At 36.9% G+C, this 62,776-nt stretch overlaps 1 protein-coding gene and 2 long non-coding RNA genes across 5 annotated transcripts; 1 reads left to right on the top strand and 2 right to left on the bottom strand.

Moving 5' to 3' along the window:
- Positions 1-18,522: 18,522 nt before the first annotated feature.
- On the bottom strand, positions 18,523-19,310 carry LOC311078819. Its single transcript, XR_014605288.1, has 3 exons — positions 19,169-19,310; positions 18,847-19,075; positions 18,523-18,649 (listed from the first exon to the last, which is right to left on the bottom strand). It is a non-coding gene; the product is annotated as an uncharacterized lncRNA (long non-coding RNA).
- Positions 19,311-22,904: 3,594 nt separating this feature from the next.
- Positions 22,905-60,305, bottom strand: LOC311080373 (RAS guanyl-releasing protein 2). 2 transcript variants are annotated; one of them, XM_084110318.1, is made up of 17 exons: positions 59,906-60,305; positions 41,448-41,603; positions 41,125-41,227; positions 39,716-39,769; positions 39,492-39,623; positions 37,474-37,624; positions 36,788-36,961; positions 35,325-35,441; positions 34,958-35,239; positions 31,963-32,043; positions 31,680-31,802; positions 30,137-30,252; positions 28,197-28,338; positions 27,336-27,372; positions 23,728-23,886; positions 23,321-23,383; positions 22,905-23,187 (listed from the first exon to the last, which is right to left on the bottom strand). In XM_084110318.1, the coding sequence occupies exons 2-16, from the start codon at positions 41,515-41,517 to the stop codon at positions 23,325-23,327; spliced, it is 1,800 nt and encodes a 599-aa protein (XP_083966444.1). In that variant the 5' UTR covers positions 41,518-41,603; positions 59,906-60,305; the 3' UTR covers positions 22,905-23,187; positions 23,321-23,324. The 2 variants fall into 2 exon arrangements, with proteins under 2 accessions (XP_083966444.1, XP_083966445.1); XM_084110319.1 differs by lacking the exon at positions 34,958-35,239.
- LOC311080374 lies at positions 52,416-55,234 on the top strand. Of its 2 annotated transcripts, XR_014605569.1 has the most exons (6): positions 52,416-52,633; positions 53,138-53,210; positions 53,310-53,383; positions 53,479-53,558; positions 53,912-54,021; positions 54,862-55,234. It is a non-coding gene; the product is annotated as an uncharacterized lncRNA (long non-coding RNA). The 2 variants fall into 2 exon arrangements; XR_014605570.1 differs by lacking the exon at positions 52,416-52,633 and having other exon boundaries at positions 53,084-53,210.
- Positions 60,306-62,776: the final 2,471 nt, after the last annotated feature.

The following is a 62,776-nucleotide window of genomic DNA, read 5'->3' as shown; positions in this document are numbered from 1 at the left end:
TGCTTATTTCCATTGGGAAGTACACGTAATACCACCTTAGAAGATGAGATCTCAAAGAGGTAGGGGAAAGCGGCCTCTACTTTTGGATGTCTGACAAAATGTTCGTGGAGAAATAAGCATCTATCTACTCTAAAGTATGACCCCATAGTGCCCCGGAACCTCCACATGTTGCAAAAAAAAATCCCCCCAACATTAATTTCAGCAGGGGGCAGATCAAATGGCCAGCAGCTAGCATGACTTCTCTGTGGAAGCAGTTTGATGAAGATGTCAACCAGATTTGAGGCAACGGTTAAGGGAGAGGCTGATGGAAAGCTGCAAGCCATGGCAACATTCATTGTCAGCATGGGAGCAGAATGGTTTGGAGGAGAGGAGGGAAAAGTATGAAAATACCTTACTACAAAAACCATAGAGCGGTGAGAATTAAAAAAATCAGACAGGAGATGATAGCTCTGAAGTCCCAGTACAAGGAGGCAGGAGAGAGTGAGTGCATTGGCTTAGCTCAGCTGATGTCTATCCTGTGAAAGAAGATCAGGGTCCTCCGCCGAGGAGAGTGGCATCGGAGGCGCTGTCGTGAAAGGGCCGAAGACGTGTTGCTTTTATAGCCGACCCCTTTAAGTTGGAGTTGTTGGGGCAGAAGTGCAGTGAAAAGCTTGTCTGTAATAGTTGCTATGCTGCCAAATGATCTGAAGGAGGGACATTCTTTCGATATTTGAAATGAGCCTGTGTGTGGCTCTGAATCATGTTGGCAGGAACACAACCTCAAGCAGCTCCTCAAATGCAGAAGATTGAGAAAACTACTCTGCTGACACACCCGTATGCATGCCCACATTTAACTCCTCAGGATCTGATGCAGACAGCATTAGATCCTCGTTTGGATCAGAAGAGTCAGTGGAGAGGATGAGATATAGGGGAATACCCATCTCACGCTCCACCTCAGCGAACTCGACTTGCGATCCCCATGATTGAAGCTGTTGCGCCACCATGGCAACCACGGGACCTGAACAACGGGTCGCAGGCGCTTGACTCTCATCCACTGAGAAGAGAACCAAGTGGGATCCGAGTTTTCACACTGTCAATTTCTCGTAGTGCCTCGAGGACTGACCGGGCGAGTTTTTCTCCCAAACAAAACACACACATTTTGTGCGAGTTTTCCCACATAACATGGTGGGGACACAGCGTCACACATCTCCTATTCCAGGGTTCGGGAACCTTTTTTGACCAAAAAGCCATTTTTTTTAATTATTTTTGTTTTGGTGAATGCATTTTTCCAAAAGAGCCAAACACTTTTTAATAACATTTCAACAATGGTACCTTTATTGGGACAACTAAAAACAAACAACAAATAACAAGTTGCAATATGGAATTAATTGTGCAGGGCTTTCACTGTGAGGTTGAGTTACCTGAGGAGCAAATAAATCATCTTCAGAATTCTCTCTCTCTCTTTGTGTGTGTGTGTGTGTGTGTGTGTGTGCGTGTGTGTGTGTGTGTGTGTGTTGTGGCATCATGGGAGGGCCCCAATAAGGCACCAAAATGTTATTTTTCAAGCCACTTGAAGACTCAGCCTTGGCATAGGCTCAGCCGTCTGATTGCATTGTCATGAAATGTGTCCTACTTTCCCACACTTGTAATACATTCTCAGTTTATACAATGTGCTTTCGACTGGGGATTCTTGCTGGCTGGACCTTCTCCCCTGTGATGTAGCCCACCTGGGATTAATGGGCTCTAGGGAACAACTTTTGTTGGGGCTGCGCACTGGTTGGGAACCGTGTGTTCTGCATGTCTGCACTGGCTTGGTATCTTTCAACTGCTTCTATCATTTCCTGGAATGAACTTGGGTTGTTCTGACAGACAAATTGTTTAGCTTCAGGGGGTAGGGCTCTTACAAACCTGTCAATCACCAAGGAATCATCAACTTCTGTTTTGCTGAGAGCCTACCGGGCTCTAACCATTTCTTAGCCAGACGCATTAACTTGTGCATCTGTGTACGTGGTGGCTGTTCTTTCTTGAAGCACTGTCCATGGAACATTTGGGCCCTCCTGAATTATGTAAGACCACTACGACTTAATATTTTTTTCTTTAAGGAGTCATAGACCCAGTGTTGGGTCTAGGTCTAGGAAAGCATTCTGACTCTCCAGATAAAAATGGTGCAAATATTTTGGCCCATTGACCTTTTGGCCATTTTTCTCTGAGAGCAGTGGTCTCATGCAAGTAAGCTTCAACATCATAAATCTCTCACATTTTAGGAATACAGTCACTAGCCCTTATCCTGCTAACATCTTGGGCTTGTTTCAGTTCCAATTCTCTAACTTTAAGGATATTAGCCGTCTTTGTTCTTCCAGTAAGGCAGCTTGGATTTGCTGCTGGATTTTATTACTCTCTATCATTGTTTTCAGTAACTCCTCCATTTTACAATCAATTGATTGTCAACTTAGAAACTGGCTTGTGAGGTCCTCCATGTCACTCTGGAACATCAGCACTCATACACATGCCCACGTTCTCCACCATATGTGACAGCATGAGAGGTTCAGGATCTTTAGCTTGTGCAATTTCCCAATAAACACTGCTTCAACAGTCTCTTCAGTATGCAGGTGTGTTTAATAATCAAACAATTTCAATTTAAATCTCTTCAGCTCAAACCTAGACAACTTAATCTTCTTTGTTTCACACAGGTACATGTCTTTTCCCAGCCACACACACCATCAACATTTTCACACTTTGTGTGTGTGTGTGTGTGTGTGTGTGTGTGTGTTGTGGCATCATGTGGCATCTTTCCCTATTTTAATATTACTTTTTAATATCAAGTACATCCAGCTATTTACTTTATCATCCATCCATGTTTCTTTATTAATAATTTCAAACAATCCTGCCCACTCACCATTAAACAATCCCACCCATGAGGTTAATTATCTGCTTCTCCCGACTCATTTCATGAGTCCGCCATTACATATAAGAAGATATAGTAAAAAAGTATGCATATTTGTTAGGGGTGCGGGAAAAAATCAATTCATATATGAATCGCGATTCTATTTTCTACCGATTTGAATAGATTCACAAATTTCAAAAATCGATTTTCTAAAGTGTTAGCCTACTTTAACTTCGCAGTTCTACTTAAAGTTACTTAAAGTTCTTGACGTTAATCACAATAAGCCGCAAACAAGCGGTGCTCGCGCTGACGGACACAGCCGAAGTGCGCGCACAGATGCTGCCTCTCACATGCATGCAATCTCGTATTCAGTTCTCTTTCTCAACTACACACACACAATTATGTCAAAATGCACATCATGTGGACTGTGGAGTATTCAATAAATATTCAATAAGGAGTCTGTTATGTCCTACTACACAAACGAAAATAAATGGGAGAAAATCGGATGTGTAACTACATCCGTGCATTCATTCTTAAAGGGACAGCCGCCTCATAAATTGTTGCCATCCGTTTCATTAATTTTCATAAAAAACACTCACTGCTTTTGACTAAATTACTTTTTTATCCTTATTATGAATCAATTTATATTTAATTCATACAGTGAAAACTATACAGTGTTTTATTTTTACATTTGATTATTCAATTTCGGTTGTTTAGTAAACCTATGCTACTGTACCTGAACAAGTTAGTTTATTTAATTTGTATATTTTTCTATTATATTTGTCCTATTATTTGTAATTTGCTCCTTTGTTCCTATTTTTTAATATCAAAAATAAAATAAAATTGCCTGTCTTGTTTTATTACAGAAGACTGTGTGTAATGATTGTAGTCAGCTTAAAGGGCATTTGTTTTATAATACTGGGTTGAATAAAATGGGCAGAAAAACTAAATAAATTTCAAGGTTCACATTTAATTCTGTAGGATTTTTTTCCTTCTAGACCTATTAAACTGTCTACCAGAGTCAAATTAGAAAAGTAACACAAAACAGTAAACTACAATCAAAATGCACATATCGAATCAAAAATTGTTACAAAATAGAGAATCGATTTTAAATCGAATTGTGACCTCAAGAATCGATTCGAAAGGTACCAAAAGATTCCCACCCCTAATATTAGGTATGCTGTCCGAGGGGAGGGCTCCGAGCTTGGCTCAAACCCAAAGTACTCCCCCAAAGAAGCGAAGCCCGCAGTTTCTATTAGAGTTTGATATGCTGAGTAGGTTGGAGTTTGACGGGGGCGGATACAGTGGATTTGAAGTTTCGTAAAACATGGACTGGTAAGCTGATGAGTGCTTGATGGGCTTTTTTGATATGGAACCAATTGGACCTGAAATATCTGATTGAACAAGAATTGATTTTAAGTGATTTTGGAACCAAAAATGTGTAGTAGGGTGGTTGTAGTCGTCTACAAAGAGATGATCATATGGGGATTTAGCCTGCGAGTTTCTGAATTGAAGGTAAGATAGAATGGAATGGTACGGCTGGATAGGTGACGGGAGGTTGAAAATGTAAATGAAATGGCCATTTTCAGCTTGAAGTGGCCATTTTCAGTGCCGGAGATCAAACAAGTCTTTTTTCTACTAAACACATAACTAAACACGTCATTCCACTGATATAAGAAGGTAATTCATAAACTAAGCTAATTTCGGCATGCCTCGGCAAGTTAGGGGGATTATGTTCTCTAGCGCGTGGACTGAAGATGCGAGTTAAAGAAGATACAAGAGAATTTAGTTCATCTCCCAATGTTGAACTTGTTGCAGACCTGTCTGCTGAAGGAGAAAGAGACAGTTCTACCAGAAAGACTCAGGAGGCAAAATAGCATACATTTATTAACAGCCCAGCAAGCAAGTATTTATGAAGTTCTTTGGCGTAGGCCCCATCCGTAGCTTGCAATCCGAGCGTAACGGAATCTGCATTTCCTGCCTGGAGACGAAGGGAGGGGCATATGGGATGAAGGTTTAATTTGAGGACACGACATGGTGGAATAAGTCACTGATCTGCACATTGTGCAAGAGACATTTCGGCAGCATGTAAAAACTGTACTGTGGAGATCAGGGTCAAGCACGACCCAGTAAGGGCACTGATTCCACTGGGTGACATGATCAGCACTTTTTGCAGAGATGGCCTTCAGGGGAGTCAATGATTTTGCACGGTGCACACACATACATACACACATATATATATATATATATATATATATATAAATATATACACACACATATATATATATATACACATATATATATACATATATATATATATATATACATACACATATATATATATATATACACATATATATACACACACATATATATATACATACATACATACTGCATCTGACATGGCATTTATGTTTATTTAAGAATCAAAAATACAAAGAAGTTGTGCACATCCCAAACACCCTGATTGGGCTCAGATGCAGGACAATGAAATAACAAAAACAAGTGAGCCTGCAGCGCTGGTTGACGCAACCTTACACTTGTGTCTGCTACCGGGGAAGCCGTCTGAGCCTGCGACACCATGAGGTTACCATAGAAACATGTGGTTTGCCGTTGATTGCTCTCGTGATTCTAGTAATAACCACAATGCAGCAATGAGTTCCCTTATTAAAGGGACCTGAGGGAAGTTACACGTGCAAGATACGGCTTTTACACTCAAGCCATATCTCATGAGGTCTTCAGTTGGAAAACAACTTGTCAAGGCAGAAGCAAAAATTCAACTACTGTACCCCAAGAGCTAGCATAATGACAGAAGAATTTTTTTTATATATATATACACCTGTCTAGAAGATAGATGATTGCAATGGAAATGTTTTTCAGGAACAGATGGAGAGGGAATTTGAGTTGGTAGGTTCACAAGTTCATTTTTTGTCAACACAGTAATGTCATCCTCTTTAACGACATCCTCCTTAGGTGTACAAGCTGGAGAAAGACGAGACACAAGTCAAGCATTGTCTCTCCTTGGTTTGGTGAAGTATAAAACAATCTCTGACCTTCTGTTCCCAGGCAATGTATAAATAAAGCTTGCTTTCTTTAACTGGCCAGCCATCTCCTGATGCATTAATGACTTTAGCCAGACCTCGAAAGGTATAGATGGCTCACTAGGACATGAATGGCGTAGGAAAAGAAGCAACAGCAGACATCTTTCACGTAGAACAGCAAACTCCTCATCGCCAATTTGTAATGTTTAAATCCTGGTAAGCACAAGGCCAAGAAAGTTCTCAATCCTTATACATTTATTAAAAAATCAAAAGCAGGACAAGCAACCCAACAGGCATTACATAATTGGCAGCAGGTGCAACACACGTCAATGCTTACTCTACACCTTTTATAGGTAACATGATGTGGACTACAGCGCCATCTCCAGACAAGTACACAAACACAACAATTACCTTTTTAAATGATCCATTGTGTTAAAGGGGTCCTATTATGCTTTTTTCACTTTTTCAACTTTAGTTAGTCTGTAATGTTGTTGTTTGAGCATAAAAACATCTGCAAGGTTACAAAGCTTAATGTCCACTCAAATGGGAGATATTTAATTTAACCGAATCCAAGAACTACAACAAGTTTTTTTCTCGGCTTTTGTGAAGTCATAATGTTACTCATTTAAATAACCCCCACCCATGGAATACGTAAAAAAAAGTGGATAAGGCCTGGTTGAGCTGCATTAGGATTCAAGGATTCAAGAATTTTATTGTCATTCCAAAAACATTGTACATGATCTGGAACAAAATTAGAACTGAGGTCTGGTTAAAACCATCTCAAGTAAATAACAGATCAGCAACTCATAAATAAATAAATAAATACAAATACACAATCGTACCAACATTTATGCACGCTAAAACTTGAAAAATTAGCAGCGTAGCAATAAAAGTGCAACATACTTTAAGACAAAAAGTTCAGTTTGTCAGTTCTGGTGTGTGGCAAAGTTTAATAGTCTAACAGCTTCTGGTCGTTAGCCTGGTCGTCCTAGTTCTTATGCTGCGCAGCCTCCTACCTGAGGGGAGAAGGACAAATAGTCTGTTGGTAGGGTGGAAGGAGTCCTTCATAAGGCTGGAAGCCCTACTCCTGCATCTACTTATGTATGTGTCACTGACCACCGGGAGACTGCATCCAATAATCTTCTCTGCCACCTTAACCACATGCTGCAGGGCCTTTCTGTCTGAAACAGAGCAGTTCCCATACCACAATGTAACACACAAGGTGAGGATGCTCTCCACCACACCCTTATGAAAAGATGTAAGGACTATAGTTCCCAGGCTAGCCTGTTTAAGCCTCCTCAGAAAGTACAGCCGTTGGTCCTTTTTTACCAGGCTGCCAAGTGAGGTTGTCGTTTATATGTACCCCCAGGTATTTAAAGCTGGAGTCGACTTCCAACTCCGCTCCCCCAATGCAGAGGGGAGGGGGGTGGTTCCTGGTGGCCTTTCTCAAGTCCACAATCATTTCCTTAGTTTTTTTTCACATTGATGCAGAGGTTGTTGTCCCAGATCCAGGCCATCAGTTGTTGTCAGTCAGTAAAATGTCAGTCAGTACCTCCGAGAGCTGATGTGCACAGTCTTTCAGGACCCTGCCTGGGATGTTATCTGGGCCTGCAGCCCAGTGGCTTTACTCTCAGCAGGACCCTCCCAACGTCCTCTGTGGTTACACTGGGTGGCTGCTCACCAGGTGGTATATTGAGTCTAGTGGTAGGGGTGGTGTTGGAGTCTTCAAAGCGAGCATAAAAAGCATTGACAGCATCAGGAAGAGACGGGTCGCTAGGGCATACAGTGTCTCTTCTCTTGTAATCAGTGATGCTCTTAATGCTGGCCCACATGCTTCGGGGGTCATTTGTAGAAAAGTAACCCTGTATCCTAACCCTGAGAATAATCAGCCTTAGCTCTTTTAATGCCGGTTCTAAAGTTTCTCCTTGCCACTCTAAGCACTTCAGTGTCACCATTTCTGAATGCTGAGTGTAACTCGGGTAACACTGGCTACCAATAAAGAGTTAAAAGTTAAACAAAGGAAAGAAAAAGAGTGTTCTAGATGGAAAAGAGATTTACCCAATCACACATTGTGCTGCAGTGACTGATATCTCTGTGAGCCAACAGTAGCGGCACATTCATAAAGCCCGCCCACAGGTCACACTGGTGCTACTTTCAGCAATGAGCAGACAAGAGAGAGTCAGATCAGAGCCGATTAGACGAAACAGCAGTAAGGAGTGTTTCTCCAGAAACTCCTTGCGCTAAACGTTAATCTTTTAAGAAATTGTGATCGAGTACACCTGGAAGCATCAGCCTGAAGTGTTGTCGTCGGAGAGAGAGAAGAGCGAAGTGGAAATCGGAGGAGAATAGATGGAGCGGATCTCAGAGTGAAGCACAAAGCGCCCAATTTCGCCTAAAAGCTTTCTCTGGAAGGAGCCCCCGCCCATGTAACGAGCCTGACTTACAGAGACGAATTATTAGCTAAGTTTATAAGCACCCTGCAGAACCCTGGTGAAAAGTCATCCACATACCTCCACAGATTGCACGTAATCCTAAGTGCTACCATCAGACGGTGTGGTGTTGCAGAGAGTGAACAAAACCGTTGTTTGTTGAGGCAGTTCTGCCGTGGTTGCTGGGACAACGCCTTGATAGCCGACCTGCAGCTCGAAAAGAGAAAAACTGACCCACCTCCTTTTGCTGAATTAGCAATACTCATCTGCACAGCTGAGGATAAGCAAGCATCAAAGGAGGAGAGAATGAGAAAGCATTTGGGTATAAACAAGCATCCATCAGTTCCCCTTAAACTGTGAACACACCAACAGTCTGTTTATTCATGTAGTGCATTGGAGGACACTACTGATTCTTCAGCCCTCACCACTCTCAAGCAGAAAGCCTCTAAGCAGAAAAGTAAAGAGCAATGCCCTGGAGGAGTATGCATCCATTCTTTACCCAATCACACATTGTGCTGCAGTGACTGACACCTCTGTGAGCCAACAGTAGCGGCACATTCATAAAGCCCGCCCACAGGTCGCACCAGCGCTGCTTTCAGCAATGAGCAGACGAGAGAGAGTCAGATCAGAGCCAATTAGACAAAACAGCAGTACAGAGTGTTTCTCCAGAAACTCCTTGAGCTAAACGTTAATCTTTTAAGAAATTGTGATCGAGTGCACCTGGAAAGTTGGACTTTGGATGCGTCAGCCTGAAGTGTTGTCGTCGGAGGGAGAGTGAAGTGGAAATCTGAGGAGAGTAATAGTAATAGTGATTCTATCTCGCTTTGGTGTGTGAAAATTCAGATATTAATCTGATTCATATAAAAGATATGCCAACATTTCTGAAATGATTCAGTAAGAGCTGAGTTTGAGTAGGCCGCGTGCAATGCGTGAGCTGAACTGAATAGCACGTGGGCTAAAGCTACCACATGTAAAAATGCTAATTGTGTCATAAAATGTGAGCGATTGATTTATAAGCGTCGATGTGTTTAATAACTGTCAAGAAGTTAGATTGATGTGTTATTTTAGACATGTATATGATTTGTTACGAGAATGTTTGAATCAGAGATGAATTATTGTGTTTGCCTTGTTTGTTTTGCAAGGCTGTTTTTTTTTTTTCTGTGTTTCTTTCTATGTGAATGTGATATCCTGCGAGAGTTTCCTGCTTTGTGCCAAATATAATCTCCTGGAGAGGAATCGTCTGATTAAACAACACGATTATATGTGCAGAAATGGCGAGCCAGCTGCCCACGGACCTGTTTCCACTTTGAAATGTGCTTTGAAACCATCAAATGGTAGGATAAATCTGATTTTTTTTGTTTTTTTGGACACAAAAGACTATTTCGTCGAATTTGTCTGATTTTTGCCTTCGAAAAGGAGAGACACTATTTTTTGGAACTTGAACTGAGCTGGGTTACACAACTCTTTGAACTGGGACATTTGATTTGCGAACTCTGATCAATTGAGTCGTTTGATTCATGAACTTTGTTCAACTGAATCAAATTCGTCGGGTTCTGTATTTCCAATTCATATTGTTGAACATACTGTTTGTTTTGAAAAGAAAGTGGGTTATTGGAAGAAATTCTGAATCATAATCTGTGTTTCGTCAAATTGAATATATAATTACATTTAATTTTTGTACATTTGGATTTTTTTATGTAATATTTAGTTTTATTTTTGTAATTTACTTTCTCAAGGTGAAAGAGAAAGACACAGTAATGGGTTTATGAGAGTTTACTTTATTTACACATTGAATGAAAAGTGTGAAACTTCATCAAATTGAATTGAAGCTGTTGAATCTTTCATCCTAGAAGAAACAACAGAAGAGTTAATGACAATGTTTTTGATTTACTGACTGTCATTGATTAATTGTTGCATATGTGATTAATCTAATTGAAACAAACTACAAAGAGAACAATTTCTTCCTTTCAATATGATCTTTTATCTGAATCAGAACAAAATTGTCGACTATTTACTTACCTGTTTCACCATTTCCTCCCTCCAGTAGACGTTCCTTACTTCTGATCATAGTGGCCCATACTGAACATCATTACTGGGTGTAGCACGTCAGTTACGTTGCGCACTACACGCTACTAGCTGAGTCTCGTGCTCTCAGAGAAGATCTGACCCCTGCAGTCATCCAGGGCTTCTGGTTAGAGTGGATAGTTATTATTCTGGTAGTAGTAACATAATCCAAACACTTACTGATGTAACCGGTGACAATGGATGCATACTCCTCCAGATCTACCGCTCCAGCATTTGTCGCTACTTCCCTGAAGATCTGCCAGTCCATAAACTCAAAACAGTGTTGAAGCACAGAGGCAGAATTACTAGGCCACACTGTGATTGACTTTTGTATTGGTTTCATTTTCTTCACCACAGGGCTTTAGGAGGTAACAAGCATAATGGAGATGTGATCAGAGAGTATCAGAGCAGTGAGTGCTAATGATGGAACAGTTAGTGCACCAACTTTTGTTGATATACACACAGAGTCCCTGAGTCTTCTCCGATAACTGATTCCGGTCGGCTCGGTGGAGTAGCATGCCGTTAATCTGGAGCACCGAGTCCGGTACATTGCCATTAAGCAATGTTTCCGTCAATAAAAGCATACAGCAGTTCCTCATCTCTTTGTTCACAGCCTTAGTATTCTTATTATTTTTTTGCAGCCTTAGTAAATCCATTTTATTACCCAACACCCACACATTGGCTAAAAAAAAGAAACGGAATTACCAGTCTGTTGTTGCTAGCTTTTAGCTTAGCCAGCAGGCTGGCTCACTTGCCCCTCTTCTGTTTCCGAGCGCACCGCTTCCTCTTGCCTCTGAGCCGGCGTATGGTACAACGCCATGCCCCTGTCCTCAGAAGCTTCATCTTGCCCAGGTTCAAGGTTCAGGTTCAAGAGTTCAAGTGGGTTATATCGCAAAAATCTCCTTTCACACCAACACTCGCTATCCTTCACTATTGTTACGAACTCCTATGAGGTAACATTGAGGTTGTGATAAAATTTGGTGTGATTAGGGTGGCAAGAGACAACACAACAAATTAGTGCGAAAGAAAAATCATTTATTATACAGAAGTGAAATTATTATACAACAAGATGTATAATAGTAATAATAATAATGGTGAATATAAGCAAGGAAAAAAAACACCCAAATTATTTACAGATCAAAACAAATATATCAGATAAATAACCCAAGAGAAAAAAAAGGGACGCAATTAGTGAAGCCGAAGAAAAGAAAAGAACAAAACAAAACTCATTCTAACTTGTAATTAAATCTCTAATCTAACTAATAAAAGAAAGAAAAGAAAAGACATCAACTCTTCAGCGTCAACGCCCTAACTAAATTACTCTGACTATCAAACACAAAACATACAGAGGGTGGCGTTCACTTTCTTACCTGGGGTATACATCGAGTTACCTAGGTGCTGTATTATGTAAGTCACGTGACTTATAACCTGTCCACTTTTTACTCTGGGTCGAACAACGCCATCAAAGGGCAGAAAGAGAACGTACAAGGAAAATCTCACAACACTATTCAAAAACGAGATGGCAGCAAAAATAAATCAGGGTTACAACAGTAACAAAAAGAATAAGAGTACAAAGCAACAAAAAAACAGAGCGGCAGAAAAACTGCTGGCGGGAAACTTGATTGGCCGCGGGGGAAGTGATGTCACGCCATTGATAAAAACTGACAGCTCTCCAAGCCAACAGCATACCAGAGGTGGAGCGAACCTAAGAATATATCAGAGAGAGAGATAGAGAGAGATAGTGAGATACAGCCACGCACAAGCACAGGGACGTAACAACTATAACCGGAGAAACCGGCAAAACACTAAGGGCTGAACTGGGAGCTCGAGAAGCCACTGCACTGCTGCGCGCCGCCATCTTGTATAGAAGACAGTGTTGTCGCTGTCAAAGTGACGCTGTTTTGTCTACCCCGTTTCCAAAACTCATTTGTTTGACCTTCCTAAGGCTGACGTGAGTGGTTAAAATGTATTTTAAACACTGTTCCTTCCTGAACATTATAACCCCAACGATTATCTTTGTGCTGCACATTTTACAGAGAACAGCTTCCAGAACCTAAGATGAGTACAATGCAGGCTACGCACAAAAGCTTCTCCTAAAATGAAGCAGTTCCCACTTTGTTGGGTGTTTTTTAATTTAAAGGACTGTACTGGCTGTGTTGTTTTGATTTGTGATCACGGGGGGGCGTCAGTAAGAACGCACAAAGCCAGAGTTCGGTGCTTTACACAGCGTTTATTATGCACGCTCTCACACACATATGATACAAATAAACATTTCTAAACAAATAAACAAATATACATAATAAATTACAAATGAAATAAATACACTATACATAAGATCAGCAGCAGTAGATATTTAAATAAGATAATTAGACAGAGCGCCATATTTAATGACGCATCACTGCATTTAAGTAAAACGACAGTAATAAACATATCAAAGAATACTGACTGAAAAGGTTATTGTGCAGCAATGCTGGTTAAACAAAATAATACAATCTAAACATAATACAATACACAAACTTGCAGTATTAAATGCGCATGCTATGGATGGCTGGATTAGCTCTGGATTTGTGCACTTAGATGATGCAGTTATTATAGAATGGACCGGTAACAACTTAAAACTCAAATTCTCACACTAAAGACAGTTGACAGAGCTGTATAGAACTACGACTAGAACTGTAGTCGTCCTTCTTCTGGGTGGGCCAAACTAAACTGTCAATCACATCCACATCAAATCAGAAAATACTGTGCCTTTTCAACAGTGGCCCCAATTTATGTAGTAAATGCACTACAGAAAAGGCCTAAGAGTCTTTATTATCGATTGGTAATACTGGCAAGCAGATTAGCTTATTTACTGGTCTAACATATTTATGATCACCTACTTGAACTTAAGTTGTTCTGATTTGACATCAGCTCCGGGTATTGTGGCTATGACCTGACCCACTGGCCAGAGAGCCCTGGGAAGTTGCTGGTCAACTATCATCACCACTGTTCCATTCTCCAGGTTCTTGGCCCCTTCAGTCATCCACCTTGAACAGGTTTGTAGTTCAGATAGATACCGTTTTATGAAGTTTGCCCAGAAATTATTGACGAGGATCTGACTTTGTCTCCAGCGTTTCCTACTCAGTAGCTCTGACTTAGGGTATACAACCTGTGGTAATTCGGGGTCCGGCCACCCCACGAAAAGGCTGTTTGGAGTGACAAGATTAACATCTATTACATTAGAAGACACATAACCAAGGGGATTCAGGATTCCTTCGATTCCTACCATGACTGTTGTCAGCACTTCCTCAGACACATGTTTTGCTCCAAGAGTCTGGTTGAGTGCAGCTTTCAGCATCCTGATTTCTCTTTCCCATATACCACAAAGTGGGGAGCTCCTGGGGGATTAAAGTGGAACTGGATTTGTTGCTTTTCAAGTTAGCTTTGTAGGGTGGGCTGCAAGGCTGTGAATGTATCTGACAGCTCTCGTTCACCTCCTTTGAAATTAGTCCCCTGGTCCAAAAAGAGTTCATGGGGTCATGAGGAATGAATCTGAGCCAATGTTCATGAGCATTTCTCATTGTGCTGTCCTATTTTAATTGTAAAAGGCCCAAAACAGTCAACACCAGTTTAATAGAATGCAGGTTGGTAGAGGCGAAGGCGGGCAGGTGGCAAATCAGCCATACGTGGGATATCAGGTTTCCCACACCATTTTCTGCACTCACTGCACTTGTGTTGATTTTGACTCACAGCCTCTCGGTCTCTCAGGATCCAGTATCGTTGGCATATCTCTGCAAATACTCTTTCTGGCTCTGGGTGACGTAATTTCTCATCAAAATGCTGGATTAGAAATTGACTAAGGGGCTGTTTGGGTTCAAGTATAATGGGGTGAAGTAAAGTAAATCACTGCGCCGCAGATGGCCACCTACACTTATGAACCCAGTAGACTGGTCAATCTCTGGGACAAGTGTGAGTAACCAGTTGGAAGGCAAGGGTTTGCCAGCCCTCAATGCCTCAATTTCAGTGGGGAAGCATGTAGCTTGTGCTTCCTTTAGAAGAGAGTTCTCTGCTGCTGCATAGATTTGGGCAGATAGCTCTCCTGACTTTTTAGTATGTCCAGACTGTTCTAGTGCTTTTTTCTCAACTAGTTCTATGAGACTGTGAAACTGAGAGAAGTCCTGCAAAGCTTTAGAAAGAACTACTGTAGTAAGGCCACAGAAGCTCACCTTTTTCTCTTCATCTGTGTTGTCTGTGGCTGGCTCCACAGGGTCATTGGGCCAGGATTTTGGATCCTGCCATAGAAAGTTTAGTCCTCAGTTCCATCAAGTAGGCTGAGAGCTGCCAGAGTGGTTTACCATGAGTGATGCCATCTGCAGGGTTGTCTTCAGACTTTACATACCGCCTTGCTTGAGGAGACATCAGCTCTTGAATTTTGGCAACTCTCATGCCCACACTTTTAAAATCACTCCATGAGGTCCACTGCCGAATGCCCAGGGTAAGTTCTCTTTCTAGAAGCCTTGCCAACTGGGCCCATGTGAGTGCTGTACATAGTTCTAATCTTGGTATAGACAACTGCCGTTTAGGTGACTCTCTATATCTTGCTGCATTGAATGCAACCTCCACTTGGCCTTCAGTATTTTGTGTTCTGAGATATGCAACTGACCCATATGCATGATCTGAAGCATCACAAAATATGTTAATGTCTCTTATGCAGGCTTCAGAATCCAGCTGGGGGCTGCTATAACATTGTGGGATGGCAATTCGCTCAATGTCCTAAAAGGTATATTACAATGCGTAAAAAGGGAATATTCGAAAAATCATAAAGGGCACTTTAACCGATCAAACTTGTAACGTTTTCACACACTCTTTGGTTTGGTTTTTTTTTCTTTAATGCTGGGGTGCCAGACAGGATTTCTGTCATTAATTTAGTTCAGTTTACGAAAACGTACAAAGGTCTTGTGCAGTCTGGTTTGTCTTTCACAAAACCCCTCACTTATTTGAGAAAAGAATTGCAATGCAATAATACCCATAAAAAACACTCTTAAATAGACCACTACTACATTCAATATGACAGACAACTAGAATTCATTCAAATATGTATTTTAACAAATATCAACACAGTTTCAAGTGTCTCAAAAAATGACTTTTTGGTTTGAGTAAGAAGAAGAAAAACAAAAATTAGTACACAAATTGTCCCGCCACAAAAAAGAAACAAAATTAGCCCAAGTCACAAGATCAGCAATAATTCCCACAGTTGAATTCGTATAGTTCAATAGTTCACATAGTCAGTAAGGTAAAGAATATATAAATAAATTTCCCCCGATCAAAAAACAGTCAACAGTCAAAAGTCAAGTGTCAAGTCACGTCAAAACAGTATTGTATCCAGAACTGGTCTAGTGTACTCACGACTCCTTTTTCCTTTAATAGTCTGTTCCACGTTTTCCTGGAACTTCCCAGACGTGAGTATACAGGCTGGAGGCTCCCAATCCGTCAATTCCGCTCAGGTTTTCGAACTGCTCACTCGTACTGTTAGCTCTGCAGCGTCTCAATGACCATCCACTAGTCACACAATGACGAGGATACAATGCTTCGCTTTTAAAGGGGTCATATAATGTCATTTTTGTACAAGCTAATATGATTCTTTAGGGTCTAAATTAAAAGTTTGTAATATACTTTAATTAAAAATTCTCATTAGTATTGTAAGAAAACACTCATTTTACCTGGTCAAAAACAGCTCTGTTTTCAGCACGCCGTTAAAGTGCATGCGTCTTTAAATGATAATGAGCTTTGCTCACCCCGCCCCTCTGTTCTGTGCGTACACCGTTTAAAATAATAATACAAAAACCATAACGCGTTGTTCATTATAAACGTGGGATTATGAATTATATTGAGAATGTCGTACATAGAAAACATGCCATAATGTACCCCGAGTGTAAAAATAGCCACATTCATGGTGAAGCGTGCAAGCTATTTGCAAAGATTAATATAAAGATTAATATAAAGGTCAATAAAACGTTACACTCACTTGTTCTTCTGGAGGTTCAGCAGGAACACGAATAGTTGGTACTGATCCTTTTTTCTGGAGCAGCTTCTTAGCAAAAACAGCTTTATACTGACCCTCGTTTGTAACGTTAAAGCAGTCTCGAGTCTGGTGAAATGATTCGCGCAAACATGACAGCATTGACGTTGATCGTGGGGAATATTCCCTTCGAAAACAAACTCAGCCACTGCGTCTTCAGCTGTACGGATTTAGAAACATCATCAATATGACTGCTGTGTTCGTTATTACACCCAAGAACAGAACACCACAATCGTTAGACGCCATTCTGCTCAGCACTCCAGCTATCAACAATGAACGCGCCGGTCGGCGCGTGCTATGATTGACAGCTCGCTCACGAGGGCGGGTCTGTGTTTGAAACGCTGCTGTCAATCAGCCATCGTGGGAGGGGCGTCGATATTGTGACGTCACAATATCGAACAGCTTGATTTGAGACAGGAGGAAACATATAAGAAGATTAAAAAAAAAACACTCTGGATTTTTATCATTTTATGATGGTTGTGTACAGGCACTGCCAACACACATTTCAGTACAATCAACTTGTAAAAGTGCATGTACCATTATATGACCCCTTTAATGATCCAGAGCGCGATTGATTAGAACGCAGACGATACACACTTTTGCCACGGATAAAACAATGAATCGCGGGAGTCTTCGAGCGGAGCTCCGCGAGGTACGCTCACTGCATTGGCTTCCGGCAGCCGCCTCAACTTCCTTGAACGGCGCACGTCATCCAGATAAAGGTAACTGGGCTGGACCCAAGACGTCACCATCTTTGTCGCTATCTTATGACGCCCCTAGATTCACATACTATATACATTGTTTAGATTTTTATGGATAATGAACTCGGATTATATTACAGATGAAAGATGACTGATAAATCTAGGATAAATAAACATTTAATTGCTTATTATATGACGACATCGTCACAAACTACACAACAGCTAATGGAGACAAAGTTGAAAAGTTGAATGTAGATGATATCAAAATCTTCTTTGGCATTAATCATAATCGCACAACCATATTTGGAGTATCAAAAAAAGGTAAGAGCAATGTTTGTGCTGCCGCAGTGCAGTGAAATTTTATACTTTAACCCCATGACAAAAATAGTTCTTGCGTTGCTCAAATATGGACATTTTCAAGACATTACTAATTTAAAAGGACAAGTCACCCAAAAAATTAAAACTTTAGCGTAAGTTCTGCCAGGAAGTCTCAATCGTTACGTCACTTATTACCTTCACATCTAACCAATCATGTGCTATTACTTGCAGTATAAAAGATTGGTACACATGTCTGAGTTCGCAGATGCTGACGCAAACAATTACCTCCATCCTCCCCACCACCACCAGGATGGTCCCTTCCCATATCTCCCGAGGGTCGGCTGCACCCCTGCCTTCGCCTTCAGGCAGGAAATGCAGATTCCGCTACACTGTTAAAAATTACCTGTAAATTTTACAGTAAAATACTGGCAGCAGGGTTGCCAGCCAGTTACTGTATTTTTTACAGTAGCGTTTCTGTAATTTAATTTACAGAATTTTACTGTATTTTCTGATTACAGTAAATAACTAAATTGTTGTATTTTTTTACAGTAAGCTACATAATCTCTGTATTTGCTATATCTAGAGGAAGTATGTAAAATGGAGTATATACAATATATTTTCCTGATTTCTGAATATTAGAACATTATACAGACTGGCAGCTGAATTTTAAATGTAAATTATTTATGTAACTGCATAAGCTTTAAACAATTGTTTTTAAATACATAAAGTGTTGTATAATGCACAACTTAATTCCCCTATTACTTCACAAAACAAAAAAAATAATTCAACATACTAATCTTGAAAAACAGGTCAAAATTTATAACTTTCAAATCTGTATTATTTTGTATTATTTTGATTTCATTTTGATTTACACATTCTTTTTATTTTTTTTTAAATGGACATGAAATTAAATATTTTTAAATTACTTGAAACAAATTAGCTCTCATGGCCCTTCACACAAAGAAGAAATAGGCAAACAACATACATTTAAAACCACAAGTTGACCAACATGATCATAATAAAAAACACAAAGACACAGATGAATTTTCACCACTTCATTACCAGACCAACATGTCCAAACAACAAGGCCCCAAGTGAGTCCAACAAACTTCTGATCAAAAATGGAGAACAATTCAGCTCCAGAATGCTGTTCCATCACAGGATGCAAAGAGTGGCTGGAAATATTGAAAAGAACAAAGAGGACAATATATTAGATATATTACAAAACATAATGATACAGTCAGAGACATCGATGTGATTGTAATGTCTCAGCAGCGTCTTAAGTTTGCTTATGAGCTGCGATTTCTCTCTTGAGAAACCACGCTTGTGCATTTTTTTCTCTGATTCGATCATAAACTTGTGCATTACGTACCGTTTCACAGCTGGCAAACGATCCCAGCTTCAGTGGCATCACTACGACATGGCATTATTACAGCTTTTGTTAACACAGCGCGCGTTCCGGGACTGAACACGGCAATGTTACTAGGTCCCCAACCTGGCATCGATGCCGGCATCAATCCCGGGTCATGTTTGCGTTCGCACAGAAGGCGTTCTGGCAATTTCCCGGGAATCCCCGAGATCATTGCGCTGTGTGAAAGGGGCTTCAGAGACAGATAGAGAATATTACAATATTAAGGTATTATATTAAGGTTACAATTAAAGAAAAAATAGATCTGTGTGTGTTTACTACTTACATTTCAGAAATTCCACTGATAATCCATCACTTTGCTGGGCAGAGTGGCAACGTGGGTTCACTGCAACCTGTTTCTTCTGTACCATTTGCCCTGTCGTTTTAGATGGCAATTTTCCTCTCGACTTCTTTGTTCCTCTTTCCAGATTAATAAGCGCCTAAAGGGTCAGGAAACAGACAATATGTAATTAAGATTAGTTTTAAGTTTTAGAGGCTTGTAATCATGTTTTTGAAATCTGACCATATATTAGAGCAGTGTTTCTCAACTCCAGTCATAAGGACCTCATTAGCTTGCTAGTGTTAAAGAGGGAGACATCTAAATCATTCACCCTAAAAATGACCTCTTCTCGAGTTGAGAAACATTGTGTTAAAGGCCTCAACAGATAATATATCTATAAAAGGCAAGTTCTGATATTGAATATCATGTGTAAAATGCAGGTACTGAGGTTAAGAATTCAATCATTACCTTTGAATGAACTCCAAGGTACAAACTGCCTCCTCCTGATTGAATATGTACAGTAATATGCTGTGAACAATATGGCAAGGCCAGACAGGAAGCTGGGCTGAAAGCCTTCCTCCAGGGTTGCCAACTTTTCAGTTTAGCTCGGAGTGAGACTTCTCCAACGGGGGTCGGGGGTGGGGAGACTTTCCCTCTCTGCCGTGCGTGCGCGCGCTATCGGTTTGGAGCACAGTCTCTGTCTCGCATGCGTGCTCGCTCTAGATTCCGGGAGATTTTAACTAATTTGCGCCATAACTAGTGGTCCATCCAGTAGTTAAGAGCCTGAATTGTTTATAGTAATTCTGAAATTTAGTGCACATGAGTGAAAAAAAAAATACAGCACAGAAGAATGTTTAATTTAGCGTGAGATTTCTTTGTTAAGCGTGAGAGCGTGAGATTGAGGCTGAATGCGTGACTGTCACGCCAGATGCGTGAGAGTTGGCAACCCTGCCCTCCTCACACACAACTTGGCCTTCCAGTGTCCACTTGTCAAAGTGTCTTCTAAAACAATACAACATGTGACAATAGTTATTTTTAACTATACCATTTTTATTTTTCAGCTTTTTACATTTAAACTATATTTTAGTATTCAGTGTGCAGGAACTCTTTCTTTTAAATAAAGTTAACAACGGCATAACAAACAATAAGCACATTTCACACAGAGCTAAAAAAAACACATTCGTAGGCCTACTGAAATAAGCCAACTAGGGATTTTTACACCGGCATATTAAACGTGCAACAAAACTGGCAACTTATTACAGCATCATTCAGAATTTATATGACACACATCCTCCGTGAGTCGGACGCAAGGCTTTATCAACGCCGTTTTCATTTCGGCGGCCATTTTAACAGATGACTTGATTTTGATTTGATTTAGCCTACACCATAAAATAATCACGACGAAGTGTGCTGATCAACACGAAGCTCGTGTGAATACCGACTGTTGTCATTAAAGCATGTAATTCTTAACATAGGAGATAGATTTTCTGCGCATAGCCGCTGTATCGCCGGGGTAAGATGTGTAAAATACTACCGCGTCCGCGCTGCTGAAGCCCGCCGCAAGTCTCCTTCGCGCCCGCGGTCGGAGGATGCGTGATCCGGGGTTACCAATATGAACCGTGAATATAACGTTACCTTCATAGTCTACGAGTTACGAAACATAAAAAATAAGAAACTGAAATTTATTAAGTCACTTACCACAGAGTTGTGAAGCACTCCTCTTGCGCTTCCCGAAAGTCGACGACACGACCGTTGATGATCACAGTGCCTCTGAAGATTTGAAATTTACAGCAATATTCTGTATTTTGAATTAAACCGCCTAGCGACCCCAGAATGCATTGCAATTTACAGCAATATGCTGTATTATTAGAAAACAGCCAGCTGCTGTAAAATAATGCTGTAATTTTTACAGCAATTCATTACAGTGTACCCTCGGATTGCGAGCTACGGACGGGGCCTACGCAAAAGAACTTTATAAATATTTGCTTGCTGGGCTGTTAATAAATAGGCTATATGCTTTTGTTATATCATTTTATCTCCCAAGTCTTTCTGGTAGAAATTAAAATCTGGTTGTCAAAAGATTATATTTTGAAGAATGTTGTGATACCCCCAGAATATTTTCTTTGTGTTCTGCAGGAAAAAGTCATACAAGTTTTGTAGCCATCTGTAATGACATGAAAGTTAACTTAATCAATTTCCAAAACTAGGGGGCGCTATAACTTAAGAAAATCCTTAATTGTGTTAAGAAGTTTGTAAATTATTTTTTATAACTACAGACTCTGGTTGCAGTAGAAAAGAAGAGAGGCTCATGCAATTTTGTCACTCATAGATATTTTGATATAGCAATATTTATTATGTCACTGAAAAAATCTACAGACTGGTACATTAAAAGGTAGTTGCATGAGAAAAATACATTCAATTATCACCAAGGAAAATTCATCTTTTGTATTACAGAACAAACAATATTTCAGTGTGCAACATGACAAATTTACTTAAATGTAAAATGCATTCTCAGATCTTTCTGTACATATAAAAACAAAACATTCAACAAGGATATTTGAAAAGAACATATTAGTTAATATGCACACAATACATAAGTTACATGCCTAATGTCACATCACATAAGAATCAGATTTCCCAGACTAATATTGACAGTTTCTCAGATCATTGCAAGAATTTTGGAAATCTCGTCTTAGCAACTGCTAGAGAGAGAGAACAAGGATATTCTCAAATGTGAGATATTGACCTATAGTGTTGTGAAACAGACTATGCTTTTGGCATCTTCCAGCAACAGAGCCAGACTTTTTTTTTTTTTTTTTAAGGGGTGTTTTAACACAAGAACTACTTAAAATTGAAATATAATTAAATTAAAAAAAAATATATTTTTATTTCATCAGATCGAACAGCAAAAATACCTTAATGTATTTCCTCATTAAGATCTTTAACCATTCAGCATGCCATGTTACATCCAAATGATCATAAGTGATTACGTTTAACCCTTTGGATGAATTCAAATTCTTTATTACTGTTTAATACTCAGATATGCAGAGGGAAAAGGCTCTTAACATGTGACCCAAAGATTTGATCTTTTTTACCAGCATATTCCTTCCCCAGATGAAGAAAAAATACAATTGACACACTAAGAAAAAACTTTTCAGGGGTGAATAGCTCACCAATAATGAATTGTTTCTGTTCAAAATCTTGTTCGTGCACGATATTTATGGTATGAAAGGAGAGCCTTTTTTATATATATATAATATATTTTTATGACAACTTACAACTTACACAACTTGGATGACGAAGATTTTGATGCACCAATTACAGCTGGAATATCTATGACTAACTTTTATTGCAGTTAACTCTCTCAAGATAAATTAATTGGGATTTCCCCCCCATGCCCCCCCCCCCCCCCCCCGCCCCCCCCCCCCCCCCCCCCCCACACACACACACACATTTTAATTTAATAAATTCAAAGATTTAAAGAACATTACTGGTTGCATAATATCAACTATATTTCAGGTGCACATAAACACGCATACCAGATACTGAAATTGAAATTCAGCCAGAACTGCTTTGGTGATGTTAGAAGATCTCATAACTTCAGTGAATGTACATTTCAAAATGTAAATTTGTAACTCAGAACATGGTAACCGAAATAACTTACTCTTCATTAAGTTGATGATAAATTTCCTCATTCTCTTTCATCAATTTTTATTATTTTATTGTTTTTCCTTCTTTTTTTCAGGAGCCTGGGTAAAATATACACCATAATGATACATCCTACAAATATGCTTGAGATTTTGAGATATGTTTGAGATTACATTCAGACTTTAAAAGGAAGAGGTGACTGATCTGGTCAGCAGTTGCAGCTTCAGTCCAGCAGATAGCAGCATGTCTATGTCTCATGATGTGTCAGGCTGTGACAGTGAACACAGTCGATCCCAAAATTTGATAATTTTCCTGACTCAGCTCTTTTTTCTTCAACATTGGGTGTGATTGGAAGAAATTTGCCCAAACACGAAAATCTGTAGTTCAGACAGGGAACAATATTGAGTTACAATAAAATATGTGTAATGTTTTATATTCAACATAATAGTGGTCTTTTTTTCCTGAGAAATGTTTTTATGTAGTGATTAGTCAAGCAGAATTTTGGTTTACCAGTTTAAAGGTGACAGTCAAATACACCCTGTTCAGCTGCCTCAACATCCTCTTCTGTGATGACTGAAGACCAAAGAATAAACAGAAATAGACAGAGAGAGTTTGTTAAACACCTGAAAGCTTCCGCCACGGAATAAATAAATAAAAAGTAATTGCAACTTTTTATCTCACAATTCTGACTTTTTTTTCCCTCACAATTACAAGTTAATTTCTCACAATTCTGACAGAGTTATAAACTCGGAATTGCAAGAAATAAAGGCAAAAATGCAAGATGTAAACTTGTAATGGCAAGAATTTCTTTTTTTGAATTGTGAGATAAAAAGTCTCAATTATCTTTTTTATTTCTAAGCTTTAAGCTTCTATCTAAGTCCAGCAATTATGTGCAGTGTGTGTGAAAATATGTTTACCTGTGTTCTGCAGGTTTGATTGAGCATTACTGGACAGAGGAAAGCTGTAGGATCTGGACTGTAATGATGGTGGTGTTTCATGACTGATGCTCTTCGTTCTTTTACGGCATTCAATCGTCAGACGTCCATGGCATGCTTTATGACAGTTCACCCCACAAACTGAGAGAGAGAGAGAGAGAGAGAGAGAGAGAGAGAGAGAGAGAGAGAGAGAGAGAGAGAGAGAGAGAGAGAGAGAGAGAGAGAGAGAGAGAGAGAGAGAGAGAGATTAGTCTTCGGGTTGGTGGACAAAGGTGAAAAGAAAAACCCTTGTGAAAAAGAAGTGTGCATAATTGCATTGGATATTCACTTAGGCTATAGTGTTTTACAAATCTTAAAAGTATTATTAAAAAAAAAACTACTAGCAGATAATATTAATATTAATGAAAACTGACTCTAAAGTACATTTCAAATCACTGTTTTAATAATGTTTGGTAACACTTTATCTTTCAGTGTCCTTGTTACACGTTACATGTAGTTACTAATAACTATAAATCATGCATAATTACATGCAACTAACCCTAACCTAAACCTAACCCTAAGTACATGTAGTTAATTAGTCTTACTCAGTACTAAATGTATAATTATACTGTAACATGGACACTTTATAAAAGTGTAACCTAATATTTCGATGTGTTGACTTACTAAAGCACATGCAAATCACTTATTATAATTCAACTACCAATAACTGTAGTGTGTTATTTGATATTAAGGTTAATATATTTCAAATGTACTAACTTGAATCTTTAACATTACAATCAGGAATACATTTAAAGATGACCTATTATGCCCGTTTTCACATGATGTAATATAAATGTCTGATGTCCTCAGAATGTGTCTGTGAATTTTCAGCTCAAAATACCACCCTGATTTTTTATTATAGCTTGTCATAGTTGCCCCTTTTTGGGTGTGAGGGAAAACGCTCCGTTTGTGTGTTTGTCCCTTTAAATGCAAATGAGATGCTGCTCCGCCTCCGTTCGGAAGAGGGCTGACATGTGTTTCGGATACAGGAGCAACATAACAGCCGAATTTCTCTCAGGTAAAATGTCAATAATACCCAGTTGCGGAGTGCAGCCTTATATGTTTGAACTGGAGTCAAACACAGATAGAGAGACTCAGGAAGAGACTGCAACTGTTAGACTGTACATGGACATTTCTGAATGGTTAGTGGATACATTTATGTAACTTAGTTGTTGTGGAGTTAAGTTTATTCATCTCATTGCCTAGCAGCTTGTACCATCATGTTAATCTATAAACTGTTGCAGCCTATAGGTGCTTGTGTGTGAACTGTATTAGGATGCCCACAGAGCCAGAAAACATATGTTGCATGGAGATAGAGCATGGTTTATGGTTATAATGTCAGACTGCTGCTTCTCACTCAGGGCGGGATCTAGTGCAGTAACGTTAGGGGGAACGGGATCTCGTGGGGTAACGTTAGGGGGAAATTTGAAAAAGCTTGTTGTGAGAGATTGATAATGATATATGGGGATTATAAAACAAGTATTGGGTTGATTTTTACCATTAGGCTGGTTGTTTACACACACTGTGGACACACATTTGTGTTCAAACACCTTATAAAAGTGAATTTTGCATAATAGTTCTCCTTTAAATACATGACAAACACGGTTCAATAGAAATGAGGTTAACCTCATTAGGTAAAAGTATATTTTAGCTTATCACAAATGCTTTCGGTGCAGTAGCCTACATTCGGCAGTAGCCTACACTTAAACCATATTTCAATAACAAGGGAGTCAAAACACTGATAGAAGAGAGTTGACGTCTGAAGAGAGGAGGGGTTTTTTCCGCCAAAAACAATACAAGCGTGACAAAAGATGTATGAAAAAAAAGAGAAGTACTTTCTCATTTCTTCCATATCCTTTAATTTTATCACTTGTCTCATTTCTCTCACCTAAATGTCAACACTAGCTATTTTGGCCATGTTGCATGTTTCTCTTTTACTCACACAATCACTACAGGCCTCCCTAAAACTGCTTAGACAATGGCCATACGAATCTGAACCACACAACTACTTTTTTTCTCTCTCTATTTTGGAGAACTAAAAGTAGTTGCCACAATACCAGAACCAATCAGAAGCATCCAGGCATAGGCAATACAGACAGAACTATCAAACACAGCAACAGCAATCACTTAGAAAGTGTAAGTAAATGATTAATAAACTATTTAAATGTACATTCATACATCTTATGATTCAGACATATAGTAATAGTTAATTGGTGTTTAATGCTTTCTTAACATGTATTTCTACTGTAATTCAGGGTTAATTCAAGTAGTTATAAAGCATTTAGTAGTGGTCAGTTAACTATTTTTGTGAGCTCATCTAAAGTGAGGACTATTCATGCCTTGTTAAGCATTTACAAAGGAGATTTAAAGGCTCAGTTAAATATTTCTATGTTCTGTATCACTGTGTTGTGTTTGTTTCCTTTTTCTGTTTAGAAGATAAATGAGCTTTACAAGGCATAAATAGTCCTCACTTTAGATGAGCTCACAAAAACTGACCACTACTAAAATCTTTATAACTACCTGAATTTATTACATTTACTTACACTTTCTAAGTGATCTTATGAATCACTGACATCTCCCAAATAACTGGTTTGTAAATAATGCTATACTTCATTTAGAAATGATAAACTGATCATTAATAAAGTACGAAAATACAATTATTAAACGCATTATGGATATGCTTATAAATCAAGAATAAAACATTTAAAGCTGTATTTATAAACTGCTTATTAATGTCTATTAATGTGTTATAAATTATGAATTAACTGTTTACTAATGCTTAACTAATGATTAATAGCGTGCAGTTATCATAAAGTGTTTCTGATATTTTTAAATCATAGTTTAATTTTGAATCTGGCCCTGCTTCAATGGGGACAGGGAGTTGCCTTTTAACGTAGCATAAAGGCAGTTCATATGACTTTGTGCTATAATCATAAGTCGTGACGTAGCATTGTGTGAGGAATAAACTGAAATTTTGGTCATAATTAATTGAAAACCTTGACAACCACCCTATAGCTACCCTCATGTTCATTAGAGTTCATTACAGAAGTTGCAGTCTCCGTTTAGTCTTTTGAGTCAGATATTTTCAATGAATCATCAGATATAGTCCACAAATCTGGTTCACTGAATCGTTTTTTTGAATTCGACTCACTGACTCATTGAGTTAACAGCTTCTGTTTCTCATCCAAAGCTATCATATGACTTCAAAAGTAATATGGGCTGCTTTAATGATAAATCTATAGTGCTTTTGCATCCTTTACAAAGCTCGAAAACTCCAGTCCCATTATGGACTCTATGCCCGATCGCTTGCGCATTTAGACTCACCAGCCACCGCAACTTTCAATGCAGCGAGGTATATGGAAATCATGAGAAATTGAAGCACAAAATTAAATCTTGGGGAAGTGTTACATGAAATTGAAAAGAGCAACTATCTATATTTATATATTCTTCAAATCTCTGTCCTATTGACCTTTTCTGAATGGGTGAATTGGTAAAGGAATTGGTATTTTTTTCAGACATAACAAACATGCACACATACAGTTCTCTCTTACCTTTGCATTTGTATCCTTGTTTATAAAAGCCCCATATCTTAAAAAGAGGGATATACATATTAAAGTTATTTTTGAAGAAAGAGAGAGATTCAGAAAGGATGTTGAAAATAGTACAGAGAAGAGAAGAGGGAGGATCAAGAGAGAATGAGAATCACAGCAGGAAAACAATAGATGAAAGGGAAAGCCCAAACATCACAAACACACAACATCAGAGGCCACACACACAGGTAGATATGAAAGTACCACATACACACAATGGAAGGGACTGGGGTACAGCATTCAGTACACAGCTACACACCACACCATGTTATAAATAAACCAACAGATCAAAGCCAAATGTGCTCAGATAGAGCTAATTTCTAAAACTGTCCATCTTAGAAAAGACACTGTGCAATAATTAAAGTGCCCCTATTATGCTATTGTGTAGGTTCCTAATTTTGTTTCGGAGGTCTTCTACAATAGGTGTACATGCATCCAAGGTCGAAAAACCATTGAATTTCTCATATACATTGCAGCATCACCTCTTTTCTCACAGAGTCTGAAATGGTTTGATCAAGGATCCGGTCTCTATAAACCCCTCCTTTTCGAGAACCTCCTCTGCTCTCAAACCTACGTAGGTTCGAGCAGGTAGTAAGACTGGAATTACTGATGGCTCATTTCAGTTTAGAATCGGTTCTTTCTTTTGGGAGACAATAACCCCATTTATCTGCACTTGATCTTTGAAACATTGCAGACCTTTTACATTCACAAACAGCTATATTAAACACTACATGAAAGGTAATATCTGAAAAAGCATAATAAGGGCACTAAAAAAAAACATGAATCTATTTCTATATGATTGCATGAGCATCTGATACTTACAAAGCCGGTGCAGTGTTCGCAGAAGGTGGGTTTCACGTATGTCGTCTCCATAAAGGTGTGTATGAAGCCCATCTTACAATTGAGCAAAGAACTGGCCTTCATAAAATAATCTATCATCTCCTCCCTGCTGATCTTTCCATCCCTAATAGATGGAGACAAACAGATCATGAAATGAGAGAGAAAAACATACACTCTGAAACAGTCCACACATTCCAAACAGTGGGAATCTAATCCTCATAAAGGCCCTTGCACACTGAGTCCGAAATTCGCGTCAGAAATTTTCGCACGTTAAAAAATAAATACGTTACCTCACGTTATGTCAGCACACTGCCTCCGAAACTTTCGTCCGTCATAAAAAAATTCGGATCAGGTTCGATTTTCTGCGTTTTTCGCATCCGTAGCAAGCATTTGAATGGTGTTTTGACAATTCAGAGCCACCGAATCACGAATACGAAAAAAACGCATACGAAAATTTCGGACTCAGTGTGCAAGGACCGTAACAGATCAACTTCCATGGACAGGGTGCTTTGTGAACATCACAAGAGAAGAGGCCCAATAACTCATGCCACCACTTTAGATTTAGTCGTGGCAATAATAATAACTGTATAATAATAATGTCTTAACTGTTACTGCTGTTACTAGTCGGATATATGCCATATATATGCCAACATTTCCGGAACCTTCCTACAGTTTAACCAGAATTTTGGAAATGACTGAAATTGAATAATTCTACCATAGAATAGTTAGATATGGCAAAATTGTTCCACCAACTATTTGATATTTTTGATGCTGCTCTGCTGCACTTCATTATGCACTGTTCTGATTGTTGTTAGGATGACAACATGATTTAAAAGTATAATTTTTAGGCTGGTCTGCCTCAGTGTTCTAAGGGGCTGTTCACACAGAACACGTTTTTCCATTCCACTGCGCTACTGTTCCATTGTTTTCGCATTTGCATCTTGTGTCTTTTGCAGCACCTCGCGCATGACATTCTAAAAACACGACGCTCAAGTTAAAAGAAGTTAAACTTAAAAAAAAAAAGACGTGTCTTTAGACCTTGCACTTTTTTCCGTTCTACTTACCTGGTTTTCGCGTTTTCAACAGCAAAGACGCTTTCAGTGTAAACTGGCCCTAACAGCATTTGTTAATAGTGTAGATTACCAATCAAATCTAAGAAGGCGGGCATTAACGTCCACAGAAGCTGAACATAAATTCCAGCATAATACTTATAATTTTAATGGTGCAAGAGTATGAGGTAAGATGTAAGAAAAACATTTAATATTTGAAAATTGTTTTACAAAATTATGTAAAAAGACAACCAGTAACCATAGCCTATAGTAGCCTACATTCAATTCAAAACTGCAAAACTTTACAAAAGTCAAGTCAAGTAGCACTAGGTAGGTATAGTGATGCAAGCTACTCAACAGTTTTGAATCATTTTGATTAATGTAACTCATAACTGAATATGACTGATCAAGAAACATAAGCAAAGCTGTTTTCGGAATATTAGGCATAGGATAAGAGTGAATGTTGTGAATATTTTCAAATAAAAAATTTGGAAATAGATCAAATTACTTGCTTTATTATATCATACAATAAATGATTCTACCTTGTCCTTTATTCCCTCAAACCCCTTTAAAGTATTTAATTATTTAAATAACAAAAACAAACAAAAATGGTTTGGTCCCTCTAATGTTCAAGACATGGTTACAGCCTTGGATTCTGGATATGCCTTCATAATGAAGTTAGTGAGTTCCCCCTTCAACAAGTCTTAACTGTCTTCAAAAAAAACCTTTCTCTCTGTGGTTTTCACTCTGACATCAGGTCCATGTTCATACTAATTTCTCTATTTGTTCATGCTGTGTGAATCATAATTTGTGAATACATTTATATTATGGCGTGCAAAAGACAGTGCTCTTGTTTGGCATTGATACACTCACTGATTTTTATCAAGTTCTCCAAACTTGCTGAGATATGGAAAGTTATTCCTGATGCATTCAAACTCTTCACGTGAGATGAAGCCGTCACCGTTTGTGTCAAAATTCTTAAACACAGACTGTGAAAAGAAAATAGGAACACAGTTTCATTAACATCTCCAATAATCCATATTACACAATGGAGGGATTAGTAAATTAACATATTGAGCCTATTAAACTTCATAATTTATACTGTCATAGTAAATAAATATACATAATTGCCACTGCACTAAGACCACCCAAAAATCATTACTAACGAATCATACATTGAAAGATAAAAAAACACAAGGTCCAAAGGGAGGATGCAAGGGCTATTTTTTTTTCCTTTTCCAAAACTTTAAATTCAATTATTTTAAAAAGTCCATGCTTAAACTTAAACCACATTCTTTTCAACATGAACAGGAATAATATGAATAATATCAAGGTCTTGATGTCACTCAATGGTAATGTATTGAATCTGGTCACAGTAGTAGCGAAAGAAACGGAGTTCACTGTAGTGAGTGTTTATAGTTGCCTTAGAAAGTACCTTGAATTCAGTAGCAGTTTTGTTCAGATGAACCATTATCACTTTTAATTAGGGCTGTCAATTTAGCAAGATTAATACTGGAAATGATAAGATGTTAAAACATAACACATGTACTCATGTCCCCTGACCAGTGTAATCTTCAGTAATTGTGATTTTTGCAATCAAAATGTCTGGTTTTGTGGCAGCAATTTCCAGATTTTTTTATTTTTTTGAAAATTTTTGTGTTTTTAAAAATAATTTGAATACAAAATTCATCATACTATGTATGACGTTAAATGTACAATAATCATACATGACAGAAAAACTAAAATGCAGAAAGCTGGTTTATTTTTGTTTCTTACTAAACAATTCTGATATTGAGGTCTTTTCTTTTTTGGCTTGTTCATAAACAGAACACTAAGGCTATTTCACAGACAGTGAATAGCTTTTATAAACATGCCTTAGATAAAAAACAATAATTACAAAATATCAAAGAATGCAAATGTCCTCTGAACAAAACCTAAGAGATTGAAAAATCAATTGCAAAATTGATTGCTATGGAAATAAAGCAAGCTACTTATTTAAGACACTTTTTTGAAATGTCTATTCCAAGAAGATCTAGGTTTAGTCTGTCATGTGCAATTAACTGTGATTCGTTTGACTATTTGGTTCAATCTTGTAATTATCAATTAGTATTTTTAATTAGTTGACATCCCGTAATTGTAATTCCTATTAAATTAAGCTTAATTGTCTTTAGTTGACTCTTAAAAGTATTTGCCTAGATTTTTAACCTTTTCATCATGCATTTCTTGCCCAATTTGGACAATTACTAGATATAACTGCATGGGTTAATCAAGATGTTGACTGCGTCCAGATCCAATAAGATAAATAAGAGGGGTGGGGCTTAGTACAGGCTCAACGGAAGTGATTTAATGTGTTGAACATACAGTAAATGTGTGTCAAAACAAATTGGAATTATAAGAATGTTAGTTTTTCTCTTACGTCCACCATCTTCTCGATATGTTTGCTAATAATAACAGGGTTAGCTTTAGGCTTCACCGATGCTGCCCATTCATCAATCATTGATAGTTGTTTAGGAGCTGGACTGGAGGAAGTTGTTGAGTTCTGATCCAGCAAGCAAAAACCAAAGTTACAAGTGTGCATTTATCTTTACATTTAATTTATGAGATTAAATCTAATCTTGTGAGTTTACTTATTTTACTGTAAATAATACATTTCTTCATAATGCATAAAATTAACCAAATATAACAGGCTGGAAACTGACCGGAGGTTTTGCAGCTCTGGGTTCTCTCTGTAATGAGAGCTGATAAATCTCCTCTTCTGTGTGGTACTGATCCAGTGACACCTACACATAAAACACAACCAAAATCTGTCTCAGGATTCAATGAGCTACAAATGATTAATATAACTTTTGGGGAAGATTAGACATTAATGATTTCTTATATTTCTAGATTGCTGTCTACTAAATGTCTCTGCTCTGTTCTGTTCTGCATTTGTGTGTGATTGTGTGTTTATCAGAAAACAGTCAAATGGACTAAAATTAAATCAAAGTTTAAAGACTCATCAAACACTTCCATACTGTATGCATGTTTTCTCTCTCTAGAAATGGTTGTGTGGATTTGATTAGACATGAATTCTCATGGTACATTCACCACATGCAGCAATTATTGTAATTATTTAGAAGATTCTATTTAGAGCTGTTCACATTCTGGGGACTTCAAAAAAAGGTTTCTATGGCAACACTCAAAAAATTCTGGCAAACTGCAAAAAAGTGAAAAAAATGCTTTGAAAATGCTTTCTGTGTTGCGTATGGATGGACGGGTGGTACAGATTTTGGAATATGCAATTTGTTCATGCTTGGCATCAGTTGTTTTTTAATATTGCACAGGAATTTAAGAACAATTTGGGAATTTTGTATACAAAAAATCCTGTAGAATATGTCTTTATGTTCTATTTCTGTGCTGAAAGTGTACTGAATGTGAGCTGTAAACGATCAGAGCCAAAGATGACCAGAAATTTGTACAAAAAAACTATGAAACTGTGTCAAGAGTTGTAATTCAGTTACACATTGAGCTATGCTGCTCATGCAGCTGATAAAAGTTCAAGTCCATTCTTCCACACGTCTTCCAACTGAGTGCTGCAGCGATGACCTATTTTTATTGGTTAACTCGTTTCCTGCTTTTGGAATTTTAGAACTTCCGGTTCCAATGTCCTGAAGTCAAGGGGTTTTTTGTATGGATTTTTGGTTAAATACCTGAAATAAGGTCTATGCTTAACACAAGCTCAAGATATTTTCATGTTTTATTCTACGACATAACATACACCAGTAATAACCGCTTGTGATTTTTAGAAACTTTTACTTGTCTTGAAAAAGGTGGTTGCTAACAAGTGTCTAAATGGGACTACAGAGGTTGTCGCTGACATTAAATGTCATCACACCGAACAGACAAACTCATCTATTCTCTAGTCCACTGTTACGTTGTTTCACGCTCTTGAAAATTATTATAACTTGATCTTTCAGGATAATTTTTTTTAAATGAAGACTGAAAGAGTTGTCGGAAGCTTAATGGTGGTGATATATAGCCTACATTTAGCTTTTTCCTTTAGCAGGCGATTGTATTTAGGTTGTGATCATTCGTGAAGATTGTCATGATGAACAAGATGTGTAAGTATAATAAACTTTTGTTGGTCACAGCTAGGCATGTGCCGGTATCAAATTTTCATGCTGCGATTAATTGATTGAGCTTTTATCACGGTATACGGTATTATCACGATATTCTAATTGCTCAAGAGAAACAGATGGATGGGGGGGGGGATGTAGAAAAAACAACAACTTGCATCACAATAGGTGTAATTGTGATTGTCAAAACGTTTGGTAATAAACAGAATTTTACACAATTTTCACGATTTCAATTCAATTCTTGGGATTTGATTTCAATCTTGATTCAATATTGACTCGGTAGGCTACAGTATATAGCCTACATGTTAATTTTTCTCAAGAAAAAATACATCTCACATAATGCTGTAAACATACAGAGAGCCCTGTCAGCTGGTATTATTAAAGGTTAAAAATTAACAAATTAAATTAAATAGAATTTGGTTTTCATTATAATAAAAATTGACACAAGTAAAAATATAATACAAATGTAATATAGTGCACATATTTAGCAAAATACTCTCTATAGCTTTTTTTTCTAGTCAACTAACATGTTGGTCATTAAATGGCTTGCCTGAGGTAAATGTAACATTCTGTGGCATAATTGTTCACCTGCAGTTTTATTGACCTCTTTCCGTGGTTGAAAAACACTGATTGATCGATATTATGTATGAGGCTTAAATACCTTTCGGTAAGTTGTACTGTATCTTTAAATAAAAAGTAACAGATGATCGGTTTACTTGAACTAAGGCGCTACAGCGATCGGTCACGTCACATTTACAAGCACCAAAACGGTATTTATTGTCTGAATTTCGTAATAAAATGGACAGAACATGAGAACTGAGAATTGTTTCAAATTGTATCAAAAGTAACCTGCTCTGTCTAGTCTGTCGGTCTCGGTGTCCTCTTTGCTCCGTGATTTTTCTGTGCGTGAGAAAATGGATGTGTGGCGCGAGAGCGTGTGAAAAGTGTAAATTGCGCGAGTCTCACGCTGAATGCGTAGAGTTGACAGCCCTGCTTTTAGAAGGGGGATAAATCGTCGGCAGCGTTCCTCCTTCCGCCGTGCTTCTTCTCCATGTGAGGATTGTTTACATTAGACTAGAGTGCCACTGCGCCGCATGCACACGTGCTTCTACATGTGGGGATTGTTCACATCAGAGTGCGCACGTGTTTCGCGCAGCATATACGCAGTGTTTGTTTAAGCGGTTGATGGAAAATAAGTTAATGCGCGTACTATAAATATAAATTCTGATCTATTATTTTTCACGGTATTTTGAAGTGCCCGCGATAACAATATCGTGCATATTCATTACCGCGATTTATCGCATTACCGAATACCGGCACATGTCTAGTCACAGCTTATTTTCTGTAATAATTCAAAAGAAAAATCTATTGGGTTTTTGTCAAGGGAACCTGAGTGATGCAAACTTACGGGTTGGCCTACAAAAATACGTCACCACTTCAGCACTCTATAGTGGAAATCCTATTTCCTCAAACTTGGCAATAAAATGAGTTTTTACAAATAAACTGTCAATCGGTTAGTTTTATCCTAATCACTCTATTCCTCTTGAAATCATATACACATCATACAACACACACTCACTGTAAGTAGATTGAGCAAGTCTGTGTTGGCCTCAATGTTCGGGGGAGTGTTCTGCACGAGGGCTAATTCCTGCAGGATCGCATAGAGTTGCTGACATTTGGCCAAGTTGACACGAGTCTTCTGTGGGTCTGTCCAGTCGGACAGAGCAACATGAACGGCTATCAAGTCCTTGAGGTTAACGGCCAGGATTGGGAAACGAAACCCAGTGCATTCAGCGAATCGGCGCCGGTATTGACTGTAGTTGCTACACGATGTCACCAGGTCCACCAAACTGTTAAAGTTCTGAGAGAGACATTCTGAAATTGAAACTGAAAGTGTTGGGTCTGATGTAAAGGCTTTGTGTCTGGTGCACAGGTGTTGTATGTACCTTATTGGTTTCATTGTTGATGTGTGCCTGTGTCTCCTTCAGCCTAGAGATGGAGCTATTATTGAGACCCCCGACCACCGCCATCAACGTGTTGAAATTCTGCAACTGTAGTAGTTTCTACAGGGTGTGGATTAGTGAAAAAGAAAGAGAGGATGAAGTTAACAGAATATTTTGTTATTAATAATAAAATAAACAACTATGCTGTTTTGAGGCTCTGAAAGCTTCCAGGTCAGCGTATATGACCAAAATCATGGAAGATTTCTAAAATATTTGTATTTATCCATTTGATTTTTATCTTATTTTCATCATTATGAACAAATACACCATAAACCATTTGCGAACAATAAACAAAAATTTATTGTAACACCATGCTATCCATGCTATGTTAAGTTAATTTTAGTATAATTATTAATGCAACTATCATTGCTTTCCACTGTAAGATAGACTACATAAAATCAAATTTCTGTTTTCTCCCTATAAAGTGAACTGCACGTCATTCACTATATAGGCAAATTTATTGATTAGTAACATAGAAATAGTGTAGAATCTGAAACATTTTTGAAGAAATATTTCACACAATTTGTTTTTAACTTTTTCAAAATCTTTCCACTTACTAACAACACAACAGATACAATAGGTGCATTCAAATTTTTGGTACTTTCTTGTCCCCTAAATATGTTCCTACTAGCCTGCTTTTAAGAGATGGATTGAGAGAAGAAAGGAACGACTACTAGATATGAAAAGATACTGGGCAGAACACCTTGTGGAAGAGAAAGGAAATATCAGAAAGATAAAAAGCGGTAGTCGAAGTGATATTTTGGAAGAGGAAGAGCTCAGGGCCCATAAGAAGGAAGAGAAGGGATCATCAGGAAGAACAAGAGCAGGGGGTGATGGAGCCCCTCTGCGCTTCTGAAAAATTCAAAGAGAAGAAAAGTCACATGGGACTAGCTGTCATCATACTAAAGGTCCACACCAGAACTCTGTTTTTTAAGTCTTGGGGTTTTTATTCATTATGTTCTAATTTTCGCTGATTTTTCCACACTGCAGCTGTTGTTCTTATAACTACAATAACTTGCTGTTGTTCTGTACTAGAGGTGTTAGTTCCCAGCCCTGTAGATTATAATTTCAACCAAACAAAGAATTTATAGGCCAAGCACTAACAAACCCAAATGAGCAACTGTATTCTGGAAATCAGCTCCAAAAATCACTCTTACAATACAAAAACAATTACTGAACATTTTTTTTTACTTTGAAATAAATTTCACAAATAATCACAAAGAAATCACAACACATTGAATTAAACAAGAAATTTTTTAGTAGAAAAACTGAAATTGCATTTTTTTTTTTTTGTACAACAAAATAATAATCCAATAATCTTTGTTTTATTCACAACTTCGAAAAATCAATGCACAGTAGTTAAAGACATCTTATATAAAGTGGGACCAACGGTTAGTTCTCCTGACCTGCGCGACCTGTATGAAGTGTGCAATCACGGCAGCTCTCTGCGGTGCAGTGGGCTTGCTGAGAACCATCAGCTGAATCCACTGTGAGACGCTGTTAAAGAGTGTAATAAACCTCTCCAGAATAGGGTTATCTACTGTACAGCCATGCATCACAAAGCTGTGGTAATCCTGAAACTGAAACACACATAAAACAAATGGTCACAGTCAGACCATATGTGAGGACTTTAGGACAAACTTCCCAATGATTTAATAATAACCTTCGGTGGTGTTTTACACAGTGTAATTCCATAATAAGAACATCATAAACTGTTTTTAACAGGCTCATTTCAGTTATTTTAGTGTTGTGTGGAAACATCTGTTATGTGAAAGAGTTTAGAGTGCCCTTATTATGCTTTTGCGGATATTACGTTTAATGTAGTGTGTAATATAGCTGTTTATGAATGTAAAAAGTCTGTGTAAAAAGCATATATTTTTGGTGGCTCTTTCTCATCCATAGTTTATAATATAAGATAAAAAAAATCCATCAGCTCCATCAAGCCCTGAAAGACACCTTTCAGCATGTTTAATTTAATTGAATTTAATTTAAAACATGTCTTTAATTATTTGATGAATTTTGGCGTAACTTTTGTGATATTCTGAGGACAATTAGAGCACAAGCATATCAAAACCTGTACTCACAAACATACCATTATCTTGCAGAAGGATTTGTACTCCAGATAGGTCAGATGTTCAGCAAGCTCACCAGGGTCCAGGTGATCAAACAAAAGAGACATTTTTCTCTTTTTTGACATAGAGGGAACTCTTTGGGTAACTTGTCGTTTCCATTGATACGAGGGCCTGCAGCAGGGAAAATGTTTTATTTCAGACAGGACTATGGTTGTTATTCATGGCAGTTGACCAATATGCTGAAATATGACTGTGCTGTGTAACATAAAAATAAAACAAAAAAACTACTCACCCTCATTTTACTTTAAACATACTGTTAAAAACTTTAGTTTAGTATTTCTCAATAAAGCTTTGAGAGCTACAGCAAAAAACATGTGAACTACTTTTTAAAGGGGTGGTTGAATATGATTTCACTTTTCTAACTCTAGTTAGTGTGTAATGTTGCTGTTTGAGCATAAACAACATCTGCAAAGTTACAATGCTCAAAGTTCAAAGCAAAGGGAGATATTTTCTTTTAAAAAATTGCTTTTTAAGGACTACAACAAACGGCTGGTAGGGACTACACGACATTCCTCCCGGGTTAGTGACATCACTAACCCTAAAATGTACATAAACCCGCCCCCCAGGAATGTGATTTATAGATTATCAAGACAGAATATGCTAATCAATGACTAGAAGATAACTACAAGTCAAGTCAAGTCAAGTCACCTTCATTTATATAGCGCTTTTAACAATATGGATTGTTTCAAAGCAGCTTTACAGAGATAATAGGAAATTACCGTAACACATTGTTTAGGCTTTACAACAGCACTCGGATAAAGTTATTTTCCAGCTAAAGTTAGTTTTGTTTGATAGATTCACTTCCATTGCGATGATCATTAGTTATTAACTTAGGGGCCGCTAACACAACACGTTCTAACAGGAAAATCCTTAACACGCTCCGGCTGCCCATCCTTACTAAACAGTGCCTGGTGTCTCAAGAACGCACTCCCTGAAATAGGTTCGAAGGTGCAAATGATTATCCGTTATCTCTGCGCAATACTCGAAAACGCAAACCCGCGGAAACGCAGACGCCCCGCACATGCGCATTACGTGTTCAACCCAAAGGTATGTGCGTTTGAATATATATGTGCGCAGGCGTGTAGTCCTTCTTTACAAATCAACCCTCAATAAACTACTTGTCTGGCCTTAAAAATTTATAATACAGACATTTTTGTCGTGTCTGCGTAGCCACGTGAACCGGAATTATCCCGACAACATTTTATCTGTACTGAGGTAAAAGGAAGGGAAGGAGGCTACACATAAGCTACATAAATTCACCAACTAACCATTCAGAAATGTTGTCTACATGTTGTCACTTCTTCTTGAGTCTCTCCATCTTTCTGACTTCGGTTTGAACATAAAAGGGTAAAAGTTTTTGAAATTTCCAGTGCATGTCTGTGTGAGGTAAAAGGACACAAGCTCTTGAAGCTCCGCCCTCTGTGCCGGGAGCAGCAGCTCATTTGCATTTAAAGGAACAGACACAAAAACAGTGCGTTTTTGCCCACCCTCAAAAAGTGACAACTTTAACATACTATATAAAAATATCTGTGGGGTATTTTGACCTAAAACTTCACATACACACTCTGGGGACATCAAAGACTTATTTTACATCTTGTGAAAAGGGCATTATACCACCCCTTACTACTTTTTGGTGTTATTTTGTCCTTAACAGCTGCAGTTACAACCCATGATCATGTGGAAAAGAGCAGCTTCTTTTTCTGTGGTCCATGGGAAAAAACATGTGTGAGTGTGAGTAGATGAGAAATTTTTTATTTTTTGCATCTCTTCTCTTCTCTGATGACGTGTTTTCTGGCGTAAGGGCGGCTGGGTCCCGCCCTACATTTTTTATTTTTTTTTATTCTATTCGAGAAGCCGTTTCACTTAGATATACAGTACAATAGAGAAGAAAAGACTATCGCAACTTGTGTTTCATGCCGTCTCTAACCTTTTCAGAGTGAGAACATAAAATTAAGTCTGGCTATGACTCTGTACTCACACACTCTCTACATCAATAAGTTGACTCTGTGTTTCGTTGCCGCCAGTGTTCAGGTTCTCTCTCAGGTCTTTAATCTGGTCAGCCAAAGCAGGATTCAGATCAAACTCTACTGGAAATTCGGAAATCCAGTACCTACATAGAAAAAGACCAAATAGCAAATGCAATGAAAAAAGAAGATAAGACATACCATGGGGAATTTGAATGAGACACAGGATTAGTCTTACTTTACGAGGTGGCATATTTGGGCTCTGATCTCATCGGTGCTGCCCTCCTGTGACCTGCACATTTGTTAAGGGTCTAAAGTGTTTTCTATCGAACTCTACACCATGACATTTTCATTTCTTACAAGAGAACATATGTAAATAAAATAATGGAATTTTATGGAAAGTTATTAACATCATTGTCCTGATTTTATAGATTTGCATAAAATATTCTTTCATTTAACTCTACATAATTAACTTTACAACAGGAATTAATACTTAAATACTTTGGTTCATCCAAATGATATCAGGTTTTACAGCATCTTATGGCAGGATTTAAAGTTCCCTTTCAGTCTGTCACGTTCGACGTTACATCGACGTGCTGACGTACTAATTACGATCCCCTTCAGGGAACGAGGGTTACATACGTAACCGAGATGTTAGTTTGATTACATCTAGCATGGGTTGTTACCATCGAATTAAGCTGAAATATATTGGTCAAGTAAGATTGTACTTAATTTGTTTTGGTGAACTGCTTCTAATATTAACACAATGAACAATGAACAATGTGGGGCTGCAACAAATAATAGATAAAATCGGTTATAATTGTTTATTAAAATAATAGACCACTAATTTTGTTATCAATTAGTCAGATCTGTGCAGAAACCATCCGCCAGTCATGTCACATTACAGTATAGAATAACCAAAGACTTTAGGATTTTGGAATAACACATTTCTATGTTTCTAATGTTGTTTTCCTCAGTGCATAACTTACATTTTACAGTTATATCCTTATCTGTAAATGTTAGCAAGTCCTGCGAATATAACAACAATCGAGTCTCCGTTACATTTCTCAGACTTTAATGACAGAGCGCAGGTGCCAAAACATATATATTTTGCTAAAATATTTCTTGTTAGAAATTAATGTAGTTTCAAAATTCTACCTATAAACCATTAATCATATTTTTTGAGAGCATTCAGGTAAAGGGACTGTTGTTGGAGTAGCCTATTAATGTAATATAGGCTAATAAATATGTTCAGATGAGAAAATATGTATTTCCCATTTTTTGTTCAGTATAATATTTAGTCATTGTAATTTCTGCCATAAAATGTCAAGAAATCAGTCGTTTGGTTTAGAATGTAATGTTATATTTTAACCCTTTTTTGCACATAATGTACAGCATAGCCTACATAGATATATTCACTATATATATGTGTGTGTGTGTGTGTGTGAGTGTGAGATATATGTTCACAATATTTGTGTGTGTGTGTATAACATTTAACAAAATAATGGATTGAAATTAATTAATTTTTAATATATATATTTTTTAATTGATATTCATTGGATTAATCAAAGATAATAATCGTTAATTGCAGCCCTAGTACAATCCAATATAACATACAACACAAGGGTTTTTGTAGATAAAGGATACTTTAGCAGCAGTTTCTTGGACAGATCGGTAGAAGAAATGTACCAAGGATGCATCATCAAAAACATTTTCACAAAGGAGGGATTTTTTATTGTGCCCGCATTGTCTGAAAGCACAAACATCACAGAACATTAACGACAAAATAAACCATACACATCTTTTTATGGCTTCCTTGGTCGCTGTTGACCAGGTTTTCAAGCTAAGCTTTGCTAATGAACAGCATGATTACTGTTTGCTGGTTCATCTTCTAGTTTCGCAGACTAAATGTTCCACTCAAACGTTGGTTTGAAACTCATTTATGTATGAAACTTTCTTTATAGACTCACCAAAGGACTGTATGCAGATGTCCACCAACTCATCCACTGTTCCTGTATCCACAGGTAACGGATCCATCATTTCTCTCTCTTTCTTCCTCTACCTTCACTTTCTAATGCCCTTCTGTCTTTCTCTTCTCCTCCAGTGGTCTTCCTCTTCTCTTTTGTCTGTCAATAGAGATTGTTGTATGGAGAGGAACACATTAAACACACATTAAAAAGAATTGCATGTAATTGCGTTGAATGTGCAATTGTAGTGTATTATGTTAAATGTATATATTTTTAAAAACTGTATTTGCAGATAATATATTAATAAAATAAAAGGCCACTTAAGTGTATGGGAGTACACTTTCATGACTATTTGTCTTAATACACCTAAGTACACTTTTAAAAAGTGCACTTCGTAATAAAGTCAATTTTAAAGTTTTGCTTTTTAAGTCATAAAGTTTTAATAATATGTTGTCATGTGTTGTATAGCACATGCAAAGTATTTGATTATAATTTTAACTGTAGTGTGTTATTCATTTAATCTATTTTAAATGTTCTATATTCATCATTACAAATGTGCAATTACAAATATATTTAAATAGGCCTACATGACATACAAGTTTCAATAGAAATGACATTAAAATATATTTTAGTTTACCATAAATGCTTGTCAGCACATTCGAAAGTACACTTTATATTTCAAAGAGAAAATTACATTTCATTTTGTACTTAAGTCCTACTTTAGTAAGGGGCAAAAACACAGTTATTTGCATTAATTTAATTGCAGTTAGCATGCAATTAAGTGTATGAACACACTGAATTCAGTTTGCACTGAAGTCCTAAATCACAAGAGCACATTGCAGTGTTTTCTGCTTCACGCTTGACAGTACAAAGCTATTTCTGGTCTTACACGTCTAACAGCAGCTTGCATAGCATCTGGTACAAGTTAACTAGTATATGTTTCCATCCATATTAAATAAAAAAGAGCTGCCGATGCAGCAGAACAATGTGTTGTTTGTTTGCCTGCGTGTGTTTGTGTGTGTGTGCTTAAAAAGCTCTGCTGTACGTGAAGAACATTGAAGATGACATCACGACACTACATTCTGGCATATTAGTGACAGAATGACAGACATACCAAATGTTCCAGTTGATAAACTAATTTAACGTAATAAACACACAAAAAACATTATAATGAGCTTCAGACTGTCAAGCAATCGACCTCTTCCAAAACAGAAAACCTCAAGTTATCACATCCTAAAAAAGAAACAGTCACACAAGCTCCAAACCACAGTCTATCCATTATACAACACACACATTTATCGCTCATTGTCCTTTCCTGTATTGACAGAAAACACACACACACACACACACACACACACACACACACACACACACACACACACACACACTTTCTGCTCATGCAGTCTTGCAGACTTAGCAAGGTGGAAACCATGGCAACACACTCTAATTTTATTGTGATCAACCTCTCCACGTTGAAACACAAATCATATTCCATTACCCTGTAAAAAATGATTGTAATTTTAACTGCACAAGACTGTAAAAATGCTACAGTAAGAAACGGTTAATTGGTTAACAATCAAGTTCCCTTACTGACTGTAATAGATCTAACCCATTTCATGAAATTACAGTAAAATGCTGTTAAATATACCATTTTTGGGAGCAAAAAAGAACAAATCATCTCAAAATTTACAGTGAAAAGCCATAAATGGACATTTCCAGTTTGACACTTCACACTTGGTGGTTTTTAATTTGAATAATCGTTTCTTTTTAGTTTTTTTTTTAAAATCAGTTATGTCCATTAGGGTTTTATGTTACATATTTTGTTGTTAAATTAATGCTTTTTGTATCATTTTAATGTCATGTGTGTTAACATGAAAGTGTTTTGTATTTGTGTTCATAACACTGTGCGCACATTCTGTATGTTACATTTAGAATTTGTAGAAAAATTCTGTTAAATTTACAGTAAAAAATTGTTTTTCATTAACTCATATAATGTTAATTTACCAACCTATTTAAGTACTATCATCTGTTGTTTACCTTTGTAATAGACTGAAAACCATCAATAACAAGTGGTGATAAGAAAGTCAAATGATGAATCAAAGACCATTACAAGCAGCTTTTCCACAAGCTGATGCACAGTGTCATTCACATAAACACAAAACACCATCATGGTAACACATGTGACATAAAAAAAGCGCAATAAACATTGATTTAACAACATTAGATGTAACATAAAACCCTTATGTACTAAACTGATTAGAAAAAAAACTATTTCAAAAGTGAAGTGTCATGCAGGGAATTCTGGGAATGTCAATTTACAGTTTTTGACTAAATTATACAATGACTTGTTATTTTCCCTTCCAAAAATTAAACTGTAAAAATACATTAAATGTACAGTTAGTCCTATTACAGTTATTCACTGTACGGAAAATTTCTGTTGTTGTTGTTTTTTTTTTTAAACTGGTCTTTTACCGTTAAAATCACCATCATTTTTTACAGATGAACGTCATCATGTGTCTTTCTCTTTATTCTTTATAATGGTGGATGTAAAAAGTACAAAACAGATTTTACTAGCAGTGTGACCTTGCAAATGCAGCATAAAAGCATTGTTCGATTTACTGGTTTAAAATGTAATTTGTTTTTATTTACATTTTTTGTAAATTACAGTTTTCAGAATTTACATTTTTTTACAGAAATATTCTGGCAGTTAACAGCTGCCAGTTTTTTGTTCTGTAAAAATAACAGGATGTTTTATAATGTACAGAGAATTCCACATAAACAAAATGCACAAATGTACACATAAAACAATTCACAAAACAATATAAACAGTAAAAAGCTGTAACCTGCAATTGTTACCATAAAGAGCTATTTCTTACTTGATAAAGCCCATACAAATATATTTTGTTTGTATAAATCAATGTATTCAGGTTGCTTAAATATTTAGGATATATTAAATAATGTATTTCCGCAATATTAAATAATATTTTTGACTTGAATAAAACCAGCTAATTTAGACGTTATCATTTTAATAACCCTTTTTTCAGTGTAGTTTAATAAGAGGAACATCTAAAATATTTCAAACAACAAGCCATTTCACTTTCCATGCAAACCAAATGTATTTGAGCTCTGGCTGGCTAATTTAGCCTCAGTACTCTGTTTGACAGACACCCCAGAATATACATGGAAAATCTGCTTTCTTGTAGACAGTAGTGCAACCAATCTTGGGTAATGATACATGGCCACACAAACACACACACACATACACACGCACGCACGCACACACACACACACACACACACACACACACACACACACACAAGCCTCCATTAAGCTACATGAAGCGTGTTTTATATAGGATCTCATTGTATGGTGAATATGTGCGTGTGTAGACTGCAGAGATGTGGGTGGACACTTACAATTACAGCCCTCATAGAGAGAGAGAAGAGAATAATAGTTTTAGCAGAAAAGCCGCAGTGCTGAGAAAACGAGTGCAGGGCAAGGAACAGATGGAGTGACAAGGTGAGGGAAAGAAGGATATGCAAACAGAAGAAAAGAGAAATAGTCTCCATACAAAAGAGACTCTTAGAACAGTCAGTAGATGTGTGTTTAGGACGTGTGTGAGTTGGATCACCTCTAACTGAACTGCTAAAGTCTGCCTACTGAAACCCCACAAAAAAAATGTCCATTTGACTTCTGTTCTGTGTTGCAAATTTCTATAACCGTTCACAGACCGCTATTAACTGACTAACCGTAAACCAATCCACCGTTTTCCTAACGAGTGTTTTTGATCATGGGACCACTCAAAAAGACTGAAACAAATCATTTCAAATTATACGGTTGTGCTACTAACAATCCATATCCGTCAGTTTGTTTGAATGAGCTGTACAATTTTATTCATGTTTTATGTTCAGACTTCAGGAGAATAACGTAACAATTGGTATTTTAGTGTAACAAGAATATATCTGGCAAGATCTATTTTCAGTCGCTGCATTCTTATCCTCCTGATTATTTTCTTTTTTTTTTCCTTTGAATTCCGCTGTATACAGTACGAAAACAAAACATGCTGGGCATTTGTGGTCTGCTCTCCCGATGATATATCCCATGAATAATTCACTGGAATGCACTAAGAATCTCTTGTTTTTCTCCCCAAATGCTCACGTCTCTTTCCAGGTTTGTTTTCACACGGATGCTTTAAAATGTGATTGGCTTCACTTTTCACATCTAATCCCAATTAGCAGTGTTTACTGGAACGTTTCTAAAGCAAGTAAACTATTTATTGTAGGTTAAAAAGACAGAATCACTTTGAAATATTATCACTCAATGTTCCAATTAATGAACATTTTTGATTAAGTAAGTAAACCCCTTCAGGCTGATGCAAATCCTCATCACCTTATTACACGGCTACTTGCCACACAAGTAAATAATTAGACACAAAATATTGATGAAATATTTTATTAGGTCACTTGATGGAGTTTTTCGGTTCCTTGCCACTGTTGCCTTTGGCTTGCTCAGTTGGGGATATTTTGGGGATATTTAATTTTATTCTATCAATCAATAAATTCCACTAGAAACAAACTTTGTTGTATTATTTTATTTTAATACTGTGAAGCTGCTTTGATACAATCTGTATTGTGAAAAGCGCTATACAAATATATACTTGATTAGGTCTTTAAACGCAAAGCTTCCGCGGAGAGAGAAGTTCAAACCATATGACTGTATACCGTATCTCTTAAATGTCCATCTATTACACAGCATTTCGCCACATAAATAATTATGGAGAAAAGAGATATTGATTTCAGATTGTTTTAAAATCGGACCTGTTTGTATTTTATAATCCAACAGTGTACAAAACAATAGTCACAAAATGGCAGCAACTGCTGTATTAAACAAGAGAGAGTGAGTCCACGATACTGGATGGCATAATTAAATAACTGTACACAAAATATTGATTTGACTGAGTTTTAATATTTTATTAGTTCACCAAATGCAAAACTTCCACGAAGAAAAAAAATTGACCTAGCAAGCGTATAGCGCTGCTGACTTCAGTGACCCGGATGAGCCGGTGTTATCTGTTTTCAGCGGTCGTTATCTGGGAATAACATACTACCGGATGGTGCGATTGACCAATCAGAATCAAGTATTCCACAGAGCCGTGTAATAAGGAAACATATTACATACAGACATTACAGTGATATTTATACATTACATCTGTAATATTGCTGTGAAAATAATCAAGCTTTTGGGGTGCTTTGTTGTAGTAATTTGTTAATGCTTACAATTTTAATGTTCAATGGCTGAAAAAGGGTGATTAGAATAATGTCATCCCATTATACCCAGTTTTTAAAAATGCTTATTATTGCGTTCATAGAGCAAACCTTTCGTTGATTGTTTACAGTTTAATGGAAGTTACTCCCATTATTCGTGCAAAGCATCATGGGGTGAAAGTTAAAAGGTGGATAGGCCTTAAATCAAACACATGTCCTAAAAGACAAGACCAAGTGTTTTTTTTTTTTTTAAGGACAAACAAGCAATATGTTAACATGCCATATGTAAATATGTCAAACTCACCCTTCATCTGAAAAGGTCAACTATAGTAGTTTACTGAGAACATGTATTGGCATCAAACTCATAATGGATACATACAATTATAAACATAATGGGTTTTATGTCAATTTCATATAGCTATGCAAGTTTATTTTTTGATTTGATAACTATACACTTTTTGCATTATAGACATGCATTTCTGAATCAAACAGTTTTCTTGTTTGTCATCTGTCTCTGATGCTCATGAGGATTTAAACACTCATGCATGTGTGTGTGTGTGTGTGTGTGTGAATGTGTATGTGTGTGTGATCGTCTGTAAGCAGCTGTTTTTTGAAGCTTCTGTTGCTTGGTGACAGAACCCTAGAACTATTGATCCTCACAGCGATTTAATCGAAGATTATGAGTGAGTGTGTGTGTGTGTTTGTCCGATGTTTTATGGCAGAGGTGTTTTGAATATTTCAGTCCCTCCTGCAGAGTGTGTGTCCTGACTGCGCAGGGGTTGAAAGATGTATCTAACCTAACAGAATGAAGTCTGACTGCGTTTTGAGAGAGAGAGAGAGAGAGGGAGAGAGAGAGAGAGAGAGAGTACCTTCAAATATGAATACAACATCATCTGTCTTTCTTTATTTCATTCTCTCTCTCTCTCTCTCTCTCTCTCTCTCTCTCTCTCTCTCTCGTGACTGTACAATAAAAATGTTGATCTAATCAGACCCACATCACTCATTAGAGAAGGAAATAACATTGCTCACACAGAAGCTGTCTTTCAGATACGCATACGAGTGTGATATTATCAGTCACTGAAGGTAAAGCAATGATAGCTCAACACTCACTGATGATGTAACTGTTAATCTCATTCTCATTATTGGATGTTTCATCTTTGTTGTCAAAGTTAGATCATGGTCTCACCTAAAGAAACCTCAGTGGAGAAAAAAAACAGGGAGAAAGTGAAGTGAGAGACTCCATATGCTATTTAGAGGAATGGTATATGTGTTGTACAACAAATTCATGACTCCAAACTCAGGGTTTCAAGTTGACAAAATGAAACAAATCTAACTTAAGTTAGATCGGATTAGTGGTTTCACAGTGCTTGCTACTTTATATAATATAGTGCTGTAACTGTCTCTTTCAACTCTGGATTTATGATTAACACTGCAGTGCTTGAAGATATAAATGTGTGAACAGCCAATCATGTGAAACATGATTCATTTCTCTGCAGAAAATGAAGAGATTATCCGTATTTCAGAGTCAGAATTAGAAAGAGATTTATTGCCAAGTATGTTTGCACACCCAAGGAATTTGTTTTGGTGACAGAAGAAAGCTTTCCAGTGCACAGAGAAGACAACAGTGCACAGATAGTAAAAAAATAAAGATATATGATATATTTTATTTTTGTATTATATTACATTTATTTTATTTTTGTGACTGACCTAGATCACTAGGTTTATAGAGATCCCTAGCTCTGCATATTCCGTATCACATATTTTAGTAATTATCATAAATTAGGTATAATCCTATTTATCCAATGAAATTTTAGAGTCCAAATTATTTTGTAAAATATATATCTTTAATATATACATGTAGGCAGACTTTCAAAATATAGATTTGCTTTACAGTAAACATAAACTTCTAGAACTTTTTACGCTTTCACTTCTGCAATAATCTGCTGATTATCGTATTTAAAAAAAGACCAACCTTAGTTCTGCATTTCAAAGAATTCATGAATTGCAACCATTTAAGTTTAGATCTATGCTCAAAAGGGGGGTGAGCTGTATTTCAAAAACACTGTTGGACATTATTGATATTTGAAATCAACCCAGACAAACACACCCCTCTCTTCATTGCTCCGCCTCCAAAACTCACTCTCCAATCCTAACCACCCTGCTCCGAATCAGCCTCGAACCCCGATCCCCCAGCATGCGAGTCGAGTGCACTAACAATAACGCTCACCACCCTCCGTTGCGCACACAATCCAAGAGTGAATGTCTGTTTATCATAGCAGAAGCACAACAAAATTATGCTTCACAAAAAATAAAGCGCAGATGATAAACGAATGACAAGGAAGTACAAAAAAAATAACACACAGTATTTACAAACAATATTTACAAACAAGAGTTCGTTGTTAGTTGCCAACAGCACACAGCTCCAGACCACAGACTGTAGCTCCAGTTATCATTTTCAACAATCATTTGCACTTTGAAACCCGTTTTCAAAAGCTTGCATTTTCAGACCCCCAAAATGCCTTTGTAGTGTAAATGAATGGCCAAAACGCATAAAAAAGTTTTACGTTATTACGTTATGACACGAAAATGGTGTCGTGTAAACATACCCTAAATGAACTGAAGGGGTTAAAAACACAAGATAACAAACTCAAATGCAAACAGGTGTGATATAATTAATCCTAAAATTAATAACCATGGTAACTAATGACAATCGAGAACATAGAACAATAAAACAGGAAAACAAAGACAAGCAATCTAAAAGCCCTTAATCATTACACTAAAATTATGACTGAATAATATAAACTATATATATAAACTAGAATTATAATGGTACACAATTCTGCAAACAGTATTTTTGCTGATGTTCAAAGCATCACCCACTGCAAAGAACAGCAAAGCAATAATAGGGTTTTAATATACATCTTAAAGTCCCCCTGTAGTCAAACAATTTATCCCATTAAACTCATCTTTGATCACCAAAATGACATATTCAAGCATTTTTCCTTAAAGGGATACTTCACCGTTTTTTCATATTAAACTATGTTATTCCCTTAACTAAGACGAGTTGATACATACCTCTCTCGTCTCAGTGCGTGCACTCAATCGCTCTGGCGCGGCGTCACTTTGATAGCACTTAGCATAGCTCAGTTCATTCATTAGGTACCAAACAGATGAAGTTAGAAGTGACCAAACACCTCCACGTTTTCCATATTTAAATACAGTTACACGAGTAGTTACACGACCAAGTATGGTGACACAAAATAAAACGTGCCGTTTTTCTAAGCGGGTAAAAAGGATACAGTAACTATAATGTATGGCGGAACAGCACTTGGGACTCGGGAGAACTTCGACTCGGCGCAGTAAAAAGTCATGTTGATTCTAATAACAGAAGTGAGAGGGAGAGGATTTTTCAAGCGTGACTTTTTACTGCGCCGAGTCGAAGTGCTTCCAACTTCAAGTGCTGGTGCAATGGTGTTGACTTATGAATTTATACGTGGTTTGTCTTAAAGCATATTGAAAACACAACATAGACATATAAATGATATTACAACCTCGATTTTCACCACAGGGGGACTTTAAAATAATTCTCAGTAAAAGCAGGGATATTTTGTCAATCTCTATAATTCTTTAAGCTTTTATTTGGAGCAAGACATTCAAGGGTAGTAATCATTTTCTTGCATCAGAGATGTCACACTTTTCCCCCACTCTACCCTATAAGAAACATGAACAAAAGAAGCAGCATCTCTAAACAGTGAGTGAAAATGAGCTTACTTTTTGTCTGCGGCTGTTTGGACCACAATAGAGACCACTGTGTTGCAGGAAACAGCTATTTTTGTAATGTGTCACATTTAGTCATGTGGATGTACAGGTGTTTTCTCTCACCCTCAAGCCAATTTTGCAGACAGAATCTGACAATTTTATTGCATTTAGTGTGGGTAGTGTGTGTATGTTTGTGTGAGCAATAATAATTCAATAAAATGTATCATTATTTTATATTAATCTGAATATAATAATAATAATAATAACAATAATAAGTGTAGCCTATAATAATGGGCACATTTGATTTTACTCATTGAGAACATATTATTCATAATTTTATTGGAGGCTTACAATAGCTGTACAGTTAATCCAAGCCATGCATTAATTTGAATAGAGACGGCTATTATGCTGGTGTCTTGTTACAGAGCAGGAGATGTAGAGAACTCGTGTCTGTTCTGCCATTAAATAGTGTCCTTGACCCTTGATTTTTGCAGTTTTCAAGCCATGTACAAACATGGGCTTTATGTGGGAAGATCTGTTATGATTGTCCTTTTGGTCACTTTGCCGTTTCCTTCTGAAGTAAACATTTTTTTATAGAAACCTCCTTGCAGTTTTGCAGAATTGCAGTTATTTTTTACCACCATAATTCACATATCCCAATGCACAGCACAAATGATGAACTCTCATACAGTAGGTGTGTTACTGGTCACTGTTTTAGTCTTACTTCAAATGCAATGTCATCCATGTAAGTCTCAAGCACATGCACACTTCACATGTCTGTTTATTGCTATTAAAATCAGCATACACTAAGATCATGGTTGCTACGATTATGAGCTTAATCACATCAATTTGAACATTACAAACTGTTCAAAGTCTAAACTGTTTCATGTTTACATGAGGTAAAGTTGTCTAAATATCATTATAATCACATTATGAGGGTGTATGTAAACATGTATGTGTGAATCTTGTGGCTCTCTGTCCAACGTGATCTCATGAGTATTCATGTGTATTTTTACTAGGGGTGTTAGATTTTACGACTTATTATTCCCAGCTCCCACATCATGATTCAATGGAATTGGCTCCAATTGCTCCATTTACTTCATTTCAAAACAGGGTTAACCATAAGAATACAAGATTGCCAACATTATTACACACTTATGGCTTTGTGTCGAAAATAGCCTTTAAGTGTGTAATATTGACTGGCCAAATTAGTCCAGTTAAGAGGTTACTTAACTTTGAAATGATGAGTATAACCATTGTTTCCTAGTTGTTCCCAATACTTAATTTTATAGAGGGAAAAGCCACGAGAAAAAGCCTTGGTCAAATATATATTATTATAAATGATTGAGTGATTTCAAACACATCACCATAGTCGACAACGAGAGTCGATTCCTGTGCCAGAGTCGACTCCGACACTAGGGCCATTAAGTGTCGAGGAATCGACTCTTTTGGAGTAAAGTGTGGTTCTACCACACGTACATTTAATTACGTTTTCATACACAATGAAATGTACAATATAGACAGCACTAAAATGCAAATTATTTACGTATGAACAACTTACAAAAGAGTTTGGGGGTAGGGTTAAGAAATCTACAATTTACCTATAAAAGTGGTAAAAGTTTGTGGACAAATATCTTAATGAAGTAAAACATTCATAAAGAATTTGTATTTCTTTAGCTGTAAATACGTAAAATAATGTTTACGTTTAAATGTTGTCAGTATGTCCATATTGTACATTTCAGCATCTATTCAAACAAAAATGTACGTTTTGCACCTACAAATGTTACGTATTGATACAATAAGACCAGGCTGCTTTGTCTGTGTGTGTAGGAAAGATAGAGGGAATGTTCTCTGTTGGTCGTTCTATCTCAGTGCAGATGCTTCCTGTAGCCCTGAAAATGGAACAGTTTGACAGCTTAACAAAAGGCGGAAGTTAATGTTTATGTATGTATTTCACAGAGAATAAATTACTTGTTTTTTCACAGTATTGCTATTTCACTTCATTTTACACTGCAGAATTTTTTTATTGCACACTTATGCTGCAAATGCTTTGGCAGTACAATTTTCGTTAAATTTTTAAGTAAAATTTTAAAGAACCAATTATGCCAAAACCTTATCTGCGCTCGTTGTATTCTGTCTTCCAGTTTGTATTTCCACAGAGTGAAGGTAAGATCTTACGGATTTACTGACGTTATGACATCCGCTTAAAATGTTACAATATTCATGATAACTTTCCTTAACTCTACAATAGGTTCCACTTCAACAGCTATTTACTCTTCGACAGCGATGCCAGAGAAATATACACAGCAAAATCTCCAGTGTTGAAATCCTGGTGTTAAGGACTCTTAGAGTAAATTTTCTGGTGTTGAATTTCAAGGGATTAACACTGCTAGTGTAAACCGCAAACTCTGGCTGGTGAAAATACGTAGAGTTACTAAATTTACACCGAGCGAGTGTTATTAGTTACATCCGGGACATTTACGCGCTGGGCGCGACGAAACGACCTGAAACTTTTTCCACAGACGCCATTTTCTTTGACTCGCGATGCAAGGCATACGAGGAGGGAAAACGCAGATATTAAGTGTTTTATCGCATTTATATATGCATTTTATTACATTATATTGTTTTATTACAATATTTATGTGCTGTGAACGGCTAAACCGTTCTCAGAAAGGCATTTTCGTTGACGCGCGATGCGGAGCAGACCAGGATGAGGTTGCTTTTAAACAGAGAAACGACAAAAGTAAGTGTTTTATCTAATTTACAATATGTATTTTATAACATATTGATAGAGAAATTTAAATGCTCTGCGTGCTTAAACGAGCCGAAACCTTTCTCAAAGGAGACATCTTTGACTCAATACGGAGCTGACGACGAGGAGATTTGCTTGTAACGTTAACAGGAACAACACCGAAAGTAAGGGTTTTTTAACCTAATTTACAACATGTATTGGCATTATATTATTTTATAACAATATTTATGTGATGTGCGTGCCTAAACCTTTCTCACAGACTAACGTTATGCCCTGCATCTTCTTTGACTCGTGACGCAGTGCAGACACGGAGTTTGCTTTTAACGGTGAAAACACAGAGTAAGTGTTTTAACTCATTTACAATACGTATTTTATAATGTTATTTTGTTTTATGACAATATTTGTGATGTGCAAATACAGACTATTTTACGGACTAGAACCTGGTGAGGGTCAGATTTTACAGATAACATATGAGATAATGTGCTTAAACATAAAAATAATCATAGCTTTGTTGCTATTTGGTATAACTAGATTTTTTGTGTTTCATAACACTCCTTTTGAATTTGTCCAGTCAAATTACTTTACAAAAGTATTTTTTCCCCCTTTTTTCATTTTACTTAAATAAAATTAGTTTTCAAACCAATTGTTTTCATGATTTGACAGGTAGATGTTTTCTTGCTTTTTAATTTTAGACTCAACTGATTGGGAAATCTCTGCCCATCACCTGCCTCCAACATCACAAAGCCACAAGAAGGGAACGAAGATTCTTCCGTCAGCTGACTATTTAGTGAGATTTCTTAAGGTGCGTGTCTAAATTTATTCCTAAAGGGTTAGTTCACCTACAAATGGAAATTATGTCATTACTTACCCTCATCTCGTTCCAAACATGTAAGACTTTCTTTCATCTTCACAACACAAATGAGGATATTTTTAATGAAATCTGAGAGCTTCCTGTCCCTCCATTGACTGTCCACGCAAATACCACGTTCAAGCCCCAGAAAGGTGTAAAGGTACATCATTAAAGTACTCCATGCGACTCCAGTGGTTTAACATACATTTTATTAAACTACGCAAGTGCTGTGTTTGCAGCAACAAAACATTTACGACTTAATTTATAAAATATAAATTTCCAACATGCGTTGTTAAGTGAGCGTGTATCGAAGATTAATAATTTGTAAATGAAGTTGAGTTTTTTTGTTGTTGTTTTTTCGTTTAAACAAAGCACTCTTGTTGCTTCATAAAAAAAATTGAGATTAAATCACTTGAGTCACATTGATTACTTATGATTTCCTTTATACCTCTCTGTGGCTTTGGAAGTGAGAGTTGAATAGGCTGTCGATAAAGGGACAGAAATCTCTTAGATTTTATCAAAAATATCTTAAGTGTTTCGAAGATGAGCAAAACTCTTACTGGTTTGGAACAACATAAGGGTGAATAATTAATGACGGAATTTACATTTTTGGATGAATTAAGTCTTTAATTTACTTTGAAATCAGTAAATTCAAGTCTTAATCTAACCAAAATAGTTTATTGTTTTAGTCACGAAAGTCTAAGATGATTGAACTTTTTCCACCATAAACTTGCTGTATTTATAAAACACAAATAGTATTAATTGTAAATGGTCTGGTTTTGTGTTGTCTAGGGAACCAGCACTCCAGGATTTTGAGAAAGTTGGATCTGCACAGCCTTTCCTGCTCTGTGAAACAACTATGCACTGAACTTTACTGTTAGGAACTGGACACAACTGATCCACTCATATCCTGCAACTGTTTTTCATCTGTTGAATGTTGTTGCTGTACTGTTGCAGAGTCGAAGGTATTGACTCAACTTCACTGACACATGACTTACATTCACTGACATGTACAGGACTTGAAGTATTAGATAGACCATTTGATGAGCAGCTTTCACATAATTCTGATGACAGAAATGGCTATATTTTGCCTTCATTTATTTTAAAAGTTAATCTATGATGTATGATGTAAAGGGACTTGTTCGTTAATAAAAACTAGTTTGTTAAAACAACTGTTTGCATTTTGCCTTTATTTTTTAACTTTACAATGAACAGAATTCTACTATGATCCCAGACTAAGGTTACATTTTAACTTTCTGGATTGTTTTGATGTGCATTCAATGTTATCAATAGGTTAAATGCTTCCTTTTGTCAAAAAGCAAATCTCATAAATACAAACTCATTTTGAGTCAAATTTAACACTCCTGAAATGTATAAATTGATTCCCAATAGTATTACAAATCAATACAGATCAATTCTACAAGAGTTGCATTTTATGTTAAACTTTACATCCTATGTAGTGTTAATATGGCAACAACTCGGTAGTGTTGAAAGAAAAACACACATTTGGTGTTAAATTTTGACACTACGCACTGGTGTTGGGTAAATTCAACACTAACCAGTGTTGACTAGTGTTAAAAGTTAACTATTTAGAGAGTTGCTGCAACTCTATCATAGTGTTAAATATTTAACACTTTGAAAAGTGTAGTTTTAACTCGATCTAGTGTGGACCAATATAGACACTTTTAAAGTGTTGAATTTAACTCTATAGGTGTTGAATTAGCACTGCTGATTTTGCTGTGTACAAAGCAAGTTCATAGAAAATATTCGAAAGATGGCTGCGCGCTTGTATCTCTGGCTCATAAGGAGAAATCTCTTAAATGATGGCATAAAACTTTTGTGTTTAACGGTTAGTTCGGCAGTATGTTTACGAGCTGATGAATTCATAACATTTTATTCCAATTAAAAATAAATTAAACCAAATTATTTACTAAATCCATAAAATGATCACATTCCTTTTGGGGTGTTTTTTTTTTTTTTTTTACTTTATTGACATGTTTCACAGTTTCTCATTGCACACAGCTGTGCTACAAATGTTAAGACAGTACAAATGTGCAGTTTTTAGTGAAGTCATGCCAATAAACCACACTAAACCTAAAACTGAAGAGAGAGAGAGAGAGAGAGAGAGAGAGAGAGAGAGAGAGAGAGAGAGAGAGAGTCAAACGTGCTTGCCGCTGTGGTTACTGTAAAATTCTGGTTAACTGAATAAGCAGACAGGAAGACTTGTTTTTCTCTCTCCTATTTTCTGTCCATCTTTCAGCAGCAACACAATGCAGCACTATCAAATCAGTTATGCAAATTAACAGAACTCTCTCTCTCTCACACAATGAGAAACTCTCTTTATGTGTGTGTGTGTGGTCCTGGTAAACCTTACGTTATGGGCACCAAATGTCCCTGCAAAGATCGTACTATCCAGAAATGTTTACCTTGATCTTTTTGAAACGGCTTATAAATCATACTAATTTTTTTTTTTTTTTTTTTTTTATGTAAATATGCAAGAAAGTTTTCTGTGAGCCTTGTGTTTAGGGTTATGGGAAAGAATATACAGTTTGTACAGTATAATAATCATTATGTCTATTGAAAGTCCCCATACAACATGGAAACCCAACATACACATGCTCATGCACATCTCTCTCTTATTCTTGTCCCAGTAGAAATTAGGTACAGACAACACTAAAACATTCACAGTACACTCTCTTAAACACATGGACTTCCTGTTTATCTGACTTGACAGTAGAAGGGGTCATGCTGTGTTTCCTGTTTTTAATAAGTCATGTCATAGGCCTAGGCTCACTACCAGAGCCAGGCTGTATACGGCCCTAAATGGTCAAGATTAGACATGCAGAGAGAAATATTTGCATGTCAGTGTGTCTGTGAGTATTTCATGAATAGCACACACTGTTAAAATTGTTGTAAACTTTCTGTAGCAACGTGCAGACTGGTATTGCATCAGTTATTTGCTAATACAGTCATATAGATATGTAATAAGACTAATATGACTATACAGTTATAGTCATTTGTTATTTGCTAATGTATGTCTGTGTGCATGTTGCATGGATGCAAACGCGTGTGAGAGTTTGCATAACTGCATCTTCGTGTAGACCTCAACACTTCCTGAGTATAGTTTGGCAAAAGGTGATCCCCATAAACGCTCAAGAACAGAACACAAAATGTTATGAACCACTCAAAGCAGTCATGTTTTACTAATGAGGTTAACATAGTTTAAAAACTAGAAATCCAACTAGTACTACTTTTCATTTGCATATAGGAGGCAATTGGTGAGGTTCAAGTTTCAATAGAAACGACATTAAAGTACATTTTAGTTTAGCATAAATTAATTTAGATTATAATGTACATGCAACTGTACACTTTACCTACATTTCAAAGAAAATATTATGAAACTACATATAAAGATGTACTAAAGCTTAAAAAACACTCAAGTTTAGCTCACTGCATTTAATATATTACATTTTCATTTAAATGCAAATAACTCACAATTATGTGTCCGGAAACATTACATTCAATTTGCAATTAAGTATATTCTTTTAAAATACTTTAATTCAAATATATAGAAGAATAACAAAGTGCAGTATGTGTGTGTATTGTGAAAATCTGCCATTCTTAACCAGTGAATGTGAAAGACCCTTGACAGAAGAGGATGAGGTTTCATCACAAAACAGTTTGTGAATTAAACGCCCACTACAGTCATGCCTTAATTGAACTAGTATAGCAATTGACCCGCACTGCTTTTGAACCAATAAATAAAGTGACACTGATAGACTGAAAATTCAGACAACTTTTCTCCTGTAAAACATTTCACCAATTGCATCATTCTTCTCGTGAGTCATTTCTTGCAAACCTCCTCTCTGCATATGTTTTGTCTAAAAAAAGCTCTGCAGCGTTCTTTTTTTAAAATCTTGAGCTTAATCCAGCTTTCATCTCCAATATGCTGTTGTTTTCTGTGTCTCTATAGTCTGACAGAGATAAATATGTGCATATTTCACAATAGCAGGTGTCCATTTATATTACATATTTCAGCTTTCTTTCTTAATTCAGGCCCTAGTTTTTCCACTTATAGGTCTGAATAAATACCACAACTATTCCTTTTAAGTCTTTATTAGTGAACATTATACTTTTCAACTATCTCTTTTTCTTTGCTTCTCGCTCTCTGGGCTGTGGGATTGATTTTCCCCAGGTCAGTATGTTATTTCTCTGCTCTATTTAGAGATAATAACTCTTCAAACTGCCAGTGAGACTGATTTAGTTAGTTACCCATGATTATTTCAACCCACGCTCATTGGAAAAACATGCCTGTGGCTAAATTTCTGCAAAATGAAAATATGTTGCTTCTTGCACATTTCGCAATTAAAAATTTCCGGTGAGTAGTGCTAGAAGGTTAAAGGGATAGTTGAAAATTCCCCAAAATTAAAATTCTGTCATCATTTACCCTCAAGTCGGTCCAAACCTGTATGAATTTCGTTCTTCTGCTAAACACAAAAGAAGATATTTTGAAGAATATGGGTAACCAAACAGTTGATGGGCCTCACTGACTTCCATTGTATTTTTTTTTCTTCCATACTATGGCCGTCAATGGGATATAACAGTATACTGCTGGTCATGTATTTCAAATTTCATGAATGTGAAGAATGAAAAAGAACTTTACCGTGAGTATATCGGGGCCTTTAGTTTACAAATCATGCACTATGTTAAAAGCATTCTGAGGTCATAATAACATAGTATTGTGCCCCAGTAATCATACTTTGTATGAAAAAGAATAAAAGTTGTTGTTGTTGTTTACTGTCACTAGTGTTTCTGTTTTTGTTTTTTGTATGAATTGTATGTACCTTTTTGGTACATGTATAAATGTAGGTAGAGGTGCAGTTTTCCAATGATCCTATGTTGGATTATTCAGTACTAGACAGGTCTAAATCATGTCTTCCCCAGTGATCCGGCAGTAGTTGATCATGCCATTATAACAGTGAGTGACCAATGTCCTGCCATGGCCTTTCAAATCTACCCCAAAAACATCCATTACAGTGCAAAAGGGAAGGGAAACCATCTGACCAGTCTGCCTGTAGTCTCAGTACTCGTGGAAAAGGTTAGCAATGCCTCATTTGATGGTAATGTCATGAGAAGTCATATACATTTTTAAATCTATAAGCTTTTTTGGAAGTGTTTATTGTCTCAGTCTTCATCATCACTGTGACAGAGAAAACATTGTATAGTAATACTTAAACAGTTAGTTCCCCCCCAAATTAAAATCCTATATATATATATATATATATATATATATATATATATATATATATATATATATATATATACATATATATTGACTCACCCTCATATCATTCCAAACCGTATGCATTTCTTTCTTCCACAGAAAGAAAAAGATGTTTGGACCCCACTGACTTTCATAGCATGAAAGATGTTCCATTATAGAAAGAAATGCAGAGAGGTTTGAAACAACATCAGGGTGAGTAAACGATGACAGAATTTAAATTTTACGGTAAAACATTCCTTTAAAATCAAAACAGCTTAGAGAAGCTTTCTTAAACAATTTCTCAGCATTGCACCACACAGGGTGTTAAGAAGAGCTTACGGAAAATGCAAAATAGACCAACAGAACTGTCAGTATGTAACTAAACAATAACCGCAAGGCATGAAATAAGCTTCTCTCTCTCTCTCTGATGTTAACGCGCCTCTGTCAGACTCTGTGCTTATATGCCTTGTTTTGCATAATGCGTAATAACAGAAATGAGTTCAAACCCCCCAAACAACGCAGTGCGCTGCGCGCGCGCACCGACATCCAATCAAACTAACAGTGCCCACTCACCTTGATGATCGGCTGCTTCAGAACTGGATCAGCACATCTGTCCACATCGGGCGGCTTTTTGAAAGTTTGGAGATCCGTTTAGTAAATAATCATATATTTAAATATTTTTACGGTCTGATGAACACAAACAGCGTCCTATGCGCACTGATCCTCATCGCTCTTGTGCCACAAGTGTCTTCCTATTCGATTCCACAAGGTTGGAGATTTACAAGGAGCGCGCACACGAACGCGGAGAGCGAAGATCTGAATGGGTGTGTGTGCCGCGCGTGTGTGAAGCAATCACTCCTTGATTCTGGAGCTGAATGCATGTAAAGGCGGTCCATTAGTCGCGCACTAGAGGGCGAGATCGACGAGCACTGCATTAAGGCGGCGTCCCACTATAAGGCATCGATTTTGGTAGGGTGTCTCACCTGTTGACTGTTTTTAATGAAATCTCGCCCTCTCCTGTCAGAGGTCTGTCACACACACCGATTAAGAATGACAGAGGGGTAATAAATTACTTTTCTCCACAGCTAACAAAAATATTTTCAAGAACGTTTGGCTAAAGTTCCCTTTAAGTTCTAAAAATGTTATTTCTGAATTTTGTCTGAACGTTCAAAACGTCCAGGTTTTTTATTTATTTTTTTTATAAAGGGTTTTTTGTCTTACAATGCGAACGTTTAGGAAACATTTAATTGCATCCTTTTGCAAACATAATGGGATTGTTACAGTACTTTTGAATGTTCTCTTGACATTCTGGAACAAGTTGTAGCTAGTTAAATTTACAGTAAAACAAAAAACAAAAAAACAAGCAGAAATGGATGTTGCCAGAAATTCACCATAAAAAAATACTGACAATGTTTCCGGTATTACAATACAGCATATTTAGGACTGTATATTTTACATTTGTTTTACAACACTTGTAATTGTTTTTTTGTGGGGTTTTTTTTTTTTTTACCTTAAAATGTACAGATAACCGCTTGGCCTAACATAAAGCCACATGATGAATCATAGTTCATCATAAGCCAATATTGTAGATGGCCCACAATAACACGCACATTTTCTCAAAACACAATCAGCATTACACACATATGACACATACATTATGCTATAAACCTTAACTATAAAAATAAGCAAAACTATTTAAATAAAATAAATGCGATTTGTCATAGGGACTTCTGGAAATGTTTTTTTTTTATGTACTATTTTTCACTGTAAATTTTACGGTAATTAATAGTTTTTACTTGCAAAACATAAATTTGATGTTTTTTTTTTAAAGTAATCTTTTAAACCATTTACAGTTTTTCACTAGTAAGGTAAATTACATTTAACCCTTAAATACAGGGGTATTTAGTGACCCGGGACATCATTCACTACCCCCCTTCATTTTTTAAAGTTCATCATCAAAACATCAACATCAAAATAACTATAACTATATAATGAATAATTCATTCATCAAGGTGAAGATGTCTGATACACAATGATGAAGTGACGTTTCACTCATAGTTACTGCAGCCAGAAAACAAAAAAATAGGAAGTATCATCAGCAAAACTTGAAATGGCTCAGCGATTTACCGCAGAGCAAGTACTGAATGCAATCAAATATTAATATCACTGTCACTTGATGGTGGATCTGGTGAAGAAGCTGTCAGCGATCAAAATATTAATTTTGAAGATGTTGAAAATGATAAGACTTTGTCGAGAATTCCCAGGGAAGATAAGATTATTCTTCTAGGAGACTTTAATGCCAGGGTTGGCCAGGATCAACACCTCTGGAAGGGCACTATAGGAAAGGAAGGCATCAGGAACATCAACTCTAATGGACTTATGCTTCTCAGCAAGTGTGCTCAGTATGACCTCACCATCACTTACACTCTCTTTCGCCAGAAAAACAAATTGAAAGCATCTTGGAGACACCCCCGCTCCAAACAGTGACATCTCATTGACTATGTCATTGAAGCCAGGGACTGCCGTGATGTGAACATCACAAGGGCCATGGTCAATGCCGATGACTACTGGACAGATCATCGCCTCATCCGCTCCACAATGTCAATCAAACTCAAGAGGAAGAGGAGAGCTTAAAAGAAACAAATCTGACTGAGAAAGAACCTTGATAGCCTGGATGAAACTAGTTTGAGAATATGTTTGAGATTGTAAATATGAGCCAGATGCTGAATGTACTGGGAAATGAGCTCTGACAAATACAGTGATGATGGTATAAAACATCTGCTCAGACGGACCCTTCCAAGCTCCAAAATATGCTTTATTTTATCCTTCTGTAATTGTTATTCTAACATCAGGAGAGTTTCATATTATTGCAACAGGTCGCTAAAGACCCGAATATGTAATAATGATTGATTGGTGAAACATTAATGCATTTAAGGGTTAACCAATTAAAAGGTTTAGTATTTTTACTTTTTCTGTAAAAAATACAAACATTTTTTCAATATAATCTGTTTAGAACAATTAAAATGAAACAGACATAGACTGTTATGCACAATGGTATGTTTGTTTCATTTGAATTGTTAACTGCTTTCTTGAAGTCATTAAATAAGTTTAAAGTTTTGAGAGTTTGAGAGTCAATAAAGTCTGTAAAATGACCTTGTGGCTTCAGAAGACATGGGATATGCCAGAGTCACAATTGATGTCATGCAAACCTTGACCCTGTTGACTTTGTATGTACAAAAGCTGAAACATTCTTCAAAATATGTTCTTTTGTGAACATCATATTTGTATATTAACATATATAAAAGTGTAATATATATTTATTTATTTTATTTGTGGACAGCGGACAAAACCAAATGAGTTGCATGAACAAGAACAATCTCAACTAAAACTATTATCTTATTATACAGAGCTACTTCTCCGGAGGATTGCCAACTTGTTGTGGTG

This window comes from Abramis brama (assembly GCF_963993115.1).
Source record: "Abramis brama genome assembly, chromosome: 3".
Lineage (NCBI taxonomy): Eukaryota > Metazoa > Chordata > Actinopteri > Cypriniformes > Leuciscidae > Abramis > Abramis brama.
This window is presented reverse-complemented; position numbering and strand designations above follow the sequence as displayed.

Bases quoted from the DNA above. Each gene is read 5' to 3' on its own strand.
- LOC311080373 (XM_084110318.1), bottom strand. From the start codon at position 41,517: ATGATGGATCCGTTACCTGTGGATACAGGAACAGTGGATGAGTTGGTG. The intron at 35,442-36,787 runs GTCAGGAGAACT...CACACCCTGTAG, and splicing joins ACTTCATACAGGTCGCGCAG to AAACTACTACAGTTGCAGAA. The intron at 23,887-27,335 runs GTAAGAGAGAAC...TCTCTCTCTCAG, and splicing joins ACAAGGATACAAATGCAAAG to TTTGTGGGGTGAACTGTCAT.